Genomic DNA, 72,089 nt, shown 5'->3' with positions numbered 1-72,089 from the left:
AATAACATAAAAATAAAAGCCCCATGTGTATGCTATTAAATTACAAATACACACATGTTTAATTACTTGATACTATATATTCACAATGTCACGGTGTCCAATTGTTCAGTAACCTCTCCATCCATTTATCTCGCAAAATGCAGCCTATCATCTCCGTTATAAATCAACACGCATCACTGCATGCAGATCCACTTAAAATTATTACTTATTTTTCATTAGAATTTAGTGGTTTCAGGGATGATCTTGGGCATTAGACTGTTCATGTGTCATGTATTTTGCATGATATAACTGTCTGTTTTCTAAACAAAGTTCAAACATGTGAGAAATGTTAATTTAAAGTGATATTATGGGCATCTAACAGTTTATAGGTGTCTATCGCAACCGTTGTTTATTTTTGGTGTTTTCACTTCATATACACTTATATTTGATAATGCAGCAATAACATACTTAAACAATATCCCGGAAAGAGAAAAATAATGCATTTGAATATCAACCATACTTTCGTTTGACAACTGATCACGCATGTACAATGTGACAATGTGAACCTAAATTTAGTTTTATTGCAGAATCGTTTATACGACACACAGACACATTTTGTTTTACGGATCATTTCGTCTTACAGGACTGGGTGAGTCACGTAAGATATCGAATATAAAATATATTTTTATAAACAATTGGTAGCAAGATAAGTTGCAGATAATTGGTCAGTAACCACATTTTAACTAACTCTTTTGACCTGTTAATTCTTTTCAGCTAAATTCAACAGTGAAAAATGCCCATAATATCACTTTAAAATTTGGACATTTCAATAAATTTCATTATTTTTCTTATGTGATTAAAACTGTATAACTGCGAATAAATAAGGCACATGAACGCTAATCATTTCTATTAAGGTAGTAAAATATCGAACAAATATATACATTGTGTTATAACGATATAAACGTAGGTGGGGTAAACTTATATCTAGGTATATGAAACCTCTCCGAACGTGCAAACGACGGTATCCTCTCCGTAAGCCTCAGCGTTTTTATCTAAAAGTTTTCGTTTCTTGTTTTGTGTGATTGTTTATTCCGATATCCGTTTGATACATTATAATCAGCATGTGCATTACATTTTCAAACACGCATAGATGGAATGATACAATTTAAAGATTGTGGCAAAGTGTGCGTACACATCTGCTTTTCAAGAAAACAGAGATGCTCAATGTGACATTTTAAGTAACTTTATTCAGCCATAACATCATTTTACCATAAGGTCTTTTGCCCAAGGTACTTTTTAAATGCTTGTTATAGAGAAACGACATATTTTTCGTTTGAGTGTTTAACAAGCTTAGATCTGCGATGACATCAGGGTAGCAGTTGAAATACAGTTGAAATACTTTAAAGAGAATAATATATTTTGAAAAGTTTATTCCATTGAAATGGCATTATATAGAGAAAAGCATGTTACATGAGTGCGTTTGGCTCGATCTGTCATTGTCGGCTCGGGTACTACTTACATGTACCCTGGGTACTTTTAAGTATACTTACATGTACCCCGGGTACGGTAAATATACATAAACGTACCCGGTCGATATTAGAATGTACCCGAGTTGTATTCCCGCCTAAAATCCGATGTCGTAAAACGCGCTACCAATTCCCGTTAAACAGTACTGTTTATATTAAACAAACTTCTCTTTAAAAAAAATCTGCATCAACATGCTTTTTGAGTATGAGTTACGATAATACAGAGAACATTTCACACAAAATTGACATAAATGTGAACATAATTTTTTTTTTTTTAAAGCCGACAACGACCGATTTAGCGTTTAAATCCCGGGTACGTTTTAGTATATTTACCGTACCCGGGGTACATGTAAGTATACTTAAGAGTACCCGGGGTTCATGTAAGTAGTACCCGAGCCAACAATGACCAATCGAGCGTAAGTTGGCTTAATGCGCTTAAGTGTGTCAGATTCTTAAGTCATGTTTTATTACAACGCATATTTAAACCACACATTGATCAAGATTCATTTGTTATTCTGCTTTAAAGGGTATGTCATTTTTAAATGTATTGTCATCAATTTCAATGGTTCAATTTCACACAGACTTAACGACTGTATAATTCTAATCACAAGTAAATATTTCAAGTTAAAAACAACATCTTAGTACACATGCTGACATTTCAGCAAGATTTCGGGAAGCCACGAAAAAGGTTACAAGTCCCTATTGTGTTGATATTTCGAAATATGGCGGAGTATAATACGTTACAAGTTCGCAACAGCGTGATTTCAATACTCCAGAAAATAGTGTGGTCACTGGATACGTTAACACACTATTTGTCATATGGTGGAAAATATATGTTATTCTGGCGCGTTGGCTGAATTGTGGACAGGAAAGTCGCAAGCACGCCTTTTTGTTTTTAATAAAGGCCTAACGTTCGCTCAATTATATGTCGCTGTTCGGATCGGACAACATCACTTGCGAGATCGCCATTTTATTTGTATTTAATATGTATACCACTTAAGACCATGACCCATAGTGAGATTTTTTTCGAGCTTGACGATAGTGTCATTTTTACTAGTGTGTTGATATATTGTGTTTAAAACCATTGGCCAAAGCATGACGATTAACGAAACAGACAGCACAAACTAACACTCATAGTCAAGAGAAATATTTATAAAATAATAAATGTTTCAGGTCTTTCGCGTCCGTTGAATCGTGACTGTTAAGTCGATGGGCTAAACGAATGTGGGCTTGAGATGATTCAAGTTTTTTGTTCGACGACAAAATTCACAGACAGATGTAGTTTGATGACAAAGTTCAGAGACGGATGTAGTTCGATGACAAAGTTCAAAGGCGGATGTAGTTCAATGACAAAGTTCACAGACGGATAGAGTTTGATGACAAAGTTCACAGACAGATGTAGTTTGATGACAAAGTTCACAGACAGATGTAGTTTGATGACAAAATTCATAGACGGATGTAGTTCGATGATAAAGTTTACAGACGGATGTAGTTCGATGACAAAGTTCACAGACGGATGTAGTTCGATGACAAAGTTCACAGACAGATGAAGTTCGATGACAAAGTTCACAGACGGATGTAGTTCGATGACAAACTTGATCTGTCTGTGAACTTTGTCATCGAACTACATCTGTCTGTGAACTTTGTCATCCAACTACATATCCTCCTGAACCTTTTGGCAGAATAAGAGGAATTTTAAAAGGAACGTTTCTTGGGTGGTTCTCTATGCGCATTTTTTCAAACGGTTCCAGTAAGTTGAATTATGTCTTGGGGCAAAACAGGGTTCTACAAATGAAACTTGAAAAATCTGGTCTGAAAGGGCAAGGCCCAGAGGTTTCATATTTGGTGTGTAACATAAAAGGCTTTGGTTATCAAATGTTATAGATTATTGTCAAAAGCATAAAGATGACAAGGCCCAAGCAGGTGCTTGCTGTAAAAGTAAAAAAAATGGAATTTGATATTTTCATTATTTGAAATGGTAATACTTACTCGCACACATTAAAATACAAAGACGAGCAGATTAATGTTTGTTAAATAACTTTAACTTGGCCAAAATAATGTACTTGCCAGGGGGTGATTTTTGTAAGGATCACTTTTTATTTTCACACTATCTTCAATTTTGAATTACGTTTATTTGAACTTGTTATTTTGCCGGTTTTGATATTAGAATGTGTGTTTTTTATTTTATTTTTATGTATTGATTTATTATTGATGCGTGAGGCTGGCTGAATCTAGCTAGGGGTGAACTTCAAATTAAACATGCTATAAAAAGTGATCCTTAGTAAATTTTGAATAGTGTATTTGTACTCGCCACGGGTTTTGATGACTTAATTTGTAAAAAGATAAACACTGCTAAACGTGTAAATTTAAAGGGGACATATTTTGGCATTCATTAAGTCTTTCAGTTATTGCATCGCTTTGATGGATTGAACACATTTTACGAACTTATGTTACACAACATGAACATGTTTTTAATTGTTAAAACGTTGACACCTGCAGGCTTTAACCATCAATGCTCTGAGTTACAGTTAGATTTAAGCCAGCCATATGAACATTAGAAAAAAGTCAAACCAGCCTTAACTTCAGAATTCACAATTTAATGATTGTGCGCTCTATAAACGTGTATTTTGTATTACTAATTAAACAAACCACTGAAGAAAATTTAATAGCATGAATATAATAATTATATATGTATTATTTACTACATTGTCATCATCATTACACAAAAACAAATACATTTCAGTTGACAAGAAAATCAACTCATTACAGTTTCGGTTCAATTTTAAACAAATGCGTTAATATGGTCAGGCACTGTACATCTGCACCCGATTGTATAAACAGTTAAACCGGCGGTTAACCAAATACCGGCGGTTAAAAGTCGTTAACATGTTGGTTACTGGTCGGTAAGCGTTTGTATAAAATTTGGTTAGTTATACCGATCGGTTAAAACCCAGTTAGAACATACCCTGCTTCCTTAGGTTAGTAAGTACAAGTAACCGAGAGGTAACTTACACAAAATGGCCGCGGCGCGCGACATTATAAAAGCTAACCATCGACGACCTTCACAATTTCGACGAGTAAACAACAAATTGCAGCGACTGACACTTTATTTGACTTAATGTACAGGGCAATACATTTTCCGACTTCGGACGACGAATTTAAGGACGCACAGAACGTGTTTCTTATATTATGTTATGGGTATGCCGTGTGTGATCCAATGCATCAATGGCGCCCTTGTTAAAATCATTTTTCGAGAACAGGAAACAACAAAAGTACAAATAAAAAACAAAACACGTTCGAACTAGTATCTTACCTTTAATAATCCTTTAAAATCCATAAATAATCCATTTAATTCAATAATTGACGAGTTTGCATATAGGGTCTTTGATAATTATTTTAGCATAGTTAAATAAAGACCCTTAGGCCATCATATCATTATATTCAAATGAGAACTCAATAAACTTTCTTTTTCGTCACACGCTACGTCATGTACTCTATGTACATTACTGCTGCTAAAATGAACCGGAGCAGTTTATCAAATGTGTCGTGTTCTGAGAAAAATGGGCATAATGCATGTGCTTAAAGTGTCGTCCCATATTAGTCTGTTCAGTTCGCACAGGCTAATCAGGGACGACACTTTCCGCTTTTATGACATTTTTTGTTAAAATGAAGTCCCTTCTTAGCAAAAATCAATTTTTGGCGGAAAGTGTCGTCCCTGATTAGTCTGTGCGAACTTAACAAGCTAATCTGGGACGAAACTTTACGCACATGCATTATGCCCAGTTTTCTCAGAACACGACACAAATAATAGCCGTTGGTGAACTCGGTTGCATTTGCAGATTTCTGCATACAAAGATATATTTAAACTTGAACAATATTTAATTTGTCTATGGTAAATTCCCTTATTGTACAAGAAAGTAAGTAAGTTTATTGTAAACATAAGCCAAATTAGAAGAATAGTCTAGCATGTTACGACGACCATGTATAATTTTTATGTTACATCTAGAACAACTAGAAGAATAGACGTCTTTGTAAGCACTCTCTTGCAGTTTGGAAGCACCAGGGATTCCGCTAAATGATGCAAATCCCAACATCATTATCAATTTGTCCCTGGTCATTTTGATGAACTCATAGTTAAAAGTTACACTTTATTTTATTGTGAATTCATTTGTAAATGAATTTGATAAAAAAAATACATGTCGCTGTTTATAAGCGTAACACTTCGCGCGAAAATTACGTCATTAGAAAATGCATTGTAGGAATGTTTTGGTTACAGTTACCGGTGGTTAAATTCCACTATGCGCGGTTAGGTTACTTTGCGGTATATCGTGTTTATACAATCGAGTTACCTTGAAGGTTACTATACCTGAATAACCGCAAATTTACCTAGGTTTGAATGTTACCGAGCGGAAACTTTAACCAGCGTTTATACAATCGGGTGCTGGTATAGTATAAACAGTTAATCTGGTGCAATTGCACATTATTATCCCAGCGTATTAACGCACGTTTAATGTGATTTATGCAAATTATCATGGTAAATAATAAACAACACACAGTGACTAGTCAGGTTAGTGATACATGGGCACCTGAGAGAAAACATTAAATGACTGAAGAAACGGACCGGGAAGACTGTGTCGATAAAGCGAAAAAATGTAAGTCAAATGAATCACCGATACATCAGCAAGATTAAGACAAAATATTGAACAATGGTGAACTGCTTCTACAACTCTCGAAGGATATTCAACGGATCCGGGAAAAAATGGAGGTACGTTTTGACGACATGAACGCCAGACTGTAAAATGTCTAAAAACGTATAACTGACAAGGTAACTGATAAATTAACAAAAATGTTTGACAAATACATTTCATCAGAAACTTCAAGAATGAAAAATGACCCGGAAAGTCGAATAGGAGATGTGAATAAGGAAATGTCGACATATATCGCGGACTAGTTGAGAAAATGGAGCAACTATCTAGTGGTGTCAATGTCTTTGAACGAAACTCTTTGGCAGAAAACTTTATTTTGCGAACTTTACCGTATCACGAAGGGGAGAATCTTAATCGGAAAATGTGACGTCATCCAAAACGAGTTGGGATTGAAAGACATAAATATTTCACGTGTGGAGAGGAAGGAGTCGCGAGATGGGAAACCGGGTGTTGTCGTTGCACGGTGCGGCGACAAAAATGAAAAAAGAGCAAGTGTAACAAGCAAAAAGCAAGCTTAAAGATAGTGTTAGATTTAATGATCTCTATATATGTGCAGATAAATCCAAAAGTGAAAGAGACTTGGGAACAAGTATGAGAACCATTATTAATGCAATAAAAAATTGACGAAAAGATATTCGAGTTAATGGTTTAAGGGTGTTCAATGCGAAATCGCAGCATGAAACTGCACAAAATTCGCATTCGCATCATGAATCATCGGGAAATTCTCAGTCGCATAGTGATAGAAATCACAATCCTCGTGGTTGTTCCCAACCACGAGGGCGTGGTAGAGGTCGTCAAGGTCGTGGAGGTGGTCAGCGTGGTCAAGGTGGAATACGTCAACAACGTGGCGGATGGAGAAATAACTATTAGTGGTCAGCTGGATTTTGGAACGTAAATAATTGGAGCACTGACTCTGACTCTTTGAATTATAATTTTAGAGAAGCTTGTGTCAAATATTTTGACTTAGATATTATCGGCATAGCAGAAACTCACTTGAAATTAGCAGAAACTTTATCTTTTATGATTATATATGGTTAGGAAACAATAGGACACATGTACACAAAAATGCACGGACATGTTCCGGCGGAGTAGGTTTCATGATTTACAAAGATATGTGTGACTATTTTGATATATCAGTAGTCGATAAAAGTAAAGAAGATGTACTGTGGATACAGATGATAGATACATCTAGTAATACTTCTTATTTTTTATGTGTATGTTATCTGCCACCAAAATATTCTTCTAGAAATATTGATGCAAATGCTTTCTTTGAGTAATATTTATATGTATCAGAATACAGGTACTGTAATGATTTGTGGTGATTTTAATAGTCGTTGCGGAGAAGAGGTTGATTTTATTGAAGGAGTTGATAATGTACATGTACAAATACGTAATGTTGTTGATTTCACATGTAATGAGTACAGCGAACCTTTTATAGAATGTTTAATCAATGCAAATTTTTTTATGTTAAATAGTCGAAATTATATTAAAAATGACTTCATTTGTATTCCACCCCAAGGAACATCAGTTGTAGATTATTGTTTAATAAGTCATAAAGATTTACATTTATTTTATACTTTTAGAGTAATACGGCCGGCAGAACTGGCCCAGGATATACAATTTCAACATCCAGTTGGTATACCTGACCATTCGCTTCTTATTTGGAATGTACAACATATCTTTGAACAGAAAGAAAGTGATCAATTCCCATTGCCTGAGAAACTCGATGAACTTAAGTTTTCTACTGATAAAATTCCTGATCACTTTCTTCAAATTGAAGAAACTGTCGGTCAGTTGTTTCAATCAGTATATGATTTGGAACATGGTTTTCTAAATCGAGAATGTATTGCTCAGTGTAACTTGTCATTGTGTAAAAGGCGTAAGTCCGAAATGGTTCAGCATATACCATATAAACAGGTAGCCGATAGGGGGTCAATTTCAAATAGGAAGCGAAAGGTTGGTTAGCCATGGTGGTCTAATGAAATGACTCTTTTGTGGAATGTTTCATGTAATGCGAAAAAAGCTTGCTTAAAGTGTACACACCCATATAAAAAAGCAGCTCAAAAAGCAATCTAATAGCTGTAGAAAATCTTTTAATAAAGCTGTACAAAGTGCTAAGAAAAGATACTGGTATAAAATGCAAGAAGAACTTTTGTCTAATATTGAACATGACCAGACTAAATTTTGGAAGTCAGTTGGTAAAGTACGGGTTCATTCAGCTAAAAAATAAGGTAATTCCAATGGAAATTGTTGATAGCAATGGACTGGCTAATTGTCAGCCACATGTTGTTCTTGATCACTGGAAGCAGTCCTTTGAGAGTCTATTTTATCAAGATCAGAGTACAGGACAGAGCGACGATAATATTAGTTTTGAAACTCCTCAAGGGGTACATGTACAAGAGTTTAATGATAATATATCAATCCTTGAAGTAGAACAAGCTATATTGAAAACTGGTAGAAATAAGGCCTGTGGCTTAGATAATATTCCACATGACATTTTTAGAAATATAACTTGTGTTATTTTTACATAAATTATTTAATGTTTGTTTTAAGACTGGAAAAGTTCCAACTGATTGGGGGAAAGAAATTATTAGCCAAATACCAAAGTCAAATATGTTGAATCCTAGAGACCCTATGTCATACAGGGGGATAACTCTGGCCCCCACTATGTATAAATTATATTGTTCAATTATGAATGGCAGAATTTCAAAGTGGCTAGAAAATAGTTATGTACTCCAGGATGAGCAAAACGGTTTTAGAAAAGGGAGAAGTACGAGTGATCATATGGCTAGTTTAACATTATAGATACCCGGCTGAAGAAACGAAAGCCAACTTATGCTGCATGTATAGACTTTCAGAAAGCGTACGATAAAATTGACCGATCCATTTTGTGGAACCGAATTGCTAAGATGGTTGTAAATAATAACATGTTTTAAGCTATTATGTCACTTTATTCAAATGTTAAGTCTTGTATTAGAATAAATGGTTTTAAATCTGAGTGGTTTAATGTTGAGATAGGATTGCGTCAGGGCTGTACTTTATCGCCCATACTTTTCAACTGCTTTATCAATGATCTTGCTGTTAAATTAAATGCACTAGGTTTAGGTATAGAAATTGAAAATGGTAAACATCTGTTTATTTTGATGTATGCTGATTTACAAACAATGTTGAATTGTCTATGTGAATGGTGCCGGGATAATAAAATGAATATTAATATGTCGAAAAGTAATGTTGTACATTTTAGAACAAGATCCATGCAGAGATCTCAATTTACTTTTAGGTGTAATGATGAGAAACTTGAATACACAGATAACTATAAATATCCAGGAATTATGTTAAATGAATATTTAGATTACAATTTTACTGCAAAGTTTGTGTCACAGGCGGCAGGAAGAGCTTTGGGCCTACTCATTGCAAAGTTCAAATCTATAGGTGGCATGCCCTTCACTATTTATACAAAACTTTATGAATCTTGAGTTTGGTGTGTTATTTCATATGGGGCGGCTGTCTGGGGAACGAGACAATTTACATGCATAAATGCAATTCAAAAACGTGCTATGCGTTTTTACATGGGGACAGGTCGATATACGCCAAATCTTGCTGTTGCCGGTGACATGGGATGGGAGCCATTTTTTCTAGGCAATTGAAATGTATTGCTACTATTTACTGTAGATTTTCAAAAATGGATAACAAAGTTGTGTTTAACTATTGTAAAGATGCAAGTGGTAGGCAATGTAAAAATTGGTTTTACTTGGTTCATTAATTGTTTAGATAATATATTTGTGCAGAATTTATCAATATAGATAATGTTCATACATGCAAGACAGCTTTTATAAAGAGACCTCAAGAAAAATTTTAAACCAAATCTAGATAATTGGCTTGAGTCATTACATAAGTTGCATGGCCTACATGGCTGTGGTAATAACAAGCTAAGGACTTACAGAGAGTTTAAATTTAGCTTTGAAACAGAGGACTATCTTAAAGTGATAATGCCTGTAAAACATAGGGCAGTAATGGCTAAATTCCGTTGTGGTGTGGCACCAATAAGACTTGAAACTGGTCGATCGCTATGAGAGACTAGCAAAATATGATAGAATTTGTCCAATATGCAATGATGGTGTGGAAAATGAAATACATGTAATCCTCAAGTGTCCTTTTTATACAGAAATTAGAGATTCTTTGTTTAGAAAAGCTAGTCAGATACATAACGGGTGTCAAAATTTAAGTGATTGCAACAAGTTCAATTTCATTCGTTCCAATTTTTATATTGTTAGATAAGCTGCAAAATCCTGCTACCTTATACTAGATAAACGTGCAAAATATATGTACCATATTTAGTTATTTTATCATTATGTTTTACATGTTTTTACCAATGTTAACAAGATTTAAGAGTTCTAGATATTTTACATGTATATTTAACAGGACAAGCTATTGGCTAACATACTACAGAGTGTAGATTAAGTTTGCTTAGAGTCAAATATTTAGGTAAGACATAACACATTTATATTATTGGGACCAAAACCAATAATAAAATCAAAATTGTCCATATGTGCAATAATGCTGGCTGACCCTGTTGGAAATACATTTATGTTAATCTGTTGATTAATACTCACATCTATTGATGAATACTCACACTATAGTGTAAATATGCACTGTTAATTGACACTATGATCAGTGAAATATCTGATTGTCATGGAACAGTGAGATTTGCAATAGAAATAATAGTTTTATTGTACAAAATTGAAATTTGATTTAAAAGGTTATTGTAACATTTTATTCAATATTAGATTATCACCATTAACCGAACTGGTCGGACCATGGCTGATAAAGGCTCTTTTAGGACATTTATTATCTTACGCGCTAGTGCCACAATATACAAATTTCAGTTTTTGTGTGTGTGTGTTTTTTATTTGAAATCTTATGGCATTTATTAGATAAGGTTAAGGGTGGTAATCTAACTTTTATAATGTCAAAATGATAGTTTCGTAAAGTAAAATGTCTCTTATAATTCATAAATTGAATGACCAATTATTATGATTATGCTTTTAATTTACATTGAAAATTGTGAAAATTGTTTTATATTGGAAGAGACTTTAATAAAGAATAAATAAATAAACATTAAGGAATGTTTATTTTGCAGAAGGCCGGTAAATTAATTAGTGCTTTACTTTCAATTATATTTAACCATGTGTCGCCCATTTAACATCTACGTCATAGAAAATATGATATTCATTTGAGAAACTCCATTAAATATTCATCTAGGATTTTTCTAAATATTTTCACGCAGAGCAATCTAGTGTTTTGTGAATTCAAAGTGCAAACGCTCTTGCATATATCACATGGTGATGTAAAAATAAATAATCTTCAAATATACAAGGAGGTTTTACTTTTTTACTTGCACATGATACTTGTTTTGACACGATATATCATGTTTATGCGTACATTATTTTTTGTATTGATATTAGTGTATTGTTGATATAAATTTATTTATATTATTGCTTTAATTCCACCTCGATCAATTGTGTGTTTTGTTAAGTGGTGTGTGGTCTATATTTACATAGAATCATAACGTAGTAACTACTAGTTTATCGTGGTCGGAAAAAAGAGTCAGTAATCTCGAATTCATGATATATTAAACCATCAAAGCGCTGAAGGCACTGCAGTTGTTCGCTCTTTGAACGTATTTAATATTACTTACAGTCACATGACATGAAGTTCGACTTTTGAACGTAGACCAATCGAACGGCCACAAAAAATGCAAACACCAATGTAATTTACTTTTAATTGTCTACAGTGGTGAGATTTTGAAAAAAAGGAGGTAAATGCCATTGATTTACAATCTCTCATAATTTTATACAGGATTCACGCGAACTCCACTTATGATTACAAAGATGAAAAAAGAATTCTAATAACAAATATATTGATATCAACGAGCATTGTATTAAATTCGCGATCAAACCACATTAAAAAATATTAAATATTTTTCGCGTGCATTTATTCCGATTTAAATTGTTCATCTTGAAAATACTTAAGGTACTGAATTGCAAGTCTATATTTAGTAACGTATTTTGTTCTATAGTTTCAATGGGTCAATACTTTCACATCGTGTGCATTTATTCCGATTTAAATTGTTCATCCTAAAATACTTAAGGTATTGAATTGCACGTCTATATTTAGTTATAACTCCAGGTCTGTTGCAACACGCACTCTTTTCATGAATGGAACTTGACAGACGATAGGAACAATTTCGAACTCATAAAAACACGTTTTTTTAGATGCGTATTAAGGTACTTTAATCAGCAAATATTAACATATGGCTATAAAAAAGCGAAATATACATGTACTGAAATTAAATTGCTACCGCGTAAATTCTTTAAAGGTTGTTTTAATAACTTACTCGCCATAAGGATTCAATTGCTCACCATTTGCTTTTCACTTTTCATAAGTAACTATTGTTTACAGTTAAGGACGTGCGTGGCAGTTAAGTTTCACGCAAATTTGTTTTTACTGTAACACCGTTTGCGCAATATGTGTATGCTTTTACGGATAGTCGTTTAAAAACCGGATGTATGTCAAATAAGGGAATACTATCAAAAAATAAAGTATGATTAGGCAATACAAATTGATAAATATTGTGAAGCCCCTAAACTACATAATACGAATCAACCATCATCCCTAAGACAACACAGACCTTTTTATCGCGTGAGTGTAACGGCGATCATGAGTCTAATTACGGAAAAAATTCGATACATCCTAACAGTTGAATATCTTCGCAAGTAATACTTGTTTAAAACAGATAGCTTTCCTTAGAATTAAGTTAATTGGTATTGAATCATCATATGTTTGAAATATGTCATCAAAATATATTTGATTGCATATAAATTATAGTCAAAATCTTTATATACATTTAATGTTATGCTTAAAAAATAAATCGGAACACTTTTGTCATTTTAATTTCTCAGACAACGGGTTAAGATATCAACTTCCATGAAGTGTTGTTGCCGCACGCGCAAATATATACATACATACAAATATTATTGAGTTTTGTTCGCATATTTTTTTCTCTTGGACCAATTTGATTAGAAAAAACATTTTGTTTATTTTTGGTTAGCAATTGATTAAAAGAAACATTAAATGTTTATTCCTGTTTTTGTAACACGTTGAACTTCTTAAAGGGACTGTCAACCGCGATTGACGAAAAAAGAAAAGTTCTAAAATACCGTATTTTTTTACAATTATTAGTTTATATTAAAATATCACGACTGGTATATTACATTACTTGAAAAAAAGTTGTTAAGTTTTCATATTTTCAGTATATTCGGTAATAAATTTTACTGGGTACATGGACCAGGTAAACTACCAGTTTACTATAAATAACGCAAGTAGATTGATCATCATCGTCAAGTGGTAATTTACCCAGGAATGCAAATTATGCATGCGTAGTGAATCGTATAAATTTTATATATAAAATGAACAATCTACTTGCGTTATTTATAGTGTGTATATCGTTATGTCACCTTTTTTTGCGATGTACTTTCGATTTCACATCGCGAAATTTTATTACCGAATATACTCAAAATATGAACTTTTTTCAAGTAATGTAATATACCAGTCGTTATATTTTAATCAATATAAACTAATAATTGTAAAAAAATACGGTATTTTAGAACTTTTCTTTTTTCGTCAATTGCGGTTGACAGTCCCTTTAAGACGCGACATGCAACATCGTGTACATGTAGCATACGGGAACTTTATAAGGCTCGTGATCTGGAATTGGAAACACCATTAAGTGCATTTTTAGTTGTGATTAACTGTGTTGGAACTTAGCATTAATTGTTTGTCTGCGAGTGTTATTTTGAATCGTAATTGTGAACAAACGAACCTTTAGAGACCAAATTTTATCTCTGTTTTCTTATTTTTTGAAAACCCATTAATTTGGGCAAGTTTGGATGAAATCTATTTGCGGGAAGGTATTTAAAGGTGAAATTGAGAAATAATTATTTTTTATTGTATCTTAAAACGTATCAGTTGTTGATATCGATTTGATGTTTGAAATCAAATGTTAATCATAGTTCTAGATATACACAGAGAATTACGTTATTTGCAACATTTTTTTCACGTTTGTGCTAAATTTAATCCTTTAAGGCATACTTGTGAGGTGAACTCGCACGTTGAAATACTCGTATTATTTAAGGCCCAATACAAAATAACAACACCAGTCACACCAGTCAGCCACGATTTTATTTCATTTTTATATCAGCAAACGATGGTTCTTACAAACTAAAAAACAATCAAACATATTCTATATGTCAAAAATATAATGTAAACTTTCGCGCATGTCATTCAAATGCATACAGTGCTTTAGAAAATGCGAGTCAATGTAGATTAAAATCAAAGTACTGAGAGTACTGGTGTGACGATGCTTTTGAAGAGGATCGATATAAAAGCATCAATCTTAGTTTATCTACATCATCACAATTGTGTATGTGGGTACGAAACAAATTTTGGTACGAAGATTTTTGGTAAGAAAAAATTATGCCAAACAAAAAATTTGGGTACGAAAAAAAATTTGAGTACGAAAAAAAATTGGGTACGAACAAAAAATTTGGAACGAAAAAAACTTTGGGTACGCCAAAAAATTGGGTACGAAAATTTTGGGTACGGGAAATAAATTGGGGGTACGGGAAAGTAGTACCACAATCGCACATGCTCAGCCCTTTCCGTCAAACATCGGATAAGTACCTCGAAGGCAATAGTATGAATACACATTTCGTAAGCTGTAATGCGGTCCTACCTACGCGCGTCAAAATGTAAGCGAAATATGTTAACAAAGTGGTAGCCTGTCAGGAATGTTTGAATTAACGAAGACAATCGTGTATTGATGTAGGTTTATTGAAGAAATGTACAGAAAATATATTAAATAAGCAATGGCTATATTTTTCTCAGCCACATAATTGTTAAAAGTTTGATATCACAAAATGAAAGTGAAAGTAGAACTATAAAAAATGACAACCTGTCAACGTGTTGTTTTTGCTGGCACGAGAGGGCGATTACACTCAATGTGTTCACATTTTTACCATAGGCTTTGCAAATGACCTTTATAGTATGGGTGGCTTTGTTATTATCTATTGCTATCATGTAACTGCATGATTGTGTATATGTTTACAATACACAAAGCATAAATAATGATATAAATATACTGATTAAGCTTATAATAATCTGCTAACTATAGCCAAGTCAATTAAGGACATAAAATACATTTTTTTCAGATATTTATGCACATATAGTATCAAGATATGGGGTGATCCACAAATAAAAAGTATGTTTGATCTGTGTTGTGCAGGCTCTTTTTCCATGACTGTGAAAGTTAAACTTTCATGTTAAAGGATGTCAATTTTTTTCTGAAGTATTTAATTCAACCATTGCTTATAATGAGCTGTTCTGCATATAATTTGCCATTTTGATAGGTGTTTGTTAGGTGATCAACAGGAGATGACCAGGGTGCCAGAGAAAAGGGATATACATTTGAGATCTGGTCAGGGCTTCATATAAAAGTGGTTAAATGGTATACATTTTATATCTGGTCAGTGCTCAAGAGAAAATGGGTATACATTTCAGAAAATTTTACCATTTACAAATGTTTAAATACCGCTTGACTAAGGCACTTAATTCATCTAGCATGAACATTCGTACTATATCTTTTTAACACTAAAAAATAATATTTAATGTACAAATTTAATCTATTATAACATATATTTGACTGTATTTAATGTAGGAACTTGCTCAAACATCCATTAGAAAAAAAGAGCAGGGGTGAAATATTCATTGCCTGAAGTTCTTACCCTGGAGCTATGTTTATATATCTTTAAACACACTGATTAAAAAGTAAAACAATACATTGATACAACAGAGGGAAAATCATCCCCTCAAAACAACATGATACATAATTATGTATAATATTTTTGGATCTGGATCTGGATCTGGATAGGTACACAGCAGGACCTTTAGGTTTGCGCGCTGTGGGAGAAAGATGGGAGTGACTTACATTTTGGATTTAATTTAATTCACTGAACTTCATCACTGAAGTTACAGTATGATCTCATTTGATATAGATGTACATGATTGTATTAAGCAACATATTAATTAAATAATTATCAGTATAAATTACTGTCATGATTTTAGTATCATTTAAATGATTTCAGTCAAGTTTATCATTCATATACATTAATTTTGTAAATATAATAAATATAAGTATACTAGATGCAAACATATTTAAAATAATACAGTTTGATATACTGTATATTATGTAACTACACATCCAAGCAGTCCATCAAACCATTGCAACCGAGCCCCCTGGTGTGCCAACGCACCAGCAAAAAAGTCAAATGCCTTCTGACTAAGTGCATTTTACTATTTATAACATCTACATTTGTTACAGATACATGCTTACATTTGTATGTGTTTGAAAAAATGTATTATCTTTAATGACATCATCTGACCATGCATGTCCTAGATTTCAAAATCAAGGCCCTGGCCTGACACATTGGTAACATTAAAGTTAAACTGTTACCAGGCTTCTGAAATTAATTTTTATTGAACTATGTAAGGCAATCTAAATCGGACACTGATTGTTCTTGTTTTAAAACAGTCATAGAGCAGTTGTGGCCTCTCGGTAATGACCCATTTTTGCTTAAATGTCACAACCTTAAAACTTTCCACACTTCTATAATAGCAAATCTGGATTTAGGTGATCTTCAATGGTACATTTACACATTAGCTCTGTCACAAGAGTGCTGGTAAAGTCAAGTCACATATTTAAATCTAGGCCATGTCAAACTCAAAGTGTCAAAGACAAATGACAGTTGCGTTCATTAATTATTGTCCCAGTGTTTACTACTGCTGTGAGTTTTTATATAATATAACTGATGACCACCATGTGAGAGCAAATTCACATTATCTTAGTATATCAGGTTTAGCAGCCTTTTATATAACAAAGTTGGCTAGTTTTCAATGTCGCTTCTGGGGATCAAACCCGCAGCGCAACCTCCTGCAATCAAAGTCGACACTCTACCACTAGGCTTTTAGGAAGATTCTGACATTTTTCGATCCCTCCAGAGCAACCAAACCAAAAATTAAGTCAAATATTGCCGACTCGGTTTTATTGAGTCGGTTCATGAGAGATAATGGAAGATGCAACATCTCTCACGCCCCCCTAGCATCGCCTTAAGCAGTATTCAATTCTCAACACGAAAGTGCTAGAGTCATTGATCCCGAGGGACCAGAACAAAAAACACTTGATTAATTTTCGAAATAAAATCATTTGATAATGACAATTCTATTATTTGAGCCAGGTCATAGGAAAAGGGCAGTCTAATCAGTATCCAATTAAACTATTTGTTATTGTCAGAAAACCGCTTTTAAGCAAACAGCTTTCAAGCGACTGCAGGCTGATCTGGATCCAAACTGGCCACAATCGCCTTAATGTCTCTTTTACTGTGACACAGTTCATTTAACTTTAAATGATATCAAGTACTAAAATAGAAAGAAGAAAGAATACAAACCAGTAATTTGAGTAAAGACTTTGTAATCAATGTTGAATTTCGGGACAGCTTGATGATCTGCAAATCCCATATGATATGTTGATATCGGGTATCATAGTCATTCAATAAGTCGCAAAATGATCGAATACTATAAAGCAAAATGTGACTTAAATTGATAACTAAAAATACCAGTTCGCCAGTTTTACCGTGTCAAGCTGTCAATATCCAGAAAGTCCTTCATTCAAATCGAATATATCCTTCGAATTCAATCCAGTGTTGTCATTAGCGGAGATTAAGTGAATAAATACTCACATATCCGAAATGACAGTTTTTAAATAGCCAAACAAACCGATTTATGATGTAAGAAAGTTTTGACACGAGTGTCAACATTCTCTCATAGGCGCGGCCATTGTTGTATGTTCAGGCACGAACGACAACTCTGCTAGGAGAATGTTATCAATGATAATCAGCGAGGTATGCCGATTAGAAAAATCGAGCTATCTCAATCGGACTGGCTCGGTCTTTTACATAGGTCGCCAATGTGAAGAATTTTTCATGGAATGATAACTTCTAAGACGAGCTGCTTCGCTGATGCAGCATCGTCAAAAATCAATACAAATGTAAGTATTATTACATTACAGTCAAAGACTTATAGATTATTATAATTTCAAAAAATTATTATAGATAACGAAGTTCATGTAGGCAGTGAAGGAGTGTTTAACATGTTCGTCACAATTGTCATTTGTAATATCTCTTTTCACATGCATATTTGCTGTATGTAAACGTTTTCATAAAAATGCAATACTTGTGTTGAGTTGTGTATTTATCGTACACGAACTGTGAACATAAAAATGCCTTGCACACATATGTTCATAGCAATTTCAATAATCTGTTACTATTTATAAATACATGTATGCATACAAATGAAATGCCGTGAAATGGTCAAGTTTTGCCAAGAATTAAAACGAATTCCGTTGATGTGTCCCTTTAAGTGTTTTGTGTACGTCTTGTTTTATGTTGGATACGTAATTGACCAAACTTTAATGATCTCGATACACATTATTAATAATGAGAGTTTTCATTTAAATTTAAATCTACATTTGCATTGGCAAACAGCAATACATTTATAAAGTTATGCCAAGAATTACAATCAATTTAATAACGTAATATGCCCCTTTACATCTATTCTATACATCTTGTGTTTTTTTGTGTGTTTTTTTAGAGGGGGAGGTTGCTGTATAATCCTTATTTTACCGATTTTGCCACACATAATGTGTGTGTTCATTTATATTTAAATATTCTTTTGCATTGGCATACCGAAATAAATTGGCCAAGCCATGTCAAGAATTACTATTAATATCGCCGATATGCCCCTTTAAACGAATGATATACATCTTGTTTTCAGTTGGATGCTCTATTTACCTACTTTTACTGATCTTGCTACACATAATGTATGATTTTATTTACATTTCAATCTATCTTTTCATTGGCATACAGCAGTACATGTACTAGTATATAATATTACCGCAATATATCACTTTAAATATTTATAACTATCACTTTACGACATTTTCAACTAAACAGTTCGACCAGCTGCTGCCTCGTATTGACTGCTGCTCCCTGTACTGGTGCGTTGTTTGTAACCGCAGGATCGATCTTGTTCCCAACTTCTACCTCTATCAGCGGAATGAATAATTCCAAGCACAGTTAGTGCAGGCGCATGTCAACATTTGCCGTTTCATAGCACTTATTTGGTTTGAAAGGCAGTCGTTCGCCAGTGCGATGCAGACATCTAAAAAAAATCACAAGTCTTTCTTTAACATTGCACAATGAGTCTAAAAGATTGCGCTCCTTCTTAAAAAATCGTCAACAATTTTCTACATTTTAATTGACAAAATTGTGCTGTTTCCACTGAGGTTTATTTGATGTCAATACAAAGTTATACTGTATGTTCATTTATAAAAATTGTCAATAGCCTATAAAAACACGTTATTTGTGTCTGCATTAGCCATTTATGCACAATGTCATTTAAATACATCGGAACAATTACTTTCATAAAAAGAGGACAAGCATAATGTATATTTAAGAGTTCAAATAAAATGCTCAGTTATTGCTGTGAATTGATCTATTTTGTGAATTAAAGCAACACAGTTATCTTTAAGCCATTGCTATCAAACACATAAGCGTCATGTGTCGCACCAGGCCATCTTGACACAACATCAATGAACCATAAAGAAGAGTTCTTATGTAACTCAAGACAATTTTTTCAAGATATAACTGATAGTTGCATTTGCTTAAGAATTAAAGAACAGAAGCTTGATTACACAGTGCTCATGGTGTCAATTTGTGGTAGTCGCCTGACTTGCTGTTCAATAAATACACCCACACTTTTCACGTGACGTTGTAAATGTCTGCATAGTTTTCGAATGCTTTTTACTGAGACAAAGAAACAGCAGAAATACACGAAGCACTGTTTATTTGAAGCTAGAATTTATTTGTTTATGTCGCGTTAACATTAAAATTCAGAAGCGAGTTTCTGATTACAAATTTATTTATGCCAATATGAGAAATCGACAAAACATTTTAGTGGTATAAAATGAATTTAACTTTAATTTGTTAAAATTCTTTACAAGTCGAATAAATGTATTTTGCATGCAATGCACAATTTCCATGAGCGGAGCATATGTGGGATAATTTTCTTGCTCAGACAAATTCCAGTGGACAGGGCGGGATTCGAACCAGGAACCTCTCGATCTCTGAGCCAGTGTTCTACCATTACACCACTGTTCCCACTCATTCGTCGTCTGCATAATTTTACTGCAGCTAGTGCAGGCCTACGAGTGCTGTCGCTCATGCACTGTACTTGTTTATCAGCATCTATTAATAGCCTCAGATGGCAGATGCGGCGGTTATCGTTCTTAGCGTAGGATGCGGTGGTTATCGTTCTTAGCGTAGTAAAGAGCAGACTGACTTGCATAGCACGCTCTGTAAACTTGGTTGTCCGCTATCGCGTACAACTAAAAACCAGGGCAACTAGCGTTTTCAAAGCTTGAAACAACTCAATCCAATTTAACATACAATACAAATTGGCGACTGTGGATCAACAAGACATGATGCATTAAAAGTCTGTAATGTCGGCAAAATTGTTGCTGATTAATTTAAAGATAATAAATAAAGTATTAGATACACATAACACATCATGTACATGATTCTAGGCTTGTTATTCTTAAGCAAGGCAACCAAAATTCTAAAGATGGTTGCCAGTGCAGCAACCAATTGCGAAAAAAGAGAATATTGTTGTTATTTTGTCTAAGTTATTTCTATAACATAAATTTGAGGATAAACAGTGCACCCACATCTCGACCTGTGCTTTAAGACACACTCTTTATAAATTTGAATGGGTTGTGTTCATTTCAAACTTGCGATACAAAAAGCTATAACATTATTTTGAAAACTGAGTTGCGTCTAAGATTATGCAATAGCGTACAACTTCAGTGCCTTCAGCGCTTTGATATAATTAAAATAACGGCCCCGTCCACTGCTCCAACTACATTCGGCAGGACATTTCCAGTAAAATTCCTGCTTCAAAAGCAGAAAAGCTGATTCTAGTGGAAATCTGAAAATATCAATACATTTTTATTCAACTGAGTATAACAATTGAAAATAAAATAAATATAATGTAGTGGACATTAACACAATTTTGTTGATACAACAAAAGATTATTCTAAATATTAAAGCTCTAACATGGAAGTCTATTCGAAATCGTGTGGTATTAGCCTAGGTAAGGGTCTAAATGAGGCTCGATTGGTCATTGTCGGCTCGGGTACTACTTACATGTACCCCGGGTACGGTAAATATACTGAAACGTACCCGGGAATTATAACGCTTAATTGGTCGTTGTCGGCTAATTGTTTTAATTAATAATGTTCGTTTTTATGTCAATATTCTGTAGAAGGGCATCAATGTTATCACAACTTCTACTCAAAAATGCATGTTGAGGAAGATTTTGTTCAAAGAGATTTTTTTTTGGTATTCCGTAGCCTGTTTTACAACATCAGATTTTGTGCAGGAATTAAACTTGGGTACAGTCTAAATAGGCCGGGTACATGCTAGTATATTTTCCGTACCCGGGGTTCATTTAAGTATACTCATAAGTACCCCGGGTAAATTTAAATAGTACCCGAGCCAACAATGACAAAATGAGCCTAAATGAAACTTGACCATTTTCAATTTCAAATTATTAAAATGATCAAATGTGAATGTAATGACATTAATTGCTATGATATATTACCAAAAAAACACATAAAGTAGACAATTATACAAATAAGCACAAGTGACAATCTTAATAATAATTACATAACATAAAATCTACTTTACTCACCCATACTATAAACTTGTTGAAAATAACAAACACAAACAGTATGTTGATGTCATATTTATTTTCATGAACATGATGGTATCATTATACCTTGTGATGACTGGGAAAATTATTAGTCCCTAGATGGACTATCATTCCCCTCGATCTGTCATCGTTGTGGTAGTCCGGTCCGGTTTGGTCGTCTATTCATAATGGTAGTAAATGTGCTCTGTATTAAAACGTTTCGATTGCCAGAGAATGTCCAGTTTTCTTTTGAATTCATCAACACTTTTCGAAGATACAATTTCATCTGGAAGCGTATTCCATGCGTTTACTATGCGATTTGTGAAGAAATTTAAACGGATGCACTTATTGGTACGTCTTCAATAATTTCATTTGAGTGTAATTTGTTTTTAAAATCAGGTGTCCTAGAGTCCCCTTCAACAGTGAACACAGAAGTAAAGAAATTGTTCAGGACTTCGGCCTTTTCCTTATCTTCAGTTATGGTCCCCACAGTCACACCAGTCAAATTACCTATTCCAGATTTAGATTTTGTCTGTTCTTTCACATAGCCCCAGAATTTCTTGGCATTTGTCTTAACTGTTACATGTTTTTTTCTTGGCGTAATGCACTGCCTTTGATACCTTATTTCTTAACTTGCAATATTCTTCATAAGCACGGTATCTACGACTAAATGTAAATCTTTTCCATGTATGATTCTTCTTCTTTACTAATCGTACACAGTAATGATCCATTCACTTTGGCTTCGGTCTACCTCCCTCTTTCTTCCACGGAATATAATTGTCAATGATATGGTTTATGTTTTTAAGAATATATTTCCACGATTCATTCACATTCAAATTTCGCATCTCCTCCCAATTAACATTGTCCAAGTACTCTCTACAAGAATTGTAGTCACCTTTGTAAAAGTTTTTCCTCGGTTTTGTTGCAGTCTTAATATCAAAGTCACATTTTATATCAAACAATAGACTGATGTGGTCGGTATCAAGTCTAACAGACTGGGAATTGGTCCTATTCTATAACTAGTATTATCCTGCACATGTTGAGAAAAAAGACATTGTCGCGTAGCGTTTCAATGAATTTAGAACTTATATGATTTTCATTATGACAAGTAGTCAACGAGCTCCACTCTATACCCGTACAATTAAAATCTCCGACAAGTACCAAGTTTCTGTGTGATTTGATATAGTCAATGTCAAATATTGATAGTAATCTATCATTTTTGTCACTGTAACTGTTTGGACTTTTATATATACCCCCAATAAGAAGTTTCTCCTTCTTATTTAGCCGTATTTCACACCAAGATGACTCTTTCATAGGGGGATTATTCAGGTTTAAACATTGGTCTAATGGTATACAGTCTTTGACATATAGTATAACACCTCTACTATTGTCTGCAACATTACCAATGAAACTATTATATCCTTGAATCTTATATTCATTCTCATGTACATATAAAGGGTTGCTATTTTTCGGGAAAACTTCCGTGACTACGATTATATCAGGGTCTTGCATCGAAATGACAACATTAAGCTCATTCACCTTGTTCAGTAAACAATCAGCATTTGTATAATACACTGTCAGTTTATTTACTTTTGATTTAGTCTGCCTTCCTGTTACAAAAGACTTTTGAGTCGTAAAACTGTCAGATTTATTTTAACTGTTTAAACTGTTTAAACTTTCAGAACTAAAAGAACTATTTAAAGAACTTTCAACATATGTACAATCGGAGTCTTCATCTTCACTGACCACGAAATGGCTCGGTCCCTATTAAGGAACCGCCCTAAACCTCAAAATCATTCCTTACTGTTATGTCCGAGTGTGCCCCCCCCCTGGGAGCTCCTCTCCAGGCCCCCGACCCCCACGTCCTGGACCTCTCGCTGGTGTATATGAGTGATCTCCCATAGTAGACGTATCAGCTGTATTGTTAAGTTTCACCACCTTACCGCGCCTAATGACTAGATTACTTTCCCCATTTAACTCACGAGTGCGTTTCTCCTCCCTCAGTTTAAAGTCTTGTTGTCTTTGGTTTATAGTCAGGTCCGGTGTAATATAGATGCGCGAATAGTGGATCATTACGAAGCCTCCTGGCAGACTCAAAAACTGTTCTCTTACTTTCTCAAAAGTCCAGAACCGAGATTCTAATTGGGCTGGAATTTTTCCTGTCATCAAATGTACGCCCTAATCTTATACATTCCTTCACCTCGACATTGCAATTTAGTTTCACATTCAGAATTTCACACACCTTTATGAGGTCGTCTTTCTTTCCTTCTGCAAAACCTTTTTTTTGCTTTCTGGAAGCCCTTGCACCAAAACATTCAACTTTCTCATTTCAATTTCACACTCTTCTTGCATGGCCTGGTGCACCATCTCCTGAATGTCATTCATATTCCCACTCTGTCCTGCCAGTTGTGAGGGTACTGTTGACTGGATTTTTTTAATTTTCTCTTCAATCTTATTTAGTTTGTCTTGAAATTGTGCACTTTTGGCAAAACCAGGAGTCACACAGGTCACACTGTATGGATTTCTTTTTTTCATCTAGAGCAACTTGGCACTCTGTACATGGACAGTTTGCACTGTTTGTAGTCAAATTCTTTTTTGTATTTGCCATGCCTGAATGACCTTCAATCGTAAGTATACTGGGTGGGGTAAGATCAACAATTTACGTGGGGTAAATTACGAAATATTTCTAGTGGGAATAAAAATACACTTCCCTACGTGTCTCTGGAGTCTTCCTGTGTACATTTCATATTAAATTTAAAACATATTTCAAACTAGCACATTATATTAGAAAAGATTTATACCTTCATTTTATTTTTATCTGTTGACCAAACCGGAACCGGAAACTCTTTTCTGAATGGATACAATAGGAATTAGAACACAGATGATTGTATTTTGCTTCACATAAAAGCTGCACCATTCATTTTTTATGTTGTGAGACTCGCTTGATTAACATGTTATTTTCAACACTATCGTAGTTAAGTATTGTTTCATTAAAACTTGTTGAAACTTGTTGAAGTTTTACAAGTTCAACATTAGCGGTTGGGGTAAATCAGTCTTCATTTATTTACATCGATAAATACACGTTGGCGATAATAGAATGTGTAAATATAGATAAACAGACAGAAAGACCAAAGGAAGACAAGTCAATCCGCCAGACAGACAGAAAGACCGAGAGACGGTTGACATACATACTGATTATAGACAGAAAATCGATTGACATAAAACCCGGATACAGATAGATTAACCCGAAAAACTGACAAACCGACAGACAAGACAGACAGAGATACTGATTAACAGACCAAAATGCAAAAAGACAGATCGACAGACAGACAGACAGACACTTCGAGAGACGGAAAATTCGGGCGATGGACAGCTACATGGTCCTCCTTAGAAGTGTGACAAACTGGCACACATTTTAATGTGCTAAATGTTTATGTTTTAAAGACAATGAAATAAAAATCTCCACATTTTGTTGGGGTGCACATTAAATATTCTTACTACAGTTTAAATAAATGATAATCATTGTACTTTTCAAAGTACAACTTTAGAATTTCTGTCGGTTAAACAATGTCATTTTGAATTCATTGCGAACATATCCTTAAAGGGGCTTGTTCACACTTTGATAAATTGACAAAATTGAAAAAAATTGTTTCGGATTTGCAAATTTTCAGTGTATTATGATATTTGCTTTAAAAAAAAAATACCAAATTGTTTCCATGCTCTAAAATTTCCATTAGGTGCAACTTTTGACGATTTGAAAACCTGAAAATTATAAAGCGTCTCAGACGCGAAATGAGTTATTTTTAGTCAGAAATTGTGAATGAAATCCCAACTAGTATACCAGAATGCAGCCTGCGCATGCGCTCTGCGCTTATCCGCTTTTGGTTTACAAACAAATGCATCTCATTTCTGTGATCGAAAATATAAATAAAGAGAAACAAAAGCCGGAGCCAGCGACATCGCTCGAATTTATTCAATCTTGGCGACAAGACTGAGTGTTTGCAGAACCATAGGAGTATCGTTGGAAGAGACGAAGACAGGGTAATGGCTTAAACAAACGAATTGTAAGTCATATTTTAGAAGCTACGTTTAGTTTTTGGCAAGTTTTGCCTGTTTACAAAGGAATTTTAGCAAAAGTTTGGATAGGTATTTAGTTTTATTGTATGGATATTTTACTCTGCAACGAAACCAGATACGCACTGATAACATAATTTGTTCATTGCGCGTTTTAAAATAAGCCTTTATGCCCCTATGCCAAGATGTTCGTATCAATTTAATGAATTCGTTATAACGTATAAGGAACACTCCAACACGAGTCAAATGAAGCATAAAATTAATGATAAATGATGAATTATGAATGATTAATTTATTCGGTATATATTTTATTATAAAATATACTGGTATGCAAATGTATATGTTATATTATGTAATCAATTATCATGATATGATAATATGATTATACAGTTTATTCCCTGATTTTAACATCAATTTTGTTGTTTCTTTAAATTGATATGTGATCAATTTTATATTCTAAAACAAACCTTCTTTTTAAGGTATTTAGGAAGACGTGCCGGTCAAACTATTGCAAGTTTGATTGTTCAGCATAATGTTAGAACAACAAACTCTTCACCTATGCACGGTCATCAGCCCCCGCCAGGTCCTGGCCTGTCATTTGTGTCACAAGGAAGTACCACACCTGGTCATGTGTCAGGAATTGGAGAGATAACATCTTACTTAGAGTATGCAAACAACCCTGTCTTAGCATATTTTAATTGTTAAAATAATATATTTATATTCAATAAGATTCTATGTGCTTCCTAAAGTTCTTTGGTAATATAATTGCTTTATCATTTTTTTTACCAGAAACTTTTTATGTTATGAAAACCAGAAGATATCCGATAGCTGGTTTGTTTTCTCAACCGTTCAGATAACTTGCATGGTGATTGGTCATAAAATTATTTCAATGCCATTCTCCTCCAATCTCTAGTTGTACAGTTATTGTCAGTTAGTGACTCAAGTATGATAACTTAATCATATAATAAGCTCATACTGATGAATCAAGAAGCCAAGAAAAGTATTGGTAGGTTCATAAGTTAATACTGGTGAATCAAGTAGCCCAGAAAAGTATTGGTAGGTTCATAAGTTAATACTGGTGAATCAAGTAGCCCAGAAAAGTATTGGTAGGTTCATAAGTTAATACTGGTGAATCAAGTAGCCCAGAAAAGTATTGGTATGTTACCTGATTGGCATGATATGAATAAAATAATGTTTAAAATAGCAAACAAATTTCATACATAGTTTTTATGATAAGTTTTAGTGTACATTTCAAAATTACAAATATGCTTATATGTTATTTCAGAGTAAATTGAAGGCAGCCAACAATTGGACGGTGGTGCCAATCAATGAAAAGAAGGGATACACGTACATGCACTGAGTACACAGAGATCATCAAGGAAAAAACCCTTCGATCAAAGTTCCATTTTGATTCAGCTTATCCAAAGCTGATTGCCTCTACAATTGCCCCTTATATATCCACCTGCGGCTAATGAGGAGCTGCAATATCCAATAGGTCAAGGGCAAGCAATCCGGAAACAATATGAAGATTTACTCATACAAATTGGTACATGGTGTATGTAACTATGTTGTTTTAACTAACTTCAACATACCATTATTATGAATTAAAAAATTGACAAAGCTGAAATCAATGATAACTGACTATGGGTAGGAACATGTTGTGTGAATTTGGCAGCATGGTTTTATAGGATGTATACCATTGAGTATGAAAGTGCATGTGTGACCCTGGCTGTTTTGTCAGTCAGTAGATGACTTTAGTATTTGAAATGATGCTTGAATTTATTTGTTTAATATGAAGGCGTGACCAAATGTGTGACATTATGGTCGACTGTCCTGTCATCATCATGGTGATAAAATGTGATTTTAATAAGTGAACTGCTTATAAACATAGGGCAGAAATATCATTGATAAAATACTGATGAACATAGCATACAAGTGCCCTGAAATGCCATGAGAATATGTATTTGAGTTTTAAGTGTGTAAGGTATTGTGAATTTTGTTAATTGTTTTGTTATAAAAATATAGGATCCAAAGTATTCAATCATAGATCACTCTGAAAAAGAAGAATAAGTAAAAACCTTGTCTGGCAAATAACTACATAAACAATGGGCCAAGTTCCAGATTTTTTTGTCACAAGTCAAGACCATTAACAGGAATTGTTGACTCTCATAGGTGTTATGTATCATTATTTGTGTTGAGTTTTTTATGGGAGACGCATGATCAAACATGGTGAATTAATTGTTTTGTTATTACAATAGAGGATCCAAAGTATTTGATCATAGGTCACTCTGAAACAGAAGAATTTGTGAAAACCTTGTCTGGCAAATAGCTAAATAAACACTGGGCTCAGCATTTTCCTGATTTTTTTTGTCACAAGTAAAGACTATGAAAAGGAATTATTGACTCTTTTAGGTATAAGCTACCATAGTCAATGTTGAGTGCGTGCTGCACACCACATTTGTTTATGTTCCATTAACAATGACATCAAAGCACAATGCTATATATAGATTATGTATTGTTTTCCATTGTTTATCAGTCTATAAACAACCATTTATTGTAATAGCCTTACATAAACTGTCATAAAGATGATAAAGTGCTGTTTATCCATAAATAAAAAATTGGTGGAATTCAGAAATAATTTGATCTGTCAAATGTTGAAAGTTGGAAACATTTATTCAAAATGATATCAATTATAGTTTTGTTTCATGAATATAGAGTATTATGTTTTGTGTTCATTATGCTATGGATTTTGTTGTTTTGGTTTAAAATGTTTTAATAAATAGCATGAAGAAATAAGAAGCTAGTTGTTCAATTTTGATTTATTATTACATGTATATTACACAGAAAAACATTACTGCAAGAATGTTAAGTGAACACCTTATTATAATACATGTTGAGTTCAACACTGAACAAAAGAATATGCATCAATTAAAAACGACTCAAAATACATTATTTTATGAAACTGCATCATGATTCAAAAGTTAAAGAGCATATAGACAGCTAAAACCTAAATAGGTGAGCCTTGCCCTGGGAAAATGGGGCTTAATGCATGTGCGTAAATTGTGGTACGAGATTAACATGTGCTGATCATACCAATCAGGCAGACAAATGCTGCTTTATTGTATTTTTTGTTGAAAGGGAGTCTCTTAGAGAAAATCCAGATAAGGCGGAAAGTGTTGCCCCTGATTAGCCTGTGCAGTCTGCACAGCCTAATCTTGGACAACCTTAAGTACATGCATTAAACCCCCTTTTCCCAGAGCGAGGCTCAAATATTTATTAAATGATTGATTAAGTCTTCCACATAACATCTTTTAAGAAACTTTCAGTAAAACATGTTTATTTGATGACAGGCACGACAAAATCAGTAGTAAATCCATAGTATTAATTTGTGTTACATTATACTACTTACATATTGTTGCTGGTTATAAATGTGGACAAAGTTTGAATATGCATTGCTAAAATACATGTTAATTTTCTAAGAACTGCCCCTTTTATTTAAGGAATACTGTATGTATGCCCCTGTAATATTTCTGACAAAAGAACAAGATAAATAAATAATGATTAATAGAACAGTAAACTTGGTTTTCATTTTGTATACAAAGAATAATAATGTTCTTATTATTTACACTATATTGAAAGAAATAAGATTACATCATTTAATAAAGAATGCATTACTGAAGATTCAAATTTAAAACAACCGTTTATCCACTTAAATGTTGCAAGCATTCTTAAACAACAAGACTAAAAAAGCTGTTAACAATAATTTTATTAACTACTTCCTTTCAAAAAAAAGGCAGGTACAGTTTTGTTGTCGTCCCGTTGAAGGTGTCCATGTATCCAAAGGATGTACTGTGATCAATCTGTGTCCTCCACATCTTCAGTGCCAACACGTTGTTCCGAAAACGTTTCCTGGATAAGGAGGGTGAGAGGATCAGTCACCACTTAACCCTTTTTCTGAAAAATATGAACACATAAAAAACTCAAAACACCTTGCTAAATCTATCTATATATATATATATATATATATATATATATATATATATATATATATATATATATATATATTAGCTGTTATTGTCCAACTTTTAAGATGCAGGAACATAATGGCCACTGTTTCGACAGTAAATGAGTTAAATTTTCTACACTTTTGATTTTAAGCTGAGACAATTACATGAGTAGTTTTACGTGTTCTATATTCATATTACAAGCAACAATATTTGATAAGGATAAAATGCATTATTAATTCCGTTAAACAGGCCCACAGGCAAATAAAATATTTGATATAGATAAAATGCATTAATAATTCCGTTAAACAGTCCACACTGACAGAAAAATAACATATTTGAAATATGTGCATTATTAATTCTGTTAAACAGGCCCACAGAAAAATAAACATAAAAAATGGGTCATATTCAACAACAGTAAACATACTGGTCTGTGGCTTGTACAGTATTGTCAGGCCATGCCACAACAAAGCTGGTCTTCATCATGGTCTACCAAATGGACAATTCTTGCAAACACACCATCATGGTTAGCTTGAGGATGGTCCAAGCTGGACCAGGACAGGCTGTCAGTGATAACTGCTGACTGTCTGGCAGCAATTTCCTTCAACAGCTCCTATGCTTCCGTACAAGTAAGGTGGTCTATGATATCCTTGAAAAGACATTTCTGCATTTAACAATAAATGTTTTGAACATAAAGCTAATATATTGACACAAGATGTAGCTACATGTACATATAGAATTTTTTATTTTTCATGACACCATTTTTAAACATTCCTGTCAGTTTTTTTGTAAAATTTCAATATTCACCTAGTGTAGTGTAGGATCATTTTTTTAATTCTTTGCTCATGTAGCAACACAGTTTTACATACAAAGACTTTGTTTTATATATCAACAATTAGTGCGTTGAACTGTGTTTTTGTCTGTTTCCATTCAAGAATATTGAGAAATGACATAAAAAAAGTCAATGAAATCTCAACTTGCCTGAATATCTGAAAACATTATCTACAAATTATTTCAATATTCTCAAATGAAATCAACAGAAATAAAATGCAGCTTAATAAGTATACCTTTTCTGTTTCTTGTACCAAAGTGACAAAATCCAGTGATCCCTTCTTCATAAACTTCTTGGTTCAATTATGGTTGTATCCTATTGAAAAAGTAAATACACAATTTAAACCACTTTTTAAAACTATTTATGATCTCTATTAAAAAAGTGAGTTGTAAATATGTGGTATTATTATCTAATAAGTTTTCTTCGACATTCAGGAAATCAAATCCTGAGGATATTCAAAACAATTGAAAACAGAGGAATATCCAGAATATTCTTGGCTTTTACAAATATAATGATACATGCATTTCAGATGACCTGTATTTGATTTATTCAAAATACAATGTACTGTTGAAATACACATTTATCAAAATATATACGTGCCTTGCTAAATTAACAAAGAATATAAAGATAAAATACTTTAAATAAAGAAACAATAAGATGAATGAAAATAAATTGGGGCGAGTTGTCTCTTGGTTGGAGCGAGTGACCATATGTTTGATGCGAGTTTGTTTTGGGGCAAGTTGGTATTTGGGCGAGTTGTCTGGCGCCAGCTACATGCATTTGATGCCATGAATTACTAAACTGTGTTACTATTTTCAAAAATATTTTGGTTATTCAGTTTATTTATAAAATAGCTGTGCAGAAGAAACTGATATAAATACATTAACCCTTTGCATGCTGGGAAATTTGTCATCTGCTAAATGTCATCCGCTGAATTTCTAAAATTAGCCATTTCTTCGATTTTTTTCAAAGAATACTATCAGAATAGCAAACAGTTTGGATCCTGATGAGACGCCATGTTCTGTGGCGTCTCATCTGGAACCAAACTGTTTGCAAAGGCTTTCAAACTTCGGTTCCAGCGCTTAAAGGGTTAAATATGAGATTTGGGTTTAAATTATTAAACTACCAGTACCATTCAAATGCATTTTAGTTAATAATAAATGTCATTGTCATATAACACACATTAATGAATATGTCAATAAATGCACAGCATCTTGAAATGCCTGCCAACAAATAATGTTGTCACTGTCAGTTATGAGGAAAGAAAAAGATACTGTAATGTTTAAATGATCTCAGTACTCCAAGGCTAATGATAAATTTAATTTATTTGCGCGAATACTAAAGTTAATTCTGTATTCAACTTGGCTTTAAATTTTACTCTCTGTCGGTAACTTAAGTGTAAACGAGAGAATCAGTATTTACGCGTTCTGTGATGTATATGCATATACTTATGTAACGAAAACGAATCATTTGATCAGTAATACTATTTTAATCTACTTTTATAAAAAAAAAATCATATGCACTATTGAGTTTTACAATACAAAAACATATATTACCTTCTTCTTCCGTGTTTGACAATACAGATTCCGCCATATTTGTTGTTGTTGTCACAATGCGTGTTTATATTTAAATTTATATTTAAAATCTATATTTAGTCGGGGAAAAAACCGATCCAAGGGTCAGTGGTTCGAGCCATGGTGCGGCTTACTTTTTTCTTTCTTATTTTAACTTTATTTTTGTTTTATACTGGAGCACGTTATTTGCGATGTTTAAATTTATGAATTTAAAGCATGAAATGAAAAACTTAAAAAAAATGCAATTTAAGTGTGAACAAGCCCCTTTAAGTAATTAATACTTAACAATGTTGCCTACAAGGTATTATTACTAAATGACGTAATGCAAAGGAGTATGGGAAAATCCAGTGCATTAGCTTTGTTGTCAGTGTCTCTAAATTTTTGGATACTGTATGGGAGTATTTTTTAACATCTTTATGTTCAGACACGAACTTTCTTATTATTCGCCAGTGTCTGAAAACTTAAAATAATTACGATATCCGTTCGCGCACTTATTATTTAGCGCCAGAATAAAACCACAATCGGGATTATTAATAACAGGTTTATGGCAGGGTGTGAAATTATCTTAAACTCTATTGTTACGGTGAAACAATGCATGGTGCTGCGCAAGTTAACAGTACACACACTAGTGTCATTGGAAGATAACAAATATTATAAAACATTAAAGACACTGAAAACACAAGAAACACAGACTGTATCATATATTCATTTTTCTATAGTTCGAAATATCACATGGTAAAAATTGATAAGTGTAGTTGCATATATATATGCAGTAAAGATATTACAATAAACAGTTTGCGTGTCAATAAAATAAAAGTTAATTTACATTCATACATGCAATTTAAATTTATTCTGCATTTTTATTTTGTTTTATAAATGTTCCAAAGTAACAAAGTTTAATTGAAATAAATAAATAACCATGTATGTAAGGAATTATGATTTGCTAAAAACAAATTAATACAATGGCTTAATTAAATAATGATTGAAATATATAAATTTACATCAGTTTCGGTCTTTTCAGACCTGCCACTCATTGACATATTTTCCGTGTAAGCAAATTGACTCTGCCACTAAAAAACACTGGAGCTCTCTTCCGCTTTGCTACATATGTGTCCGTTATCGCACTAACGGCGATGGAACGTTCGACTAATGGATGGGTTAAGAATGTCTGCGTCAAGCCGCGCAAACAAGAGTGGCCAAAATTGACAAAGTATGTTGATCGCGAAAGATTGTACGTTAAAGATTTCAAAATCCAAACCACTCTTCATAACGTTATCCAACATCACAAGCGGGATGTTGTCGGCGACACACTTGCTGTTCATTTTCACTGTACTGACAAAACAGCATTCCACAGTTCTCTAGACGGGGATTGTCTGTTCAATTCAGTATCGACGCTTCTAGCCGATGATGAATCTCGCTCAACAGAATTCAGATATCGTTGCTGAATCGATTAGGTTCTGAACAAATCTGACACCATGCGCCAATCACAATTTAAGCGCCTCACCGTAATACGCCCTTCATACGACAATGACTGTATCAGCTTTGCCAAGCCTGGATCCTTCACATCCACGCACATGTTCAAAGCACTTTCAAGACTGCTGAATCTTCCCATCAAAGTAATGATTCCTTTGGCGAACGGTAGCAACAACTACAGTTGGGAGGTGACAAATACGATCCTAAGACCACAACTGGCGGACCCAGAGAGCGGTACCATCACATCGATATGGGCAAGTATGGCGCTCCCAACAAAGCCACAAACATCAAACATCAACATGGGACCCCAAGCATATCGTGCCGATGGTAGACAATGTAAAGACTGAGGAGGTCCAGTCAATGGCAGAATTCAATCATAACCGTAGTTTAACACCGGCTGTAGCGCCACAGATCTGTACAAAAAGCAAGTATAGTACGCTTGACATTGATAAGGATGATGAAATTGACACCGAATGCCATCCAAATGACGCAAAATCAGATGAAAACGTCGGCCAGCATCCAAATCAGGTTGTGGCGCTTTGTGCATCAACATGTGCAAATGATGATGACAAAACATGGTGATGATGCTGCTGCTGCTAATGATGATCATTTGTTTTCTGATGTTGATTCTTCTGTTTTAAATAACAATGTTGTTGTTGATGATGATGATTATTCTTATTATTATGATTACGATGATGAAAGTGACACTGATGTACATACATTTCAAAACATCGATGAAGAAACACTTGACATTGATGATAATGATGATGGTGATGGTGATGATGTTGATGATGATGATGATTATGATGATGATGAGGAGGAGGAGGAGGATGAAATCGTCGGCAAACACGCAAAACGGGATGTTGCGCTTTGCGCACCGACATATGGAAATGGTGATGACGAACGAAATAGTGATGATGATGCTGCTGCTACTAAAAACGATGATGATGTGATTGACTCATCTGTTGTAAATAACAATTCGGATGATAATAATGATGATGATAATGATGATGATCATGGTGATGATGCCTCTGCTGCTGCGGCTGCTGCTACTTAGGATAATGCTGGTGCTGATGATGATGGTGATGATGATGATGGTGAGCACACTCATGTACTTATGATGAATCAATTAGTAGACATTAAAATGGGGCGTTTATGGACACTGAATCTGTTATCTATTTGCTGATAGAAAAACTTCGGTTGCTAAGTGCATTCCCGCTGGCTTAAAGAAAATGTCTACTTTAAAATTGAAAAAAAAATCTATATAATCGATTAAAAAAGAAACACGGTGAATTTTCGGATGATTGTGGAGTATGGGTGTCTTCATCAGTAACATCTTCCAGATCATATTTTGTACTTGTTAACTCTGGCACAATAATGTATGTGGGTTTTTTTGTGTCAGGGAGTGTACTGATCAAATAAATATGTTAGAGGCAAAGTTGAAAACAGTCCATTGTGCCCGCAGCCCACTGTTAATAGAGTTGTTATAAAACAACGGTCAATTTGTCATTAAAGGCAGACGAAAACGAAAAAACGCGTGTCATGGCTTTCCAACGACAGCATTCTGCAAAGTCCCTTAACGTGTGTTGTGTATATAGACACATATGTAGACATTTTGGAGATCAGAAAATACACGATTGAGACTAGAAACTGACCACCTTGTTTGCGAAAATTCCTGGAGGCACTAATGGTGGGTAATGGACAGTCTACATTGATGTCTCTAACACAACCTTGACTCGAGCGCACTGTCAATCACTCATGTTACTCATGTCTTAACTTCCTCGTTCTAGATGCGCTGACTGATAAATTCAACAAATTGTTTCTGTGGATATTGGTTATACACTTACATTTGCTCCAAAGTTGCCCACCTTTATTCTTTCAGTGCTTCTTGTGTTTCAAACATAGTAGATATCTGAGAAAATCTATGGGGTTTTGGACCACCGCGGAGTTCAGAGGCCCTATGATATTGGCCTCCTTCTTAATTATAATCCTAGGATTGAATGTATGTAGACTAACTAGGATATTAGTATTTATTTATTTATTTATTTATTTATATGGACTTGTGCTAGGTTATTTGCAACATTCCATATTGGTTGTATATACAGTAAGGCAAAATATAATTCTGCTATCCAACATCTGTCTTATGGGTAACTTTTCGAGTCAAGTCAGTATACTTCATTTATGTTGATGTCATAATTGAAAAACAGAATTTCTGTCCTTATAACTTATGGCTTTATGATGGTCAAATCGACTTTGCAAAAACAGCTTTAAGTTATTTGCTTGGAAGCATTGGCTAATTTTATTGCAGTTCTTTAGTTAAGTCATTCTATAACGAGGAACCGGATCCATACTGGAATGCCACTATATAAACTGGCGTGCCATCACGGTCTTTTTCCCACTAGGGTTTCTTTGGGACGAAGGATTTCACAATCTTTTGATGATAAAATGGGATCCCGAGATCTCGAAACACATCGTTTCTCACTGGCTGTACTTAATGAACACTGAAGGATTGATACCGAGGGAGCAAATTATTGGAGCAGGAACGAGGGACCGTGTTCTAGCAGAAGTCGTAGTTCAGAGATACCAGAACGCCAATCCACCCACTTTCATCATTCCGATGAAAACACTGGTTCCGTACATTTTGCAAAGTGCAAAAGAAGAGCAGGCCTTAAAGCAAATCATGAGCAGATTGAAAACTTCATTTAACTGGTACAACACCACTCCTCTCGGATTAATAACGTTCCCGTATCGGATAACGGCTTGCTCGATGCATTTCACTGTCAGAGAAGAAACAACAGTACTGTGACTACGGTCTCCACACTGACAGAGTGAAGCTGGAGAAACCCCAACCTAAACCGAATCATGCCCCGGTGCAGTTGGAGAAAAAACAAGATGTGTACAGTGAACCAGAGCTTGGATTTGTGAACGCTTTCGGTTATGTGAGATTGTTTCCAGTGTTGTTGAATATCGTTGAACCTACCTCACCAAAATTAATTAAGATTTTAAGAAATATACGCAAAGAAAAACTTGTCTGAACCGACTTTGGTTTACGCTCTCTCGGTCAGACGACGCCCTTGTATAATCGTTACAATACTGAACATGACCCGCCATATTGGAGGGATGCCATATGGATCAATATGAACTATCTTCCGCTGGGTGCACTAGACTATTTAAGAAAGCCCACCCCCCGAGCCTTATCCGCCCCAGGCAGACGGAATGTACGTCGAGCTGAGAAATAACTTTATCTATAACATGTATAATCAGTAAGTAAAGACTGGCTATATATTGGAGAATTACATTGACAAGACTGGAGTGGGTAAAGGGTGCCATCCATTTACCGGATGGTCAGCTCTGGTTACACTTATTATGTCCGAAATATATGAATTACATTTACATGTATAATCTAGGAATGTGTTGTTTTTTTTATAAATATTAAACGCTTAAATCCATGGCAGCTTCAAAAGCGTGTTATGCATGTAGCATTATTTTTAAATTAATGGACCGGTATGCCAGGTTACCAGTTTGACTTAAATATGGCACTTTAAACAATGTTATAAACTGAAGTAAAATAACTGTGTTGTCAAAATGTTTCATAATTATAAACGATTATTTCCTGACATTGACTTTACTATATTGTTAGATTTGTATATGCCCTTTTTAAAAAGCGGCGTATTATGGTAAAACCTGCGGTAGGCAGTGGGTGATGTCCTTAAAAATGTTAAAAATGTTAGCTCATTTACTAAAAAAAAAATTCGGTATCATAAATGTTTCTGATAATGTTTTTTTGCTAAATAAAACGGCCAAGTTAAGGTTGCCATGGCGTAGTTGGTATGATGTCTATCTAGGGATCGGTAGGTCACGGGTTAAATCCCTACCATGGGAGCGTTCTATTGATCTTCCTTATGATACAAAGTACCGGTTCTACACAGGAAACGGACTCGATAGCGGTTCAATAAGCTTTAGGCTTTCTATGCAATCGAGCTTAAATAAATACCATAATTACTCTAAAGTTTTCTGACACTCAAAGTTTTCTGACACTCAAAGTTTTCTTACACCCTCTATACATATAAAAATACCATAGCAACCACCCATAATTGCTACAAAAATATTTTATCTGATCCTGGTAGGGTAGATGGTCCTTTATAACATATGAACAGTTTACCAAAATTGGACCCATAGAAAGTTATGTTTTTGAAGATGGCGTCCAAGATGGCCGCCAAAACATATTATTGATGAAAACTATAAGACTATCAACTCAAATGGGATGATTTTGGTGTCTATACTTGGGATGAGGAACACATTAAGATAATCGTTTATTATGTTAGTCTAGTACGCAACACTGAAATCCAACATGGCGTCCAGATGGCCGCTAACACAGGGACCGCAGGTTTATAACTATTGACTCAAACGTGATGACTGTTATATCTGCCGCCATTGTTTGGTGGACATGAAACACATTAAGATCATTAAACACGAAAGTGATCCATCGTAAGGTATGTCCAATATGTTATTCAAAATTGCTCTACCATGCGACAAACTTTTCTGTGTAATTTGACTATACATGGGTCTAGATCTATAACCTGGTTTTATTCGGCTGAAGAGACTCATACGCCTCATTGAGAAAGCATTTTAAATTAACCCTTTAATTCCCAATTTTGCACTGGTACAAAATCACTTTCCCAGACAGCCTATATTGTGGAAGCATTGTTAGATTCTTATTGCATTGCTCTTTTTGAGTCTAAGCATACGTGCCTTGTTTGAGATTTGTCTGTGCCTGATACATAACGTTTTATAAGTTATCTCCCTTGATGATAAGTACACCATTTGTTTATTGCATTGAAAATAGTAGACGCAATTTAAACATACATTAACTACACAGTGAAATCAAATTAGAGTAAGTAAACTACCTACAATTGTCTTTGTTATAATTGTAAATATGAGGTACTTCAATCCGTCTGAAGGTATATTTAACTTTAAATGCAGTCGCTTTTGTAAAACAGAATGCTTCTTTTTGACAGTTGACTCAGCAGTGCTCGATTTTGTTTGTGTAAAATCCTTAATACAAGGGATTACAATATGATCTTCTTAATGCAGCAGCGTTATTGTTATTTCCTCATTTATAGTTATAAACAGTAAAGATAAGCAAATTTTAGTGAATGGGTATTTGGAAAATAGAGCATACAAATTAATTTGTTAATCTTTTTTCGTATTTTTATCATAAACAGTTTTACAAGTTTTGATTTAAATACCTATCTGCAGTACAACCGTTTTTACAATATTTAAGAATTTTTCTGTTGTTACACCATGCCTTGGGTTCTAGAGGGTTAAGAGTACCCATTCCGATATTGAAGCTTGGGCGTCATAAACATCAAAAATATAAAGTTTTTATTATAAACATATCAGTCCTGCGTGTGCTAAACACTGCATCACAAATGTTTTAAGGGTTGTGTCAACATTGCCAGTATATTGGGCCTATCGTGTGTAGATTACAGCATTTTAAATCAGAGCAGTAAACAAGTAATTATTGCCTCTTTTTTCAGAAATGATTTAATACTGAGTGCTTACACAGACAGGCAAGATGTGTGTCCAATGTGCATGAAGGAGATTGAGAATTCCAAGAATAACTTGGTTGCTATTTAGTTGAAGAGAGTGAAGGGAATAAATGAAGCAAGTGTGAAACGGCAAGACGATCTTGTAAATGAGGCTGGTAGTAAAGTACATAAAAAATGTCGTCAGCAGTACACAAATAATAAAAACATTAAAAATAATGTTGTAAAGCAAAATTGTAGTTCTGTACAAAAGAAAACCACATGGTAATCAAGTGGAGATTTCGAAAGTCATAAAGACTGTATAATCTGTGGTTGTAAAGTTAAATTGGACAAAGGGCATTTTAGCTGGGTACACACTAGCCAATTTGTGGAGACTGTTTTAGAGGTCTGTAAATCCCGTTCATTTGAGTGAGAACTTACTGTAAAGGGCCGGATTTAATACGAGACTCACATGCAGCAGGCGGAATTTATCATCATTCATGTACTGGAAAAAATACTCGATATCAAACGCAGAATATCTGGTTGTCTTAAAGATGTAGATAAGTATGAAGCATTTTAGAAGACGTGCTCTCACCGAGAATTACACAGCGAGGAGCAAATAACTGATACATCTTTGAGAGAAATAATGCGAAGTAACCTTTGCAATCCTGATTAAGAACCTATGACAATTACAGTTTGAAAAGGCATCTTAAAACTTGCTTCAATGACACAGTTCATTGTTCCTAAGGAGAAGATTTGGAAGATATTGTTACGATGGGACAGCACACATCGCAAACATTGAGTTCATAATACAAGCAAAAGTGTGAGGAATTTGATGAAGAGTCCAAGACACCCGCTATCATTTAAACTGCTTCTAGATTAATTAAACGTGATATAAAGTATGAGGTTATTACCCTGACGAATCGGTATCTAAGTAGTGAGAATTTCTTCCGACGTTTCTGCGGACACCACTGGAGACATTATTATGTGGAAAAGACACAAGACGCATGGTCGCGGCAGTTGGTAATGCTATTATTCAAGCAGTTCGTCCATGAGCTGTGATTGTACCACTACACGCGGTATTTGCTGTACAAATCCATCATATGTATTGTTCAAAGTATATTGTAGATACTCTTCACGAAATTGGATTTTGTTGTTAATATACAGAAGTTATGAGATTTAAGAAAAATGCAGCAGATTGTGTAGAGATATAGATTTGTTGGAGATGTATGTTCTCTTTGCCGCCGATAATGTTGACAACAACGTTATCAACATTTACGGCATAGGTACTGTTTATGGTATGAGTGTCATTGCATCTATCATCCCTGCCACACGGCTAAAACAATGCGGCATGAATGCTCTGATCAACACAGCTGTGACTAAAAGGGGATGCTATGTTATTCTGTCACCAGTGTATGCAGATGTTGATATTGTAAAACAAACATTCATAAAACAACACTGTTGGTGGGAGAGGATAAATATTTGCTCATCATGCTCCTGCATTACTCCGAAAGGGACAATAGGACCATCTACTTTCTCTCTGATATAAATAATCAGTCAAAGGAACACAAATTGTATAATATTAACCTTTTAAAAGAACTTTAACCAAACGAAGTGTGCAATGAATTGCTTTTTGTTCATGCTTACTCAGGTTGTGATCAACGTCAAGAATTTTTGCTTCGGAAGAAAGTCAGTCTTGCGGAAATATTAGCAAAGTCTGTTCATGTCACGAAAGTTCATTCCTCCTTCCAAACAAGACTCAAGGGGACATATCAAATCCTTTCAAACGCTTGATGGTGATTCTGATTGGTGACAAGTCCAAATCTTTTAAATCCAAGTGAATCCTCTAGATGCAGCTGCAGACGCTATTGACTCCCCTGTAATGCTGTATTTTGCCCTTGCCAAACTGTTACAATACAAACAATCACAATAGGTCGGTACTGAGATGGAGGAGGACGACACCGACAATTTAACGTTCTGTGACAAATGTTATGGACAAAAGTGCTTGTGTATCAGGTGGTATTGGACAGCTGAATGTCATAAATTTGATTTCATTCAGACATTTGAACTTATATAGGAAAAACTTAAAAAATATGCTAACTTTTTCAGTAAAAAATGTCCATAATTGCACTTTAAGTATAGTATTATATAATAATGTTTCAAAAACATAATGATAATAATAATAATAATTAATGATTAAAAAACCCATATTCACCTAAAATAATAATATAATTACATATGAGGAGCACACTGCTCAAGAATGAATAAATGAATAAATATTGCTGAAGTGCTTATATATACTGGTAAACATTACATTTTATGAGCTCAATTTTATCAATTAATAATTCATATATATAATTGAGTAAGAAAGTGGGTATTTTATTTATCAAGCATCTTTGTGCCTAAATTACTGTTTGTTTTCAGTAACCTTTGATGCTAAAATTAAAATAGAAAGGTAGCAAAATCTTTTTTTGAATATATTGGTATGAAGGGGAACCTTTGAACAACTCATGTTTTTGTGTGATAATATGCATGGAATAATGGGTAAAGTGTCAGAATTAAAAGGCAATAATTATCAATATAATAAGGGCAATGTTAACAAATGTTCAAAAATGATTATTCCATGTGTTGCTGTAATGCATGGATTATAAAATGTTAATGCTTATATGCTTTTGAAGATTTTAAATAATATTTACTGTTAAGTTCAAAGATTTCACATTTGAAATGTGCCATGTTCTTAGCAAAAAGGGGTTCCATTAAGGAAATGTTTTGATAACATGAGTTTGTGTTTTGTGTCAACACTTTCACGTGTACTGCAACTTTCACACGTGAAAAGGTCCTCCTTGGATGATGACAGATTCAATAGGGTCTTGTATATTGTCAAAGCAACCCATTTAGTTGCGAATATATTATGAAAAGTCATTTTATTGGTCCAAATTACCCGCCCACTTTATTTCAATGGATCTAATAGGCTGAAGTATTGCTTAAATTATTATGTGTGAAAGGGAAAGGTCATTCAAACGGAAAAGTAAGTTTGTATCATTAATATTTTTTGTTTCAATTTCTGCATTACTAATCGCACAACTTTTTATGTCGGAGGAGAGGAAATTTTAATTTAATATGTATATATTTTCTTTCATGATTTATAGAATTGATATCAGACAAATTTTAGTGATCTTAGATACGAATTACATAATTTATTCATATAAAACATCTTTATTATAAATTGTTGGAAAATGATTGTATAGTAATAATAATACATATACTTTCCAGTCATATATGTGCTGATGGTTTCCTTTAAATAAGTTAAATAAATTCTTTCAGGCTAGATTCACATATATTCAACACTTATAGGATGGTTCCGTCATACTTTGTTACATTAAATGATTACAGGTACTTGATATAGTGGGTCCATTTGCCAAAGTTGCTGCTAAATACGCTTTAAGTGATAGTCCATGTTTGAAACTTAATCAAATTTTATTTCTGATACAGTTATTAAAAGTTTACTTCTTACATTTTAATTGATGTTAATGTATTTAAAGATATTATATGCTAGGTAGCTCATAAATGTATATTTTGTTTATCTACTTTTGTTTAAAAGTGACTGCAGCTAGATTTTACAACCCCTTTGTTTTATCTGTATCGAGCATTTTGTAAGAATTATTGCCCTTTTTCACTTAGAATATGCATATTATTGATAAATCTATGTTAAAGTTTGCGTACCACCTCAAATATTTTCTATGTCCCTTGACATATTGCTTTCATATTTTGCAAACTTCTTACCAACATGACCCCAATCTATAAAAAAAGCAGACAACTGTATCAAGCATTTTGTAAGAATTATGGCCCTTTTATCACTTAGAATATGCATATTATTGATAAATCTATGTTAAAGTTTGCGTACCACCTCAAATATTTTCAATGTCCCTTGACATATTGCTTTCATATTTTGCATACTTCTTTACCAACATGACCCCAATCTATAAACAAGAGCAGACAACTGTATCAAGCATATTGTAAGAATTATGTTCCCTTGTTATACTTAGAAAATTGCAAACTTGGTTAAGTTTAGTGTTTAGGTCCACTTTATTTTTAAAGTAGCAAAGCTATTGCTTTCATACTTGCAACACACAATAACTATCATAAGAGGACTATGCAGGAAAAGTTATGTAACTCTTACTGGCATTTTGACAAGTATGGCCCTCTTTTATACATAGATAATTGAACATTTGGTTAAGTTTTTTGTTTTGGTCCACTTTACTCCTAAAGTATCATAGCTATTACTTTCAGACTTGGAACACTCGCTAACTATCGGAAGGGGACTGTACAGGGCAAGTTGCATAACTCTGGTTGGCATTTTAGCAAAATTATGGCCCTTTTTTGTCTTTGTAACTTTCAATATTTTGTTAAATTCTGTGTTTAGATCCACTTTACTTCTAAAGTATCAAGGCTATTGCTTTCAAACTTCAAATACTTTCTTACTATCATGAGGGTACTGTACCTGGCAAGTTTAATTTGACCTTGACATTTGAATGACCTTGACTCGAGGTTAAATTAATAAATTTTGCTTAAATTGCCATTACTTCTTTACTTATGATCAGATTTGATACATACTTTGAGAAAACAACACTTACCTGACATACCACAATGGACTTCACCCAAACCATCCCCACACCCCACCCCAGACCCCCCCCCCCCCGATTATTTTTTTCCTTTTTTTTATTTTTGAAAGATCATCTAATAAATGTCCACACCCCGACATTATGCTCCCCTCTCCACCCCCGCCCCAACAACCCCTCCCAACAAAAACATTATATATTTTTTAAATTGGTATAAAAACAAAATTATTTATTTATTTTATTTTTGAAGGACCGTCCAACCATCCAACCCAAGCTATAATTGCAATCAAACTTAAAATAAAATGTAATTTGTTTGTTTTATGTCTTTACAAATGTTCAATAGATTGTGGAAAATATACCTCCACTCAGAATCGTCTATAAAGTACAACTTTTTATAAACATAAGCGATCAATATGTTTCAATTATGGTCCTTTTCCACTTAGAATATGACTATATTACCTTGACCTTATTGAATATGAACAATTTCCCCATGACGGCTTTCGTTATACTGTCAATCACTCGAATAGTCGAGCGCGCTGTCTTCTGACAGCTCTTGTTTGTCTTACCTGCTTGATATAGATGTCACAGTAGCAGTTGGTGTATGTGCATTTTTATGTGTGTCTCTAAGCTCGTCCTAACTGTAATTCGATAATTGAATATTTAATTATTTTTAATATAGCTTACCACATAAAAAATTATGTTCCCCAAGTGGAGAAGCTGCAGTGCATGCGTTAATAAGAGATCAAAGGTCACATTTAGGGATGATTGAGCTTTTTTTTACCTGTTCCAGTTATCCTTCATTAGGCAATATACCAAACAAGATATTCAAAAACTTTGTAAATCTTATTTGTTTTATATATTTGGATCTTTATCTTAAATATTAACTTGTTATGACCACCTTCACCTACACTTTAAAAAATGAAAAATATATAAATATAAGCTTGCTTTCTTAGTTCATTCTTATTTATTATTGTGTCTTATCTCGCACACGTATGTGTTTCAAATATTGTGTTAATAAATTCACATATGTTTGAAAACTGATTACCAAAACAATGTGGTATAGATGAATACCGCTTAAGTGACACATGCTTTTCGCTGATTTTTACCAACAAAATATTTGTTGCAGCCAGTTCATGTGTCAACGAGCACAAATTGTGAAAGATGGCTTGGAAAAGTGGGAATTCAAAGCGCCACCTTGCAACAAACAGCTGTGGAGTGTTTGCATTGATGGTAATAAATTAGCTTTATATGATTAGTAAATATATTTTTTGCTTAGTAAATATCTGCATTAACTTTTATTCAACAAAATAATGGGAGAATGTAGAATATAATCATCGTACCTTTCTGTTGGTGCATTGGTTTTTAGAGCCATGCATTTTCTTTTAATTTATAAAGGACATGATATTTCATATGTAATATCATAACCTGAGGATCAAAAAGAGTCCCACTTTTGTCAACTTACCCTGAAAATTAGGTTAAACAGGAAGATTACACATGTTTTAATTTATTAATGTGTCATATAATGAAAAAAAGCATTCTCTTTGCTCCATAATATTATTTTGTATGAAAAGTTGTTTTTCAGTGTCATAATGTGATTGTATATTAATGATGCATAAAACATGAATACTTTTCACTGTCAAACTATCGTTCTTGCAATTTTATTTTCAGAAATGGAATATTTTTGTGCACACTTAATCTAGTGAATATATGCTTTTCTTATTACAAACAAATGTTGTTTTTTTAAGTAAATTATGAATGAATTTTACTTTCTTTCCAGACTGCCGAAAGTTTGGTCAGGAAAAAGCATCCCACAATGTTGTGACAGCCCCATGTTTCAGTATTTCGAGACTACGTAAGACGCAGACTTCTAATTCATGGAGTGCGTCAAACATATCTGTGCGACTCACTCCGCTGTCAGACCAGCACGGCATAATAAAATAGATTTCATGCGATATTTACAAACGGTGGCTGCATGAGACCTGCGTCTCAAATCCTACATCCCAAGATAGCTTTGTGTGTGATGTTTGTATAACACAATGAAGTTGATGTATTGAAACTAAAACTAAATCAAGGTCAACTACAATTTAAAAAAATAATAAAAAAAATACTTAAACTTAACTACATGTACAACTTCAAATAAAACAAAATACTAAAAAGTAAAGATGAGCACTAAAATTGTTTACCTGCATAAATAGTTTGGAAATGCATATTTTTTTAAATTATAGAACAACAAAGTAAATGTTGAAAATGGTTTATGATAGTTCTATGTATATTGTTAAATCACTCATTTTAGGGCAATTATAATTTTTTGTTTAAAAAGGCAATCTTACTGAACATTTGCGGATTTTAGGTGATAATGATACTGATTTTAAGGTGATGCCATGTTTTATACAGTTAACTTGAATGTACAGATATTTTTCAATTCATTGCTTTGTAACTGAATTGATGTAATTTTTACCACCTTCCTGTAACTTTTAATTTAGTGTTTTGTTGGAAATTGAGATTTTCATGTTAAAAAGTATGCATTATTCAAGAAAGATTAAATCAAAGACAAATGTTGATACCTGCACATTGATAATATTTCATTCACTATGTGTGTAATTTCCTATCCTTGACATGAAAAAGTAATCATGTAAGAAACAAAAATTTGTTTGCAGCTGGTTGTTACTGCATGTGTAATTTCTATTCAAAATGATGGTTTTAATAACATGTGATTCAATGAGAAATGCATTTCTCATTTTGACCGGTTAATAATGGATAATCAGAGGAAATATAAAAATCATCAATTTACATTATGAAGTATTAATGACACCATGTTATTCGGGTACAGACAACTGTAACATTTCTTAATTTATATATGAATCATATTTACTATATGTGCCCATGCATACATGTTGATTATTGTTGATGTCTTAATTAACCAAGAGTATATTATCAATATGTGTTGTTGCTCGAAAATATGTTTTTGAAGCAGGAAGTGCTTTGGGCTCGATTAATGTGAGAACTCCACAAAATATTAATAAAATCCTTCTGTGCGTTTTATTTCTGAAAACAGAAGTAGCCAGTTGGTATTACACATCTCCTAAACAAGTACAGCGCAATAAAACTTGAAGGTCTATAATCCTAAACTTTTTATAACATCTTATCCACACAAAAATATTGATGATTGTGGTGCTCAGATTGCAAAACCAACTGTTTGGCAAAATAATGCAGATGGTTAGATTATGATAAGTGCCTGAAAAAAGAATAACTATGTAGATAATAATTGATATGATAATCATTGCTTGACAGAATCACAATTGACATTAATATTTATTTATGTGATGATGTATTTCAAGAGTGCCTTAAGATTCCAAGAACATATTGACTTACAATAAATTAACCCGATGGCAGAAATGACTTATCATTTCTTGTTCACCTGATAAACTTCAACTATATTTTGCCCTAGGTCAGTAACTGACTAAAGATATGCTAACATAATACTGATGACTGATGAGTCTGTTGTGTCTTATATTCTCAATGCTAGTTAAATTATTAAGTCCATTTCAACCTTAAGACTAATAATAACAAGCAAATACGTTAAATTGATATCCCCCGCCAAAGAAATGTTGATTATTGATGGGTGCAGAACTAACAGAAAAGTTTATTTGAAGGGTTGTACCCTTTCTCACTTATTTAAAAGTTACAACATAAAAAACAACAATGGGCAATAACTCTTATTTAAGAAAGTGTAGGGTTACATATTTTTTGCATGACACTTCTCCTCATTGATATCTTAACATCCATTAAATTTCATCTTTAAATCGTGTATAGTATCTACGATATAGCCCTGAAAAGTAACATCAGACATGTACATATGTACTAGGGTTATGTTTCTTGTGCATGGCACTTATTCTCATTGACAATTATACACCCATGAAATTTCATTTTTAAATCTTGTATTTATAGTTTCTGAGATATAGCCCTGAAAAGTTACATCATACAAAAACGACAAAGGGAAATAACTCTTATTTAAGAAAGTGAAGGGTTATGGTTCATATGCATGGTTCTATTTATGAGATATAGCCCTGAAAAGTTACATCATACAATAACAAGAAAGGGCAATAATCGTTATGTAAGAAAGTGTACGGTTATGGTTCTTGTGCATTGATAAACACCCATGAAGTTTCATTTTAAAATCTTGTTTAGTATCTGAGATATAGTCATAGTTACATCATACAAAAACAACAAAGAGCAATAACTCTTATTTAAGAAAGCGACGGGTTATGGTTCTTGTGCATGGCACCTATCCTCAGCGATATTTATACACCCATAAAGTTTCATGTTGAAAACTTATATTGAGTTTCTGAGATAAAGCCCTGAAAAGTTTGTGAGAGACTGCACTGACAGACAAACCGACGGTACGTTTTAGTATATTTAGCGTACCCGGGGTACATTAAAGTATACTTAAGAGTACCCGGGGTACTTTTAAGCACTACCTGAGCCGAACCGACAAAGACCAATCGAGCTTATTGACAGACTAAATAAATGATGATAGTGGTAACTATGATTGTGTGAAATATATTATAATACAATAATTTTCCTGAGTTGAGTGTACATGTGAATTAGCTAAAATAATGATAAAAACAGCGATTGGGATTATACATTTCTGGAACTGAATTTTGTTTATAATCAGTTTTTCAAATTTTTTATCTGAAATAATATATATATAATTTGAAAATATTTTCTTAAATCAATGTTATATCTTTGTACTAAAACACTGCAACACTGTAAATTACGCATAAAAATATTTATTTACAACGTAATGCATGTATAGCATCGATAAATATAACATTTGAAACGAAAATCGTTTTTAAATTCAAATGTTTGCATGGTGTTAGAACTACTGTTTTGATATCTTTGCTGTGAACAACGTGTTTACGTTCAACGTCCGAAAAAAAGATGTCCGAAAATAACTGCAAGGTGTTAAAACGCGAAATTAAGTTTAATTGAAACAACCATGCGTTTAATATTATTTTTCATCAATCTGACATTTTTCTCGGCGACTGATCTGAGCAATCTCACGGGGGGTACTGTGAGAATCGTCAGATTTCCGGTTTATCTGACAGATTTCGCGATCTGACAATATTCGGTCTCAGCAGTTAATACTATTTATTACTTAAAACAATTTTAGAATAAATACCGTCAAGTAAATACTTTTTTTTAATAATTTTTTTTTTCAATTTTGATATTTAATTCATTTTTTTCCTCAATTAAAAAATAGATTATCAACATTGATTATGAATAAATCTGAAGGAAAAGCGACTCAAGAGACGAGTGTTTTGATTGGCTGTTCAGAAAATTTGTACGTCGACGTACAAAAATGTACGTCGAAGTACAAATTGTACTTCGGCGTACAAATATATACGTCGAAGTGTATTTCATATTTGTACGTCGAAGTACAATTTTTGTACGCCGACGTATATATTGTACGTCGACGTACATTTCTCTTTTTACCTAGTAGGTCTTGTTGACTTTCGACCCAAATGGTACGCCATAATTGGACAGCTACATTTGCATTATTTAGGTAAATACACATGTATACTGGCAATATGGAATGACTTAACCCGATAATTAATGAAGGGATGTGTGTTCCTGCGTTAAGTGTGACACATTGGACAAATTGTTTAAAAGACAGCGAAATCAACATTTCCACATTTTTGGGTGCAAATTAAATATATATATATATCAGTTTATCAAATGCTTTTCAGCTTATCGTCGCAGGATGTGGTCAAAGAAAACCATAGAATATCTTTCGGTCAAACAAAGTCAAACACGATGACATCATTTGTAATACATTGAAAACATATATTTTTGTAATTTATACTAAACGGCGTGGTATATATAACCACAAGCTATTATTCATAGGTGACGTTATGCACATGATTATAGCAACATCTAGTCCATGATGTATATTGTTAGTGTGTTTCTAAATTTTCGGACACTGTATTTTTGGAATATTTTTAGTACTAGTAGTATAGTGACCGCGACTCCGGTCATAAATTTGTGTTAGTGTTCGCTCAGATTAAGTGCATTGTATCTTTTGTAGCAAAGTTCACAATTAAATATTTTTATTGTTGTTACAATGTCTTCTGGTCGATTCGCTAATCTTTCGGAAGAATTATATTTTTGACGTAACAAAGCTAAATATTTGTCTTTGGTGTATTACAAAGTGCGCATGCTTATATTCAGAATAATAATACAAGAAATAGAAGAGATCACTAAGTGCCTCCTCGTATTATAGTGATTGATCTCCTAGTCAGTTCTAAAAAAGTTAACGAATCACATCCTTCGGCTTCTGTCCTATCAACGTGTTAGCGCCTACTGTTCGGTCAAGACAATGCAAGGAGGCTCTTAGTTATCTCTACTATTTCTTGTGTCGCGAGGCTTCGAACACCTTAACCACTTGCCCTGTGGTGTTCGTGCTGAGCATCCACTCATTTTGGCATGTTCCTGTCTTTATTTCGAAGGCAAACACAATTAAGTAAATGAAAGCAACACATAAAATGACGTCATGAAAATAAACAATATGGTGTACCTATAATGCGCGAATTTGTTGTATTTCAAGGCTGACTACAAACACACAATTTCAAATGGAGTACTTTTTCGTTGATGCTGTTATGATGAAGGCATAAAAATAAGAAATGTACTAGACATCGCATTGGGCGTATGACTCGATCATAGCATTCCGCGTTCATTTTGTAACCTTATATAGTGGAATTTAGAGTGTACGAATCGCAATTAAATACGAAGTGATGGTGTTCGTAAAGTAACGAACAACTGCAACGGTCCCATCATTTAGCATTCTTTATTCAATTGAAAAAAGATGCGCTTATCCGAATCAAGTTTATGCGGAAGATAACGTTTATTTAGAAACGATTTCCACGATGTTATACACCTAAGCATTTTAGAAACATCAATCATACTTTCGAGTTATCAAGTGTGAACGTGGAGGATTTGACATCGAGAGACACAAAATCTGAAAGGAAGTGCATAATACTCGCCAAGCATCACACAACCAAAATTAACATACTATACGGTAATATGGACGCTGTTAACTACAAATAAAAGCTGTATAATATCTTTAAATACTAATTCTATGTATTTATATCCAGTTATTTAAGTAATATTGCTTTAGATGTACACAGTTTTGGTTTCGACTTAAGGTCATATTTATAGAGATACTGAAAATATAAAGTCAGACATGTACACGTACAAGTACACAAAGAAGCGATTATTCGAATGTGCGAGTATACGAATAATCTTGACGATCGAAAGACTATTCTTAATAAAATCGAATGTATCAAATATTATAGAATTTAATGTTTGAAATTTTATTGTTATTCAAATAAAATTGAATACACACATAATCGCATACAAGTTTCAAGTCTGTTTTATTTTGACTGCATGTTCCTAAACTTGATTACCTGAAAGTAAATAAATTAGAAACTAGATAACAAAATGCACATGTATTCAGGATTAGTTTGATAATATGTTTAATTAATCGTTACAATATAACATCCAAAAATACAATTAAAATTGAATTCGATTCCACCCAAAGTGAATTGAATAACAAACATAGTAATTTATCCGAAGAATATCAGGAACAAGCATGCTTATAAAATACGTTTGTTCAAACAGTTTATATTGCATGGCAAAACAAGCTAGAAAAAGACTAATGTAGATTTTTATCAACAAGTACAAAAACAGATGATTCGTTAGTTTAAAATAAAAGCGAATATTCGAATTCTCACCCAATTCTGTAATCACACACAGGGCTCTGGAAGTGGCAGCAAATCCAACCCCACCATCCACATCGTGCTACCCAACATTCTGACTTGTTACAGATTTCCGCGCAACGACACCATGCTAAAATCAACTTAATTAATATAGACTGTGACGCGTAACGATAATTTGTCAAAGTATAAAACTCAGTGCATTAAAATTTCCGCCTATTTGATATGTCTGCCTTTTCCAAACGCGTTTTCTTATATGACCCGACGTTAACAGCGCGATGAATTGACAACAAAGAATAGCCAGCCAGCCAGACGGACAATTAAACACCTTATTTTAGTACATATAATCATGAAAATGAAGTGTAATATCTAATATTAATAATGAATGGTTATTCTCCATAAATGTTATTTACTTGCAAGTACGTACTGGTATACTGCTATATAAGTTTTTCTTATAGTATTATAACTGTTTAAAGAGATCGTTATAACGATCCGATTTATAAAGTAGAAAATATGGTAATTAAAATTTTTACAGTTTCAATGCTAGCAATGTTCTTCCTGACTCTACAAAGTTAGGATAATACAACTGGTAACTATAAAATGTAAAACAAAATGACGCCGCATGCGGGTAATTACCCCGTTCCAGCTCGGCCGATATGATATATTTAGTCGCTGTCGAATTTTCTATAGTTGATAAGAATCCGCGCCAGTAAGGAATAACTGCCAGATAGTCAATGATGAACTGGTTTATTTAACTCTCAAGTGGATACAACAATTTGGTGAAAAACGCAGTTTCAATGGCCAACTTCCAACAAAGGGGAGTAACTCATGGGAATATACCATGATAACATAACAGTGGTGTAAGGGAGAGAACTCGTACTAATTATGTACTGGCGGAACCTCTTTTCCTTCAAATGAACACAACTCATACTTCATATAATAACACATACAAAATCAGTACAGGATTAGAAAATTAAACCCAATAGATTAAAAATGTCTAATGATAGAAACACAATATTTAACTTCTACAACTATTAAGTACATAACATGTATCTTGCATATTTAGAATTTGCATCATAAAACCAAGGATAAGAAATCATTGAACAAGTCAGTCATATATACTAAGAGAACCAAACACTATTGAACATGACAAACAAACTTGCACCACTCTAATCATTCTAATACATAATCATCAAGATATTTTGGAGGCTGTCGTGAGCGTTGAGGTCTTTGCGCTGGCTCAGTGTAACCGGGCGAGGTCATACTCATAGAACTTGTTTCTGGAGACACGTGTACTTGGGGGGGTTCACAAAATGATGACGTCATATCCGGCTCATACACAATAATTGGAACTGGTTCTACACTTTCTGGCGTAGTCAATGTTGCAGGAATGCTTGAAGGTGCTGGGGGACCACTATCAGTTGGTGAATGAACACATTCGTCATCAGACTCATGGTCTGGGTCGGAGTACACTAAAGGCCTTTCGCAACACATTTTATCATACGGAACACGGTAACACTCGCTTCGTTTAACTTTATAGGATGAAGCCCGTAACTGATTTCCCGAGAACTTTTTAACAAAGCACCACTCTTCATCGCACGACACAACTAGATACCTATTGCGAGCTTTCAATTTGCTTTTATCTGAGATAAGATACACTAAATCACCGACACTTACATCACCAACACGTACCGGAACACTAGCCTTGGACTTAGATTTTTCACTGTGGGGGTGATTTTTCATACGTGAATCATGCCGCTGGAGGATCACATCACGGTCAGACACAGGGAGTTGAACATGAGTGAACTGAGAGCGTTGGGTCCACAATTCACGGGAAGACAGGCCCGTATGGCGTAGACGTGAATTCAACCTTGCGACTACAATAGCAAGGCCCATGCAAGTAACGGGGCCTCCACCTGGTTCATACCGCAACAACTCATTTTCTAGCTCTTGTATAGCCTTTTCAGCCACAGGATTCTTGTTTATGTTCTTAACACGGCCGATCTCCAACACGATGTTGAGACGTTTCAAGGCTTCGTCGCTTTGCAAAGATGCAAAACCCGGGGCGGGATCTACACGAATAACTGCAGGGGGACCGTCTAATGGATGGAGCTCAGTACACAAACACACTAAAGCATCTCTTAAAGTGTCCCTTTTTTCGTCAGGAATAAGACAGGCTTTAGTAAAAGAGGTAACACTCTCACGCACGACTAGAATAGTTTGTTGATTACGTTTCAGTACATCTGCGGCGAACGACATGCCAACAACTTCTGGAGGGTCTTCGCTTGTATGCTTTATAGCGGATTCTGGTAATGACTGTAATGAAGCACACAAGTGGCACTGCCGAGTTACAGTTTCAATAGAGCTACTCAAGTCCAACGCGTAAAAGTGACGCTTCATCACAAGTTCAAGCTGGTGCTTAGATGGATGGTCTAACTTAATGTGTAGAGCGCTGACCAATCCGTCTAAAACGGCACGAGGAACAACTATCAACTCAGATGGTGGCAATAAAGGGTCACTGCGTTTTACCACCAGTAAATTATCTCTGGCGATTGATGCGACTTGAAGGTAACGTTTAACATCTTTGATCTTTGTTAGTTTTTTAGAGGGACGAGTACCTTGTTTGAGATGCGCGTGTGTACGTCGCAGATCTGGACACTCGGATTGAATTTGAAGCCACGAGGATCTTGTAGCAAACGGCAAACGCGATGTTCCATTCACAATACTGTCAATGCAGACGTTACGAACCACAGAGTCTTCAGTATTACAGATAAATGTACAGATTTGACAGGTTGGCACAGAACACTCGGGGGCATTCCTACTTGCAAAGTCTGACGGCACATTGGCAGAGCCAGCAAGATGTCTGACGCTTATCTGGAAACGACTCACAGTTGACAAAAATGACGTCACTCTCGGACTAGCGGAAAACTCACCGCGACATAGCTTCTCTACAGCCTGTACGCAAGGCTGACTGTCAGTAAGTACACAAGCCGACACAACTGTATTATGTAAGGGCCAAAGTGTTTAACAGCGGACGCGATGCTCAGAGCTTCGATTTCACACGGAAGCCAAGTGACTTGATGTTTCCGCAGCTTGGCACTGAAAAAGCCTGCCAAGTGCAACTTGTCATTTATCATCACATACAGGGTTGCTCCTATACCACGCTGAGACACGGAACCATCGGTAACTATCCACAAATGATCTGTGGGTCTCGGTATGACAATCGACTTATGATTATGCAGTGCTGCCTGTGCATCTTTGAATGATTTTAAAAAGGAGTCCGTCCACCCCACCTTGTCATGCGACTGTTTACCAGCGGCTAGGTCGTCTAGTGGGCTAACATATCGTGAACAGTTTGGCAACACACGCCCGAGAACCTTGTACGCACCGATGAACGAACGCAACCCTTTCACAGTATCTGGAGGTGTACACAAAGACAACGGGGCAATACGGTGAGGACTTGCAGATAACTGGCCAGCAGACCAAATCCATCCAAGAATTGTAGTGGACTTCGGACAGATTACAGTCTTGGATGGTGCTAGACGCAACCCACATCGAGACAAGGCGTCTAAAACACGCTCCCACTTGATCAATAGATCATCGACAGAGTTAGCACCACAATAAAGGTCATCGGCAAGTTTTGCGACAAACCCTTCTTGAACGAAATCTCCGAGTACACGGCACATCAGTTCTTCAAGAGCTGTTTCTGATCCGGGCATTCCCATAGCACAACGAGTGTATACTCTAACACCGCGAAATGGAGTTGCTACACCACAATATTTCATTGACTGCTTTGACAGTGGTATCTGATAAAACGCATTTGTTAAGTCCGACTGTATTATATACCTCCATTGCCCTATTGTGCGTAGAGTGGAATCAACATCGGGCATCAGACTAGGTTGAGGCTTGCTGTATCGTCCAACATCGGAAAACGCAGTGACTAGTCTGTATCCGCCCTGTGGTTTTTTCACTAAGAAGGACGGGTTTAGGTATTCAGCCGTCACACCTACATCTTCTGGGCGACTGAAAACTCCTTGACTCTCTAACTCATCAAATTTCTGTTGGAGTTCGACAAGCTTGTCCTTCGCGTATTGTGGCACCCGTCCTTTACGCTGGGGAGGTTGTACAGGGCCCATGTTGATAACGGCTTTAAAGTCACCAACGGCAACGTTGTACCCGGATATATCCGACGCAAACACATCGTCATACTTATCACCCAATGTCAAAAACTTCATGCGTTGTTCATCTGTCAACACTTTATCAGGGTCAGTTGAGATGCATGTTGTATTAGACACGTGTAATTTGGGAACTGATTGATGGCTAAGCTGTGTTCCTGTAATGGGTGTAAGAACCCCAACTTTCATTGTCTCTGTATTCCTTATGAAACCAACATGTTCATGCCTTAACACTCGCTGTGGTTCATGTGTCTCGTTGGCGATTCTGATGCAACCGCCAACTGATTCGATAACCTGCGGTTTTATCCAGGAAATACCAGAGTCATGTTTGGGCTCAATCGCCACAGTGTCCTCAGGTCCAATATCAGACGGCACATTCAACTCAATGAAGGAACCTGGCCATACGACAGATGACGTAGACTGAGCTCGTAAGACAAAGGCTTGGGTGCGTCGTACGCGGTTACTTGGCGAGTCAGATTTGGAGGAGCCATAATTAACATGTTCAATGCCGCCGATCAGTATTTCATGTTTAGCAGGTCGAATTGAAATGTCATTGGTACACATAAATGGTATCCCCGCTAGAACATCGACATCTAAGTCATTCACTACTAGAGCCTCTAATTTCAGATCAGTGTCACCTCTCGAGACATAGAAATGTGTCTCCCCAATGATTTGTAATGGAGTGACACCATCAGCCTGGAGCGCGCTCTGGTTTGTTTTCATCACCGGAGCTCCAATGTACTGCACGACTGAGCTTTTTATCATGCTAACCTCAGCCCCACTGTCCAATGTCAACAATATGGGAAACTGTCTATAGAACGTTTTCAAGACTGGTGACTGTTTGGTGCTGACGCGTCGCGAACAGTGAGTTACAACTGGTTGCAAACTATGGGTTTCAGAGTCCAATGTATCATCATGACCAATATCCTCGTTTTCGTCAGAGAATGTAGTGAAGCGGATTTTTTCAGATGATTTCATGTACTTTCTATCTTCCTCTGGTAAGTATGTACACTTACTCAAAAAATGCTGGAAATTCGGTCTTTTTGCTTGCTTGCATATTGGGCAAGTTGGTCGCTTAGGTGGTAATTTCCGTTGGAAAGATGACCTGAGTACCTTCGCATCAGCAAGAGAATGAACTTCATCGAGTAGGCTAGAGATCGCCAACGATATTTCGGGTTTAAGGGATGCAAGCGTTCTAGATCTAAGATCTGTTGCGTACTTTTGTTTCACTAATGCCGGTAGATTTGGATGAATCAATCGTAACCATGTCAAGACTATCATATTCTCGACAGTAGGGGTCAGTTCCTCATCTTGATCTGGGACTTCGCCGTGGTGAGTTATCAATCCACCCCCTTTCATAAGGTTGTCGTCCACAAAGCTAGACAACCTCTGGTATATATCCTCAGGACGTTCGTTGGGCTCTAAATGGATCTGATCTAGGTCTAAAAAATGTCCGCCTGTAGATTGGAAACCAAAATGTAATCGAATTGACTGCCATATGTTGTTAATGCTGAGTGAATTTCGCACTATAGTGTTTCTTGCAATAATAGGGCAGTAATTGGCTATTTGACCCAACATAAGCTCAAGTTGCGCCACTTTTTGAGCAGCAGTACGACCTCCCTCTCCGCCATCATCTGTGAAACCGCGTAGGGGATAAGCTGCTGTTTTACGACCCCAAGTAGTTCCATCTACCAAGAATGTTGCAAAATTAGGATCTAGAGACAATGTGTATTGTAGATTTTGGCGCCATGCCTCAAAGGTAGTAATACTTTCAGTTCTTGTTAACTGCCACTGTTTAGGGGCACGGTTGGTATGGGCCATGGTGAAATGCGAAAACACAAACTGTCAGAGTTCACAATAGAGGGTGTTAAACTGTTCCAAGTTCACATTTGATGTACAGTGACTTTTACTGCTCTATCTGTTTATGATTTGCAATGTTCCTTTCCGATTAGATGTTTTGTAGATGACCGTAGGTTCGTAAACAGTGCTGCCACCACGCCAGTAAGGAATAACTGCCAGATAGTCAATGATGAACTGGTTTATTTAACTCTCAAGTGGATACAACAATTTGGTGAAAAACGCAGTTTCAATGGCCAACTTCCAACAAAGGGGAGTAACTCATGGGAATATACCATGATAACATAACAGTGGTGTAAGGGAGAGAACTCGTACTAATTATGTACTGGCGCCGATTGTTATAAAATGGCGTGGTTAATAAAATTAAGCCATGTATCAATCAATTAAACAATCTGAAAAAACGAAAATACAATTGTACAAATGAAAATACTAAATAAAACTGAAACTGTAGACGAGAAACGATGCATACATGGATTGAGGCTGAGACATAGCTTGAAAAGGGAGTCATCAAATACAATTTAATTTACGACACGCTTACGTCAATGACAACTTAATTTGTATGTTTCGTACAATGTAATTCTAACAATATGCACTTCCATTCCATTTCTCCTATCCATTAATCTTAATTTAAACCGCCATACTTTGAAAACAAAATTTTATTCCTACTGAAGTTTCCAAGTATGTACGGCTAATTTAAAATCACAAATATGTTTTAAATTGTGTCGATTCTATCTATCTATCTTTTAATACTGCCGGATTCCCCTCGTGGGTATTACTAGCAGGTGCGCGTGTCAGTGCAAGATAAAAGGGTTTACAAGCATTGAAAGGGAGACTTCAAAGCATGAAAGTGAGGTGAAGATAAAAGTGTGATAGTGTTAAACAAAAATAAACATATTTATAGGTTAAACGTTGTTGCAAAACACTGTTTTGTGCATTCAGGGACGACTGGGGAGTAGAGTGGGGCTAAGACAACGCTTAAACTGATGTACAACTGAGGCAGGTAGGCCGTTCCAAAGAACTACGGTGTAAGGAAAGAAGAAATATTTAAAGTAGTTGGCTGATGTATGGGCTTGTCTGAATGAGAGTGGGTGCATATGACGAGTCATCCTCATAGGCCTCTCAAGATATGATGGCGGCGAAATGGCCACCAAGCCATACACAATCTTGTAGAACATGGTCAGTCGGGAGAGGTCACGTTGGTCTTTTAATGTCTGCCAGCCAAGCTCAGTCTGCATACCGGTGACATTGCTGTAGAATGAGTAGTTGTTTTTCACCCATCGGACTGCTCTACGCTGTACTTTTTCTATTTTGTCAGTATTATATTTGGTATGTGGGCTCCAGACAGAGGACGCATATTCTACCTGGGGTCTAACTAAGGTCTTATATGCTACTTCTCTGATGTTTTCATTTTCAGTCTGTATATTCCTGCGGATTCTGATTTATTAGTTTAATATTTTTCTGTTAGATCAACCATTTCATCCAGATCGTTTTCCCAAATATTCAGAGAGTCCATCTCAAATAAGTTGTGTTTTGTCAAAGAAATCACCTAACTAGAGATCCGTCATAAATTGCTTATTATTGGAATGAAAATACAAGTTCCGAAAGCTGGTTTGGAAGTTAATTTTAGCGGACAAAAAATAGGATAATATGTATGATATACGATAAGATACGTCAGACATGGACCAGACTTCTATAATCGGCAACAGCCTTATTACGGCCCTTGGCCCAAAGGTATCCTTCTTTCCTATTGGTTCGTGAATTCCTATTAGTTCGTGAATTTTTTTGTGACGCAATAATAAAAACATCCGTGCGTCACACGTGTCCGAATTCGATACTAGTATATCCGGAAGATTTTGCACTCTCGGTAAAAGTGAAAAATGAGGACAAAAAAGGTATTATTTTGCTTTTTCTTACTGTATACACATTCATATAATTGCAATTTGCACTGAAATAACTGAGTAAAATAACAGTATACCTTAAATATTACGCTTATTTAGGTTTTACATCTGCCCCAGACTTTTGTTTACAATGTCAAGGTAACGTGACTAAAACAATATCGACTTAAGTCGACGTTTTTGTAAAGTAGAGGCCCGTAACGGGGGAAATGGAAAGTTGAACGCAAACTGATTAATATCCAATTAACGTCGCGTGTTTTTTAACGTTGTAGGCAGTTCCTCAAAAATATCATGGAAAATATAAAAACTATAGGCCTGACTTACTGCTTAAAGCAGTTGAAGAAGTAAAGTTGAAAAAAATATCCATCCGTCGTGTTGCTCTTCAATACAACATTCCATACCAGACATTGCGTGATCGGATCAGTGGTCGTGTGGATCCAAATAACTTCACGACTGAAACGATTTTCACTGAAGACGATGAACTGGGGTTGGTGGAAGACTCTGCCAGACTAGGGTACGGCTTCAGTAATACAGCCATGCAACAGATGGCAGGCGAGTTGGCGCACCACCTTGGAAAACGCGCTACTGACAAGCCACTCAGTAACTGTTGGCTATATGGCTTTTTAAAAAGATGGGAGAGTAGAATATCCACACTGAAACCTTCAGCGTTGGATTCAAACAGAGCCAAACACTCAACTCCAGAAATTGCTGCCAAATATTTTTAAAACCTCGAAGTGGCTATCGCGGAGTACGGGCTACAGGAGAGACCTGATTGCATATACAATCTGGACGAAACGGGCATCTCTCCTGAACATCGACCACCAAACGTTATCGCTCCAATCAAAGAGAAAGCGCAGGCGGTCACGTCGCCACGATCAGCAACAACAACATTGATCGCGTGCGCAAGCGCACCAGGACACCATATGCCGCCATATTTTGTGTTTAAAGGTTTATTAAAATCTAAGCAAACTAAATTTTAATCCATATATGCTAAGCAAATGAGTTACATTCATAACTATGTAGTACAGTATTTATAAAACTAAAACATGCATTTAAAGTATAAGTCAGTCGCGTAAATCAATACATTGATGTTATTTAATTAATTGCAAAAGAATGTTAACTTTGAAACACAACATTAATGTACTATCTATTAATATTTAAACGCTGTAGTTATTTACATAAATAATTAATGCAGGAAAAAGGTCCAACGACAACTTGTCGAAAGAACTTACACCCGGTGCTGTTGTGACCATGTCGGAAACTGGTTGGTCGACCACTGCAACCTTCAAGGACTACCTCGAAAACCACTTTTTGAAGTACGTCAATAGAGGAGACGGCAGCCAACCAGTACTTCTATTACTTGACGGGCACAGCACACACACTTCCCAAGAGATGGTGAAATGGGCCAGAGATCGACACATCCACCTGTTTTGTTTGCCAGCGCACACATCGCATGTCCTGCAACCCCTTGATGTCGGAGTGTTTGGGCCGTTCAAGCGCTTCTATTATAGCGAATGTGCTTCGTACATGAAGGCGAATCAAGGCAAGATCGTCACGAAATACGAAATAGCAGGCATTGCATGTAAGGCGTACTTGAAGGCCCTCTGTCCCTGGAACATAGTTTCCGCTTTTAGGAAAACCGGCGTGCATCCCCTGAACAAAAATGCTGTTCCGATGGAAAAGCTCTTGCCGTGTGAATCGTTCCGAGATGAGACACCAATGCTCAAGATGCAGTCGATACGCGCTGGCAAAGAGGCGGTGGATGAGTATCTTCGGGCGAAATCCGAATCTACCAGCACAACAGCCCCTTGCAAATGCAAATGCGGGAAGCAAAATTCCACAACCCCAAAACCGAAGCCTGGCGGGAAACTACTGATCAGTGATGCATACATTGAGGCGCTCGAAATATACGACGCACAAAAGAAAAGCAATGCACCATCATCATCCAGGACAAACCTGCCACAAACAAGCCCCAAACAATCTACAAGCGGTTTAATCATCAACCGAACCGACAATTCTGAAAGCGAGTCAGATATTGACGACACAGAAGTTTGCTGCGTTTGCGAGCGATTCACGCCCATCAATGTTGACAAGCGACCACACCTAAAGATAGTAAACTGGGGACAGTGCGACGAGTGTGGACATTGGGTTCACTTGGAATTCTGTCATGCCAAGTCTATTCTCAGACGAGGCGACAGTTTTCTGTGCCCTAATTGCAGTTAAATTTTCGATGTTGTTTATCGTTGTTCAGTTGTTTTCTTACTGCAGACTTTTGTACCAACGAATCAAATCTTCATTTGTTCAATTTCATTAATTACTCACAGTTTGTGCATATTTGCTGTTTTTGCTGCTTAGTTACAATTGTGTTCACTGTTTATTTATTTATTGAGACAATAATTACATTACATAATTGAGACTTGAACATCAGTGAATGATTTACAACCCAGTGCCCCATTCTTGAGCCTCACAATTGAGCGCGTGCGCTCGACCAATAAAATTCACGAACCAATAGGAAAACGTTCAGCAGATACAGACTTCCGACTGTCAACATATACATGTAAGTATATCGAAGTTTAACAAGTTTGAGTTCAAAAGTTTCGGTTTATTTGCGTTCTACGGATGTTTTTAGTTCTAGATCTCATCATCTCCAATTTGAATAAATATTTAAGTTGCGCATGCTTCGAACGCTTAGGTGGCCGAACCAACAGGAAAAGTGGCTAGTTGGTCAATTTAAGACGTTCGGCCAAGCCCTTCCGTATGTTATTTTCTAAGTATTTGTTCTTGATAATTAGACAATAATATGTATAGACTAATACGACACAGCTTATACGAAACATGATTTGAATGTTTTTGTTGCATTTATAACTGTGAATAAATAAAACCTACATAATAATTTGTATTTTATTTCGGCTTGAGTCAGGTATGAATATCTTTGCGATAGGGTGTGGAAAGTCACAGTTGCACATATATTCTTAATATATTTTGACATATTTTAATTGGTAAATTAATGAAGGGACCGAGAGAAAAAAAACTTCGTTAAATCGCATGTTTCGGTCTATAGTTATATCGTTAAATTGCCTCTTTCAATACAATATTTCGACTGCAATATATCACAAAATTTAATTAGTCCATAATAACAATTGTAATAATAACATCGATATAAAGAAGGAAACTTAAAATTAAGACGCATATCATTGAAATGGCAAACCTTCTGCCTTCCGCACTAAACTCCCTGCGAGGATGCACACAACCACGAGGACAACCAATATCCGGACAGACGACATTGTTCTGGTAATGATGTTATTAAATCCCGAATTCTGTGAAAAAAGAAAACGAAACATCAGCAATGTAAATGTATTATCATTTTCGTTTTTAAATACAATAAATATTAAATGTTTTCTTCAAAATTAATCATAAATTACATATTTTTTTATTGTAAAAACTAACGACAGAGGTTTGAAATATGTTATTTGTAGTAAAATGATTCTACTTCATTTCTTTATCTTATTGTGTGAGGCGCAAAAATGTCAGCATCAATAGCTCAGATGGTAAGCCAGATTCGCACCACGCTGAAGAACAGAGTCTGTCTGTAGTATTTTTAGATAACTATTTTAGGTCAAAATATTAAATGAAACAAGTATTTTAATGAAATGTTAATTGAAGCGATTTTATTTTATTTTATGTTTCATGCACAGAAAAGAGTCGATATGTCGTCCGGTCTTTATTCTGAGCATGGCGGGTCCTGACGCTGAAGACGCAGCGATGACCTGACATTCACACACACTGGTCGCGAATTGACCCGATACCTCGCGGGTTGAAATGAAATGCATTAAAGTGAGGCCTCGCTTCCACTGCTTTTTATACTTTTACATGTTGACATGTTGACAGGAATATGGAAGTTAGTACTAAATATGAGAACATAGCCTTTAAGTACAAACGTTCTCGCGCTGGCAATCCTCTGAAAATAAAAGGTGCACTCACAAACTGTATTGATGTCGAGATTGAGTGTGACACTGTTCTATCTATTAAGCCTTTTCATTAGAGATAAAATTGTTTCATGCTGAACACGCAGGAAAACAGTGTTACAAAGACGCGGACATGTTTCCAATGTTCTGGTCGTATGCTCAAATCAGCCTATGGGATAAATGAAGTGTATTCATTCTGACCTAGCCGCGAAAAAAATTTATTTGAATTTTATTGGACAGTTACAAAGGTCAGGTTAGGTGAAAAGCTGGCGTATACAGCTACGCCGAAAAAAACATTAGCTTCACAAGTTTCATTTGCAACATAAGTATACAAGATGATAATAAGTAGTTTTATTGATGATATCAGACTAAATTACACGGTAAATGGTATCATTACATGTAAGTCCTTAAAACATGTTATACATGGTTTGTTTTAGTTATTTTATTGAACATGCGGTTCAGACGTTCGGACTGTGACAGCATTCAGCAGCTAGAGGATATTGTCAACAAGTCGTCTACTGCAAACGAGGCTGTCCGATATCCGACCTGGCGCTGGCGTGACTGGAAGACTTTCTTGTCTACATCTTTTTAAGCAATACCCGGGATACATTTTTCACAAGTATTAAAATACACACAAATATTCATAAATGCACATATGTTCCCCACACATATTTGTATGTTGTGAGTCACTAAAATATTATAGTGTTTATCAGTGTGTTAGTACTCACTTGAAATTCAGCATGTTTATGTTTATTTATTAATTGTAAATACATTTGTAATTATAAGATACTCAGTAATTAATTATTATACTTAATAATAAAACACATACTTGTAAGTAACACATAGCTAAACGACATTTTTAAAGATTTGTTTCTGGCTAATGTATTACAGGAAGTACGAGTACTTCAGGTTCGACTCATCGAGGCCCGGCACGGTTTTCGCGGCGTTCTTTATCATGAAACACAGGAAACTCCCCTCAGCAGAACCGTGCTTAATTAAACCGGCAAGGCTATCAGAGAATCGCGTGAAATACCTTTACAGAACTGTTCGACCATTTGTGCGACCATGTTATCCGGACATTACCTGTCCAACACCCACAGACTGATTGCATGTGATTACATTATGTATCAAACATTAACCTAAACACTTATTTTAATCCATGCGCATGTTTATGAAGGGTTTTCTAACAAGTTATTGTAATATTTGAATAAGTGTTTGATATTGCGATTTATTTACATGATGTTAACGTCATGAATGCGTCATGACGATTGAAAATGACGCGACGTCAACATCTTTGTTGCGTCACAGTATGTGTAAATAATGTTGTCATAGCAACGTTAAATAGTGGCGTACACATGTTATTTATACAAAATTGGATTCGTGGATGAACGTAAAATATGAAACTGAAAAACACCAAAAAATGAATAAATGAATTTTTTTGTCATTAATACAGGTTTTGTCGTGGAACGGCTCTATTCATGAAACCTTGTTGAAATGTAAGCATGTGTACTAACATAAAATGAAATTATTTATTTTGAAATGTTTATGTGTTGTAACAATAGGACAACCGTAATGAGTGTGTCAATTTGAACCATTGAAATTGTGAACAAAACATTTTACATAGAATAATCTTTAAAAGTTTTAAAGAATACTCTTTAGAAATACGACTAAGATTCAGTAGACATTTGCGGACACTTGCATTCCAAATAGAACTCCGTAACTAAAATAACGTTAAAAAGTGGCGGGCGGTCATTGGCGTAGGAACACCAACACAACTTTTTACATAAACTGAGTCATGAATTAATTTTACTTATGGATACTCAAAAATGTATTTTGAAATACAAATATATTGCAAATAGAAGGGGTGGAAAAGATCGTCAAACCTGAACGACAAACCCTGACACCAACATTAAATGCGAGCATTTTAGTATTTTTTGTATTCCAGACCATTTGCATATGGTTGAAATAAGTCTCCATATCGCCCTGATTTGTTTACTTGAACCTGTATGTTTTACGTTTAACTAGCTGTAGGAACAACGTATTGTGGTAGTTAGAGTTAAACAAGTAGTCAACTAAGTCTTCATGACAGTCGTGAACTTTACTGATCACTCTTGCGGCCAAATTTTTAATTGTTACCAAGGCCATATATCCCACATGTAGGAGAATGCGTCTCAACAACCCGCAGACGACAAACAAATGTTCATAAAGTAATTCTTATTCACCTAAATATATTTTAAATTAATATGTTCTCTACAATTACACCAAGCTAGTGATAATTGAAAGAAGGAGTAGCCCATGATTAGTTTCATAATACAACAGAAAACGTTGCTTCAAAAATCACCTATCCAATTATCTTTGTTTGTATGTCCAATTGTTTTCTTGTTTTCAGGAACAATTAATTCAATGTGTTCATTCTAAGATAAAGTATGATACAGGATAAATTTTCAACAAAATATAAATATTATTAAAAAATCATTATCATTATAATCAAATTACACTGGTTAATAAGACTCACCTTTGTCGTGGCTCGGAGGATTCTGTAATGAAGTTAAAATGCAGACGTTTATATACCTGAAGTATAGTTGAATTTCCCCCCATTAATCTAGATCCGTTATGTCAATTAAACGTGCACATAATCATATTAAAAGCTTCATTAGCAACATGCACGGAATTAACATATCGTGCAGATTATTTGTAATCAAGTATAAACAGATTATCTGTATTTTCGGTTAATTCAAAAGTAGGTGTCTTACACGTTGTGCGTGTATAAAATAAAGTCTGATGACTGTGTAACTCTGGAATTAAATGCACAATAATATGTTTATTTATACGTTTGCTTTCAACAAATAGAACCTCTTAAGACAAGTGATTTCAGGTTTGTATTGACAATAACTTATAAGAAATTTTGTGTTTGAATTGTTGGTAATAAAACACTTTCAATAATTGGTACATATAAATATCCCGGTATGTTAATTAATAAAACTTCCTGTGTTCTGTATAAATTAACATTGGTGCGTTATTCACACGTGTTCATTATTATGTTTATGTCGTTTTTAAAACTAGTGACAATGACATGGGCCATCCGTGCAAGCATTTGTTTTAATGATTGAAGCCAAAAATACTGGCTCTCAAAACAAAATCCGTCGCAAATAATGTGTGCATTGAACATAACGCTGTATTTGTGATGTTTAAATATTAAAGTACGGATTGTTTTTCGTTGTTGTTTTAACATATAGTTTTAAAATGTTCATTATCGTATTGTAATAAACTAGCAGGATGATACGGATTTTATTATATGTACAGTTTATACAGAATTTTCAAAGAAGTAAAGTAAAATGTCAAGTGCATAAGCAGGAGATATATTATAAGCGCACTTCTTTAATAGGATTTGTGTGTATGCTGTTAGCAGACAGCAGGTGTGAACATAACGTACTTAATGATGCGTTGAATTGTCTTTGTAAGACGGTTTCTTGGAAAACGTGCTTCTTGTCTGCATTTTAAAATAGAATATTAATCATATAAGCGGATAAGATATTTTACTATACGATAACACAATGTACTTTTGTCATTCCTCCGTGTATTTAAATGTGTTCAACATTTCCATATATCATAATCATATATTTATAGCGGTTTGTATTATAAGCGTGACTTCATCTATAATATATAATAGGACAACTCATTTACACTCGTGTTTAATTATTTTCATCAATTTCAATTTGCATATCTATCGTTAAAATATGGTCTGAGAGATATGCGTTTCTTAGTTTCGGATTAAAGTATTTTGCTATATGTATTTATATCTATTTAGGAATGATACTTGAATATAAAAACTTGTCCATTAGCATTGCTCCCATATCGCATAAGAAACTTTCACCTATCCTTGAAGACATCTTAAGAAAATAAATCAACAATTTTACATCAATAAATTTGAAATTTCGACACTAAATCATATCGGGACGTAGAACATTGTTTGGATGGTCTGTTTACATTTTGCGTGTTCCATTTCACCACCGACATTTATTGCTTGACAATGTTATTACAGTGAAGCGATTAGTGTTTAAAACGGAAAAAGTCGCTCCATTAGTATTAAAGGCATGTAACAACTCCTTTAAAAAGAAATGTGTACTTCTCTTTGATTGTCAAATTATAATACATGAGCTGTGATCTATTTACATACTTAGAATACCATTACGTAGTGTATTGTACCACGCACAACCATACACACGCCAACAATAAAAACATAATTACTCGTCATTGAATTAAAAAATTAGAGGTAATCGGTAGCGTAATAACTTTTCAATTGTAAGTGAAAGATGCATTTGTTTGATTCTCTAATAATGTTTTCGTGTGGTTTCACTGACTTTGGTAAGATAATTTCACACGTCAAAAATAATCGGTTCTTGAATACATGCCTATTGTTATAAACGATTGCATGAAAACCGCATGCCTGTAAGAAACGTTGTCAAATTTGATAGGGCTAACGCATAGTTAATCTTGAGCAGTTTCTTGCTAAAACAAATGGTGTATTCGTTCGTGTGATTAAAAATATTTGTTTCCGTTCGCTTTTACATTTATATTTTGGTGTTTGCTATATACACTACCATTACACAATTTTGCATTACAATCAATACAAGTTAAAGCGGAGAATACTGGTCATGTCATGCTCGAATGTCATGAATGTGACCAAACGAAAATGAGTATTGATGCTTCAAGACGCTTTCTAGATTATCGCAAGCTTTCTTACTTAATATAAGCATTATCACACACACATACAATGGCGGAACCATGAGTTTTTTTTAAAGAATTTGAAATATTACCTTAAACTCATATTGTATGATAACAATGTAATGCTTTTAATCATTTAAATTGTTATTAGTCCGCCCTGAAATGAAGAGGTTATTACGTATGTGAAGTGCGCAATTAAGATGGTTAAGTTTATCATCAACCGTCATATAATTTAGTAATAACTGCAAGTAGGCAAGACTTTGTGATATACAAAACGAAATAGCTCACTTATTTCTTATGAGATATACTTATTATATGGTATTGTTCTGATGACTACATGCAGGATCGTAATGATACTTGAATTCTTCGCTCTGTGTGAGTTATGGGACCAGCAGAACCATTTAGTATCCTAATCCTGTATAATGAACTTTCCAAGACATTGACATCAGTTCATTTTTGCAAATAGTGTGCGTTTGTTTTAGGTCGCAAAGTTGGGCAATTTATCACATAAAAAGCAAAGAAAGTCGAACATATAATACATATAATATTTCCCTAGTTTGTATATGATATGGTTATACCTAAGTAGTTTGTTTTCTATCAAACTGTCTTTTGATGTTGTTGCATTTTTTATAGCTGTTATTATAAACAATGAATACATTACGATCTTACTGCGTATGCGCGTCCAATGGCTACCCAGATGTATGACCAATAAGCATTTATTGATTTCAAAATAACATAAAAATAAAAGCCCCATTTCGTTAAATCATAGCTATGTGTATGCTATTATATTACAAATACACACATGTTTAATTACTTGATACTATATATTCACAATGTCACGGTGACCAATTGTTTAGTAACCCCTCCATCATTTATCTCGCAAAATGCAGCCTATCATCTCCGTTATACATCAACACGCGGCACTGCATGCAGATCCACTTAAAATTATTACTTATTTTTCAATCGCTTTAAATAGTAATTTAGTGGTTTCACGGGTGATATTGGGCATTAGACTGTTCATGTATCATGTATTTTGCCAGACATAACTGTCTGTTTTCTAAACAAAGTTCAAACAGGTGAGAAATGTTTATTTAAAATTTGAACATTTCAGAAAATTTCAGAAATGTTCTTATGTGATAAAAACTGTATAATTGCGAATAAATTAAGTACATGAACGCTTATCATTTCTATTAAGGTAGTTAAATATCGCAAAATATATACATTGTGATATAACGATATAAACGTAGGTGGGGTAAACTAATATCTAGGTATATGAAACCTCTCCGAACGTGCAAACGGTATCCTCTCCGTAAGCATCAGCGTTTTTATCTAAAAGTTTTCGTTTCTTGTTTTGTGTGATTGTTTCTTCCGATATCCGTTTGATACATTATAATCAGCATGTGCATTACATTTTCAAACACGCATAGATGGAATGATACAATTTAAAGATTGTGTCAAAGTGTGCGTACACCTCTGTTTTTCAAGAAAACAGGGATGCTCAATGTGGCATTTTAAGTAACTTTATTCAGCCATAACATCATTTTACCATAAGGTCTTTTGCCCAAGGTACTTTTAGAATGCTTGTTATAGAGAAACGACACATTTTTCGTTTGAGTCTTTAACAAGCTTAGATCTGCGGTGACATCAGGGTAGCAGTTGAAATACAGTTGAAATACTTTAAAGAGAATTACATATTTAGAAAAGTTTATTCCATTGGAATGTCATTATATAGAGAAAAGCATGTTACATGAGTGCGTTTGGCTCGATTGGTCATTGTCGGCTCGGGTACATGTACATACTTTTAAGTATACTAACATGTACCCCGGGTACGGTAAATATACTTAAACGTACCCGTTCGATATTAGACTGTACCGAGTTGTATACCCGCCTAAAATCCGATGTCGTAAAACGCGCTACCGATTCCCGTTAAACAGTACTTTTTATATTAAACATACTTCTCTTTACAAGAAAACTGCATCAACATACTTTTTGTGTATGAGTTACGATAATACAGAGGCCATTTCACACAAAATTGACATAAATGTGAACATAATTTATTAAAAAAAATAAATAGCCGACAACGACCGATTTAGCGTTAAAATTCCCGTGTTCGTTTTAGTATATTTACCGTACCCGGGGTACATGTAAGTATACTTAAGAGTACCCGGGGTACATGTAAGTAGTACCCGAGCCGACAATGACCAATCGAGCGTAAGTTGGCTTAATGCGCTTAAGGGTGTCGGATTCTTAAGTCATGTTTTATTACAAGGCATATTTGAACCACACATTGATCAAGATTCATTTGTTATTCTAATTTAAAGGGTATGTAATTTTTAGCTCGACTATTATATATGAAATATATATAGTGGAGCTATCCTACTCACCCCGGCGTCGGCGTTAGCGTTAGCGTCTGCGTGCAAATGTTAAAGTTTTCGTACTACCCCAAATATTTTCTTTGTCCCTTGACATATTGCTTTCATATTTTGCATACTTGTTTACCAACATGACCCCAACCTATAAGCAAGAGCAGACAACTTTATCAAGCATTTTGACATAATTATGGCCCCTTTTACACTTCGAGCGCGCTGTCCTCTGACAGCTCTTGTTAAATGTATTAGCATCAAATTCAATGGTTCAAATTCACACAGACTTAACGACTGTATAATTCTAACACAAAGTAATATTTCAAGTAAAAAACAGCATCTTAGTACACGTGCTGACATTTCAGCAAGGTTTCAGGAAGCCACAAAAAAGGTTGCAAGACCCTATTGTGTTGATATTTCGAAATATGGCGGAGTATAATAACGTTACAAGTGCGCAACAGCGTGAATTCAATACGCCAGAAAATAGTGTGGTTACTGGACACGTTAACACGCTATTTGTCATATGGTGGAAAATATATGTTATTCTGGCGCGTTGGCGGAATTGTGGACGGGAAGGTCGCCAGCACGCCAATTTTTTCAATAAAGACCTTACGTTCGCTCAATTATATGTCGCTGTTCGGATCGGACAACATCGCTTAATAGATCGCCATTTTATTTGTATTTAATATGTATACCACTTAAGACCATGACCCATAGTGAGAATTTTTTCGAGCTTGACGATAGTGTCATTTTTACTAGTGTTTTGATAAATTGTGTTTAAAACCATTGGCCAAAGCATGACGATTAACAAAACAGACAGCACAAACTAACACTCATAGTCAAGAGAAATATTTATAAAATAATAAATGTTTCAGGTCTTTCGCGTCCGTTCAATCGTGACTGTTAAGTCGATGGGCTGAACGAATGTGGGCTTGAGTTAATTCAAGTTTTTTCTTCGACGACAAAATTCACAGACAGATGTTGTTTGATGACAAAGTTAACAGACGGATGTAGTTCGATGACAAAGTTCACAGACGGATGTAGTTCGATGACAAAGTTCACAGGCAGATGTAGTTTGATGACAAAGTTCACAGACAG

The 72,089-nt window shown here is 34.9% G+C and overlaps 2 long non-coding RNA genes and 1 pseudogene across 2 annotated transcripts; 2 read left to right on the top strand and 1 right to left on the bottom strand.

Annotated features, from left to right (window-relative positions):
- Positions 1–26,041: 26,041 nt before the first annotated feature.
- On the top strand, positions 26,042–28,870 carry LOC127862200 (uncharacterized). Its single transcript, XR_008040496.1, has 3 exons — positions 26,042–26,196; positions 26,686–26,871; positions 27,492–28,870. It is a non-coding gene; the product is annotated as an uncharacterized LOC127862200 (long non-coding RNA).
- Positions 28,871–29,371: 501 nt separating this feature from the next.
- On the bottom strand, positions 29,372–31,350 carry LOC127862203 (uncharacterized). The gene is made up of 3 exons (XR_008040499.1): positions 31,278–31,350; positions 30,638–30,859; positions 29,372–30,160 (listed from the first exon to the last, which is right to left on the bottom strand). It is a non-coding gene; the product is annotated as an uncharacterized LOC127862203 (long non-coding RNA).
- A 3,063-nt stretch (positions 31,351–34,413) lies between these two features.
- Positions 34,414–37,491, top strand: LOC127862831 (uncharacterized; annotated as a pseudogene).
- The last annotated feature ends 34,598 nt before the right edge of the window (positions 37,492–72,089 follow it).

Source organism: Dreissena polymorpha, chromosome 16, assembly GCF_020536995.1.
Source record: "Dreissena polymorpha isolate Duluth1 chromosome 16, UMN_Dpol_1.0, whole genome shotgun sequence".
Lineage (NCBI taxonomy): Eukaryota > Metazoa > Mollusca > Bivalvia > Myida > Dreissenidae > Dreissena > Dreissena polymorpha.
The sequence above is the reverse complement of the archived record's forward strand: the minus strand, read 5'-3'. Positions and strand labels throughout refer to the sequence as shown.